General features: G+C 45.6%; 2 protein-coding genes across 2 annotated transcripts; one reads left to right on the forward strand and one right to left on the reverse strand.

Annotated features, from left to right (window-relative positions):
- Positions 1-5,378: 5,378 nt before the first annotated feature.
- On the forward strand, positions 5,379-43,443 carry SCGN (secretagogin, EF-hand calcium binding protein). The gene is made up of 11 exons (XM_004778782.3): positions 5,379-5,620; positions 6,476-6,546; positions 10,778-10,870; positions 14,111-14,200; positions 18,877-18,933; positions 19,367-19,444; positions 28,229-28,284; positions 33,580-33,625; positions 33,879-33,938; positions 35,659-35,727; positions 42,902-43,443. The coding sequence occupies exons 1-11, from the start codon at positions 5,539-5,541 to the stop codon at positions 43,028-43,030; spliced, it is 831 nt and encodes a 276-aa protein (XP_004778839.1). The 5' UTR covers positions 5,379-5,538; the 3' UTR covers positions 43,031-43,443.
- LOC101680172 (protein FAM204A-like) lies at positions 17,274-18,149 on the reverse strand. The gene is given in 2 exon segments (XM_045082221.1): positions 17,274-17,475; positions 17,478-18,149. Coding segments are annotated over 2 exon segments (711 nt in total). The 5' UTR covers positions 18,136-18,149; the 3' UTR covers positions 17,274-17,422.
- Positions 43,444-57,026: the final 13,583 nt, after the last annotated feature.

Raw genomic sequence — 57,026 nt, forward strand, 5'->3', positions numbered from 1 at the left:
TTTACATTAAGGGTAACTACTGAAAGATATGAATTTAGTGCCATTGTATTGCCTATAAGGTGACTGCTACTGTATATTGTCTCTGTTTTTTTCTGGTCTGTTACTTTTAGGCTGTCTCTTTGCTTAGAGGGCCCCTTCCAATATTTCCTGTAGGGCTGGTTTGGTGTTTGCAAATTTTTTTAGTTTTTGTTTTTCCTGGAAGATTTTTATCTCTCCTTCTACTTTCAATGACAGCTTAGCTGGATATAGTACTCTTGGCTGCATATTTGTCTTGTTTAGTGCTCTGAATACATCATGCCAGTCCTTTCTGGCCTGCCAGGTCTCTGTGGATAGGTCTGCTGCCAATCTAATATTTCTCTGTTGTATGTCACAGACCTCTTGTCCTGAGCTGGTTTCAAGATTTCCTCTTTGTCTCTAAGACTTGTAAGTTTTACTGTTAGACAACAAGGTGTGGCCATATTTTTATTGATTTTTGAGGGGTGTTCTCTGTGCCTCCTGGATTTTGATGCTTATTTCCTTTGTCAAATTAGGGAAATTCTCTGCTATAATTTTCTCCAATATACCTTCTGGCCCCCTATCTCTTTCTTCTTCTGGGATCCCAATTTTTCTAATATTTCATCTTATGATATCACTTTTCTCTCAAATTCTCCCCTTGTGATCCAGCTTCTTTATTCTCCAACATTTGATCTTCTATATCCCTAATTCTCTCTCCTGCTTCATTTATCCTAGCAGTAAGAGCCTCCATTTTTTATTGCACCTCATTAATAGCTTTTTTGATTTAAAATTGTTTAGATTTTAGTTCTTTTATTTCTCCAGAAAGGGATTCTCTAGTATCTTCTATGCTTTTTTCGAGACCAGCTAGCACCTTGATAATCATCATTCTGAACTCTAGTTCTAACATATTACTAATGTCTGTATTGATTAGGTCCCTGGCCATCACTACTGCCTCTTGTTCTTTTTTTTGAGATGAGTTTTTCTGCCTTGTCATTTTATCCAGATAAGAACAGATGAATGAGAGAACAAAATACTAAAAGGGTAACATTGACCCCAGAAAAATATATACTAACCAAATCAGAAGAGACCGAAACCAGGGGGAGAAGAAAAGAGGAAAAAAATATATAAAAATACATGTATATTTATTTATTTATATAAATATAAAAAATATATAAAATACATGTATATTTATTTATTTATATAAATTTATTTATATAAATATACATGTATATTTATATATTTTTTCCTCTTTTCTTCTAAAATATATATTTATATATATAAAAAATATATAATCTTCTTCTTAAATATAAATGAATATATTTATATTTATATTAGACTGGTGAATAGTACAGAGCCATACAGTTGATTTTGGGTGTATTCTGGCCTGTTAGAAGAAACTGCCTCCCAAAATCTCAATGAATGAAAAAGTTATATATATACAAAAATAAGGGTAAGCATGATGAGGGGATAGAACATGACTGTAAAGCTGAAAATTATGAAATATTCTAAAAAAAAAGGATTGATACAGTAAGAAGTTGTTTGATAAAAGAAAGAAAAAAAGAGGAAAGAATGTGCTCAGGCATTTATTGAAATTCTGTGGTTGTAAAGTTATGCCAGCTTTTTAACATTTGTATCTTGCAAAATGGTCCTCATGGCTATTTATTTCCTTTGTCCTTTGGAGCTGGTGCACCATTAAGCCAAAACAATCTCTTTAAATTCTCAGGTCTACTATATAGTCTATGAGGGGTCCACCACATTTGCATGTTCAATAAATATGGGGAGACAATGTCAATGTTAGCATTGTTTATATTTCCAGCTAGAAATTTCATCTGAGTTTGTGTAAAGATGCAGATATTCTAACTCAAGAGTTGAATGCGTGCATCGTGGTAATTAGCAATGCTTCGAATTATAGACCACTGATGTTTTTTGTACAACTAACCATCAATTTGCTATGCTAATGAGAAAAGCAGGAAACGACTGCAAGAAACAATGAAATCATCAGGGGTGAAAAAGAAAAACAACGCATTGCAGATCGAGTCTCAGCCACCAGTCCAAACTTACCAGAGTGATTTAGAAATATAAATTCCAAGTTTTTTCCTTTTCTGTAGTGTCCTTTAGGGAAGCTATGTCCAAATGAGCAGCTTTGATCCAAAATGACCAAAATATACAATAGACAAAGGGCTAGTCAGTGGTTCTAATATAATTCCTAGGGAGCTTTAAAAATATATCAGTGTAGAGTCCTCATTCCAGACAATTTTAAATTAAATTCCCTATGGAAGGGGCTGCATTAATTCATCAGTTGCATAATTTATTTCAGGTTGATTCTAGCTACTTTGTACTTGCTTTCCTCTGAGTTTTCTCATTGGACAATGAGGGTCTCGGGTAAATCATTTCTGGTTCTACCACCACCAACCCCCTCACTCAACTTCCAGGTAGGAGAACCTAGACAGTGAGACAGTCTTGTAGGTGATTCCCATGATCTGGTATTTTAAAATACTTTCTCAATTGGTATCTTCTTTGTTAAGGGTTAGGATAGTTTTCTCCCAAGGAAATCTCTATTTGAGAGAATGTGAGGGGCCTGAACATTATCTATCTAGTATCACGATAGAAGAAAATGGGAAGTTATCACCTAGAAATTACAATTCCCCACTGAGCTCCACGTGCCAGGCTCCTGGAAATTGTTTCCAGTGAATTCATGCGTTCCCCAGTTCCAAGAAGAACAGCAGTCTTTGGGCTGTGCTTCTTTCCTCCTTCCCTTAGATTTAAAAAAAGTCTTTAAAGATTTAAAAAAAAATCCTAAAGAAGTTTTAATAGTTTGCATTATATGCTTACTGTGGACAGTTCTAAAGAAGAATTAGAAACAGCAAAATTAAAACCACCTATGAGTCTCCCTCTTCCCCATTCCAGAGATAAACATCTTTTATATCATTAGTGTATATCCTTCCATTTTTTTCTAAGTACAGAAACATGTGTTTTATTTTACAGAATTGGGTGATACTATATGCACACTTTTGTAGCTTGCCATTTTTGCAGCCTGCTCTTATAGTCCAAGCAGTGTGTATGTGTGCACACATGTGTGAGATCAGTCTTCAAAATCAAGATTTCTGTGTAGGCAACGAAGCCCATCATAGAGACTTACCCTCAATTATTTAACCACCCCTTACATTAAACCTTGATTATTACTTCTGACATTGGCCTTCTTTTTCCTTTTTCCATTTTATCAGAAAACAAGATCAGTCACCATCTTGGTGAGTTCGTGCAGATTCCTCTTCCTGACCAATGCCATATAACTGTGGACACTGAGCCGCTCACCCTCTCGTTCTGCTATGTTCCTCAGTATTTGTACACAACACCTTCCCCAGAAGTGATGATTACTCAAAAATCCTGAAGCTTATTTTGCCATTGTCTAAATAAATGTCTATGTACGGAGATTTATCGTTTTAGCAGCTAGCCTACATTCAGTGTTTACTGTGCTAAGTTTCTATGTATTTTTTCATTTTATCTTTATGACAACAATGTAAGAGCAAATGCTCATAACTAACCCCATTTTTACGGTGAAGAAAATGAGGTTTCCTCCAACTTGTCCAATATCACAGCTAGTAAGAGGCAAAGCTGGACCCAAAACCCAGAGCTATTTTCTTCTAAACCATTTTTTTCTTTATTATAAACCAAAATCTTATCTTTCATATTTTCTTAGTTTTTGCCTAATGTTCCAGGATCCTAACCAAGGTATTATATTGCATTAATTATGATGTCTTCTCAGATTCCTCTTAGCTGTGACAGTTTCTCACTTGCCTTTTTTCTCCACATTATTTAAAACACTCATACAGTCAACACTCATCCTCTGTAAGACCACAGCAGTTATAGTATTCTGTGCACTCCTATGATGGACTTGGGTCCTCATAGCAACCCCCCAGACCAGATATTATTATCCTCACTTTCTAGATGAGAAAGCACTCTCAGATGAAAACTAAAGGCCCAGGTCACAAAGCTAGCAAGTGGTAGAGCTGGGATCCTAACTCAGGACTGTCTGGCTGGCAGTGTCATGTTCTTTTCACTACTGTAGTTTAGTATATGTGTGGGTGGCAGTGGGGGGCAGGAATCTCAAGCAGCCTCCACCCAGCATGGTGCCAGAGGTCGGGCTTGATCTCAGGACCCTGAGATGATGACCTGAGCCAAAATCAAAAGTTAGACCCTTAACTGAACCATCCAGGTGCCCCTATATGTGCTTTTAAAAAATAAATTTGAGGGACACCTGGGTGGCTCAGTTGGTTAAGCAGCTGCCTTCGGCTCAGGTCATGATCCCAGCGTCCTGGGATCGAGTCCCACATCAGGCTCCTTGCTCAGCAGGGAGCCTGCTTCTCCCTCTGCCTCTGCCTGCCATTCTGTCTGCCTGTGCGCTCTCTCTCTCTCTCTCTCTCTCTCCCTCTGACAAATCAATAAAATCTTTAAAAAAAATAAATAAATTTGAATGCTAATATCCGAGTCACTGTCATAAAGAAAATCTTTATCTTGTTAAATTCTTTTAATACCCAAGCTCCTTCTATGGATTCCTCAGCAGAAGGTTCTAAGCCCACGGTCAGAAGACATCCACACTCGTCAGTTACCTATTTCTCAAAGCAACCAATCAAGTTTTGGACAGTTAAGATCATTAGACAGAATTCTTTGTTCCTCCAAATGATTTTTGTCCTTTGGGCTTGGTGAGGCTCTTATAAGCCAAACACAATAATTTAAGTCTTCTACCTAAGGATTCTGCAGTTGGCCACTGTGTCTCCCCCAGACCCTCCTCTCCTGGCAGAGCATGGCATGGTTTAGACTTTCCTCAACATTCTGGTACCCTGCATTAAACCATAGTTCCTTGCAAAATGCCCATTTAGTTACAAGTCCTTAGAGTGCATTATAGCTTAACAATAAGCATGCCCTAATACTCAGGGATAGATAATTGCTGTTGACCGTCTCCTTGGTTACTGTAATCTCCTACCACTACCAGTATCACCCCTCTCCATCCCACCCCCACCCACCCCACACACTATTTCTAAGTCATCAGGTCCAAAGGGTCCTAACACGGAGTCCTCTCCCAACGTTTTCATTGCGGGAGCTCTCTCAAGAGGGGCGTAAGTTGGGTGTTCAGTAAAAGGTAAGGGAGGTCATTTTCTCTGAGTTTGGCAAACAAGTTAAAGGGCAAATGCAGTTAGCCATGGAGGCCCCAGCCTTTGTCCCCACTCCCCCACAGCGCAGAGGCAGAGGACCACCCCCGACCCCGCCCGGCCGAGAGGGTGGGGTGTGGGGCGCGGGGGGCGGAGCGGGACCCGCGAGTCTGCAGGAGGGCGGGCTCCGCCGTCTCTGGTCTCCGCTTAGGGACTGTAGCGACGCCAGGGCTCTGCCACCCGCCGCCTCGCCAGCCGCCCTCTCCCCCGCCCCCGCAGAAAGGTGCTCAGAGCAAACCAGAGAGCAAAGAAGCAGGCAAGGGAGTCAGGCAGAAGCCGCTACCAAAGTTCCCAGGTGTTCCTTGCCGGCAGGTGCCTAAGCTCCGCGCTCAACACCATGGACAGCGCCCGCGAAGCGACTCAGGGGCTCTTGGACGCCGCCGGCTTCTGGCAGGTCTGGCAGCGCTTTGACGCGGACGGTAAGTGGAACACGGCACCTGCACATTCAGATGTATACATGGCCCCAGCCCGGACCCTCCGAGAGGACCTAGAGTTTCCCCTTCCCGTCTTTCCTCGCAGGAAACGTTGTCTTCAGGCGCTGTTAATGCTTATATCAAACCAAACAGATGTTAGGTGTCCTGGAGCTACAGATCTAGAGTTTGGTATTTAAGTTCAGGGTCGAGGGAAGGACTTGGTCCCCCTCCCAATCTCTCTGTGTGTGTCTAAGATGATATGTCATATATGACGCAGATCACTACCTATATTCGAGGCTTGTGGCTGGTAGGCAGCTGTCTGAAGTAAGCCCTCCCTAAAGGTGCTTTTTAAAGGAAGGGAGAACGAATTTTACCAACTTTCAAAAAGATGCTACCCCCCAAAACACTTGAAAAGAAAATGGAACCACTTAAAATGTGCTGTGTCTTTAGTAATAATTCAACAACCATAAAGAAAATAGCTAAACTGTGTTTTGACTCTGAAAAGTAAGATTTAGGAATTATACCTGTTAAATCTTTCGAAGCTTCCAAATCCTGGGGCTTGGATTTTCTCCTAAAACTCATGTTTGTTTGTGGATTCAAATGTATGTATTTAGTTGCTTTCCTTTTCCAAATATTCATTTAAACCCAACACAGAGCATTTACTCTTGAGCATATGTTTACGATTCATGTCTCTGAGAGGTTAGACCCTAGCACGCGAGCACTGAGTTATCGGAAGAGTAAGGAACAGTATCCATGGGGATTTTACAGACTGTGAGATCCAAAACAATTTAGATAAATAGTAAATGTCACATGTCATTCTATGTAAGTGACGATCACTTATGCATCTCCTGTTGCATTTAGAAAAAGGTTACATAGACGATGAGGAACTCGATGCTTTCTTTCATCACGTGCTGACAACACTGGGTACTGAGGTAAGTACTTGTGCCACGAGGCATTAATTTATGTGCCTTTAGCAAAACAGGAGAAGCATCCAAGTCTCATGTTGATCTGCACCTATTAATCCCATCTGACCTCTTTTCTTCCTTGCTTGCATTAATTTTTCTCCATCTCTTAGCAACATGGAGGGACCGAGGCAGGTTTCATGAAAGGGATGACTGTAGCGTTAGACATGCTGGCCATTGACTTCTAGTGTAACATCTGTCTTCCCCTCGACAGACCTTAACTATAGATTCAAACAACTCTGTTTTGAACGTCTCCTTGGTTATGTTTCTGCTAATGGGTTTTGACATGGAGATAAGGCAGCTCACTTTGTTCAAAAAGGTGGAAGAGATGTTAAGAGCTCCGAGGTTCTGAGTGTTTAGTGCATTTGATACTCCTTTGATAGCAGCTTACAAACAAACAGAACATTTAAAATCATTTTCTGTTATTCATTTCATTAGAAGAGGTTATAGATTTCTTTGGGAATAACAAACCAGAAAATAAGCAATATACCCAGAGCCCAGGTATAATAAATGGAAACCTATTCTATCATGTCCATATCCTTCCCTGACGGTAAATCTGGCCTCAAGAGATGGAGATTAACTCTGGAGGATCCCCGTAGCAAAGCAAAGACTCCTACAAAGACACCCCAGCCTAGGGATGGGAGAACCTAGTCAAGACTCCATCTGAGGATGCATGGTAAGAGGAGTAGCTCTGGAGACAGGAGCATTTAAAGTGAATTGTGGAAATCACTTATCCTCAGCCAGAGAACTGTTTACACAGAAGAATTAAGTGCCTTGTACTGTCCTGTAGGAGCCCAATGGAGGGAACGAGACTCTCCGTGCCACCAAGGAGCGCTTCGAGAGGGTGTTTCCGGGTGTGGGCGGGCAGCCAGCTGAGAACAGAAGAGGCTGCCATCTGCCTCCAGCAGCCACGCAGACCTTGTCTCTCCCTGTCTCTGTTTCTATGTACACAGAGCTCTCTCTCTCTGTGCCTCGACTGTTCATTTGGTGTCTGCGTGTCTCATTTTTCTGCCCATTTCTGTTTCTCATTTTGATTCCTGGCCCCTATCTTCCATCATCTCTTGACTTTCTCCCTGACCTTTCTGTCTCTCATCTGTCTGTCTTACAGGTCTCTCCAAGTTTCCTTGTCTCTCCTTCTATCTGCAGTCCGTCTCTCAAGGCTTGTCCCTCTTTTCCCTGTCTTTTCTTTTCCTTTCTCTTTCTTACCTATCTCATCTCTTTTTTGCCCCTCATTTCTTGTCTTTTATCAGTTTCTTTTCTTTTCTCCTTCTTTCCCTTAACACTCTCTGTCTCTGTCTTCTGGTCTCTCCGTCTCTGCCTCGCCCTTCCTTATTGCTCTAAATGCTAGGGCTCATGGCACTCCAGAGCCCATGAGTCAGATGCCCTTTAGTCAAGCATGACAGGTGTGTTTCAGGAAAACACATAGATGAAGGCAGAACCATTTGAAGTCTTGGGATAAACTGGATGGTCCAAAACCCCAAACTCCCAGAGACTTAGAACTTTGCACCTTTCCAGAAGTTCTTTGCCTTAGTGATTTATAGGAAAGAGGGAGAAAAGCTATTGTCAGTGTGGAAGCTGGGAGTGTCTTATTTACAGTCGTAAGGTGGGGGTGGGGCTGGTAAGACACAAGGGTCTGCTCTGAGCCAAGGGCATCTTCTTCTGGGGCTTTGGCTAACATTAGCAGCATTGTTGCCATTAGTGATGGAGCAGAGAAGTGCCTCGCTTGCAGCTGGGCAGTCCATCTCTTCCCTCCCTCAGAGCCAGCCTGGCGATTTGCCTTCTCACACAGGGGCGGGCATGGTCCTTGCGGGAGAGGAGACAACAAGTGACTCACCAGTGTCCTGTGCCCCCGTGTGTCCCATCCCCAAGGAATTTCAGTACCTTTGAGGTTTGCCTAGGATCTTGCATTTTTAAATCACCATATGTCCGTTGGTATCTCTCTCACCCTCTGACCGTCCAGGAACATTGACTGCCCATCATGGGAGATGGTGGGAGGGTTCTAATAGAATCAGGCCAGTCTCGCTGGGCTTGGACAGCAGACCCAACCACCCCTTCTCGGCATGTGGCTGGGGAGAGAGTTTTGGAGCCAGATCATTTGTATAAGCCATTGTCCCAAAAAGTCATCACCTGCCATTATTCCATTTCAAAATGCTGATACCTAACCCTGGGGAGTGGGGCCCTCGATGCTCCCAGAACAACCATGATTAAGGAAACTATTCCTGATTCCTGATTCTGGGTTTCCTCCCTGCAGAGAAAGGAGTGGGCTCTAAGCATGTCCTTAATCAGAGAGCAGGACTTCCAAGTGGACGTCCATCAAGCTGAGTGACAGTCCCCATCCCTGCTTCTAACCAGGGATGCCCCAGCAAGTAGAGAAGACGCCACAGGGAGGCCTCCAGGATTGGGCCTGGGGTTTAGGAGGAGCAAGCGGTTCTTCAGAGGCCTGAAGAACTCTCCTTTCCTCCCTGATTCGCTAGCAGGTCACAGAAGTCTCGGAGGAAGGAATTTCAGGGTCGCCAACAGCGACCTGCTGGTCAACCTTGGAAAGCAACCAATCTGTGTGTGACTCCCTGCTTCTCGGGGCCTCTGCGGGGACAGACTTAATGGAACCATGAGCCATTCATGCTGCGGCTCCCGTTCCTCACCCCTCCCTTAGCTCCTACCTTTTCTTTTCAAATGCTCAGAACTGGCCTCTGAACTAGGTCTGGAGAGAGCGAGTACAGAGCAGAGTGTCCATATCCTTCCTGTCAGAGTCTAGCGTAGCCCGGGTCTCCTTCCATGCTTCAGAGACGACGGGGTCTAGAGTCTTACGGAGGGGGGGGCAGGGTGGTGCAGATGGGAAACACAACAGAGGCAGTCCCTCGGCTCTGTTGCTTTAGGTCCAAGGGATGGCCATGGGCTTTGGGGTTACGGGATGAAAGTCAAGGTTCTGTGGCTTAAAGCTAAGGTAGCACTAGACTCTGGCCTCAACTTCTTTGGCTTAACATTTATTAATTGTGAAACTTAATTTTCCTCCCCCATGGCTTATGTCCACTAAGGTCCTTTGGGAAGGTCCAGCCCACCATAAAGAACCATGTATTCATACTGTATCTCAGAGACACAGAAGTGACGGCTGTCCTGCAGATATCCTAATCTAGAAAGCCAACCTGAAATGCAAAGTGAAGACCCACCTTGTGGAGGAACCTCCGTCACGCTTTCTTTCTGTATGGTGCACGAACACAGCCCACACACCCACACCCACACACAGGATCCGAGGAGCCAAGACTAGAAATGCCGATCTCTCCATATGTAGTGCAGTGTCTTAGGAGGAAGCCTGGCTAGCAGGGGTCATGGGGGATCGGATTAGGGACAGTATATCAGGGAGGCTGAACTTAGCGGCCGCTGCAGTCTGGAGTCCTGGGATCTGGCACTGGGGGTGATGTTTCTACCTCTCCGTTCCTTCATCAGAATTCATTCTCCATTTCTCTCTATTCCTTGGTAATTCAATAACTACTTTCTTACTTTTTTTCCCCTTCTAATTATTTTTCCCTCGGCGGGCTCAAGGAGAAGATGAAGGGATGAGTGACGGCAAACTTGCGATCTAAGAGTTGGGCTTTTCCCTTTGAAACAGAACAAAATCTCTGATCTCTTGGAGGGAGAATTTAGGAGTCCTGCGAATGAGCTTAATGGAGGTGTTGTCTGTAGACCAGCTAATGGGATCAGGTTATGTCAGTCCGAAGCCCCTCAAAACCTAGTCTCTCGGCTTCTCTTCCTTCATTCAGGTTTTAGGAGCTCACTAGCCTGTAGGTCTCACCTGCTTGGGATTCTGATCAGTGGTGCTTTGCTCAAGAACTCTCCACCACTGTTCTCTCTTGTTTGTCAGGGTAGGCTCATTTTAAATGGCTAAATAACCTGCTTTTCAGGTTAGACTAATGTAATGACCAGGCTCTATGCTCTGAATATTTGATATCCCGACTACATTTCTGGAATCCCTATTTTTTTTTTTAAGATTTTATTTATTTATTTGGCAGACAGAAACCACAAGTAGGCAGAGAGGCAGAGAGAGAGGGGGAAGCTGGCGCCCCGCTGAGTAGAGAGCCCGATGTGGGGCTCGATCCCAGGACCCTGAGATCATGACCTGAGCCGAAGGCAGAGGCTTAACCCACTGAGCCACCCAGGCGCCCTTCCCCATGGGTTTAATGCGGCTCTGTCTGGCCTATTGTAGGAGGCGGGCATGGAAGAACATGTGCAGAGAATGAAGCAACAGTTCACGGGTCTGCAGGGTGTCTCCAGAGATGGGCGCGTGCTGATGAAAGAGGTACCTTTCCCAACTGTCCTTTCTCCGCTGAGGCTTTTTGGGCTGTCATTTTCCTCCCAAAAAGAATACAAATCTTACATCTGAATGGGAAGCTAGAACTGTCTGCCAGGTTGCTGGCCTACCCAGCATTTTGAAGTAATCTCCTCTCCTTTTCCATTTTCTTAACAACCCATATCATTTTCTTTAGGTCAAGCAATATCTGTAGTTATTGTAACTGGGGAATTCATATGCTGGAGGTCTTGCAGTTACTCGATCCAATGGGTCCCTTTGCTATGTGCTGTTCAGATTCAGCCTGGGCATAAGGAAAAACTGACTAACAAGAAATGAGTTGAAACTCCTGCATCAGCTCTCAGCGGAGGTTGGGGAGATCTAACCCCGGAGATCATTCGAAACAAAATGGACAGCAGCCATCCTACAGCCCAGCCCACACAGCACCTTTCTTTTCAGAAAATTATGATTCTAGGGCAAGATAATTGTATCCTTATGAAAAGTAGACATGTTTGCCCGGAAGGAAGCAGCCTTCTCAGAACCCTAGCATTTCCAAAATTTTCACTCCAAGGCAAAAATTTTTCATGTCACCAGCGATGGTGGATAACTGATGCAGGTAAACTCAAGCCTCAAGCTAGAAACACAGGAGGACTCATGACTGTGTGTTCACTGCTGCTGTGTTCACAGCCCCCAGAGCACAGCGGAACATTAACGGTGCCCAGTATATGTGTGTGCGCTTAAGGGAGAAGAAATGAAACACGGGAAATGGCTGAAAATGACGGTGTTATCTCACTAACAACAGGCAGAGCTTCACGAAGCACTTAGAAACCCGGCAACAGCTTGGACACCCGTGCCAACCATCCCATCGCGGAGTCCCGAGTCCCGCAGATGCACAGCGGAGGTGTTGTCCGTAGACAAGCTGATGGGATCTGGTTACACCCGTCCCAGGCCCCTTAAAACCTCTGGAGTCTGTGCGCTTAAGGAGTAGCAAGTCCCCCCCCCCCCTCCCCGTACCTTGGCCTATCTCACTCTAGTCACAGGTCGTTGAGACCTGAAAATCAGCCCACCCAGATACATATTAGGTATTCTAGCACAACTAAGGTGGGGCAGACTTCGCCACGGAAAGCCCAAGCCACGCGGTGGGATTATCTGTGCATCTGATTTGCCCCAGGCTCCTCCAATTAAAGCTGAAGACAGACTGGGTTCTAAAGCCTGGGGACCTGTGAATCACATTTTCATTTGGTTTTTGGCTTTTCCTACTCCATGGGAAAAAGCACGTAGTTCTGAAGAGCAGATGCTGATTCCAGTGGACCTTGGAGCCCAGACAGGTGTGGCGGGGGCAGGCAGGATGTGGGGGATGGGGCTGGGGCAGTGCCAAGTCCACACGGTGAATGTGAGATCTTGGCTAAGTTTACTTCTCCCCGAGCCTCTGGTTCATGGTCTTCATCAACACGGCATTAGCATTTATTGAAGGAATTTTGCCTGTAAGTAGTGCCTCACTTTACTTTTAGCCTTCATGTAAGCATCAGGATATGAACATTACTATTCCCCATTTTACAAGTGAGGAAATTGAGGCACAAGGGATCAATTAACTCGTGCCAGGCCAAATAAAAGGCGAACAATGGAGAAGGAATTAGGATCCACTCTAAAGCCTGTCATGGACACACACTGCGCTGTCCTGCTCCCATGAGTAAAAGAGGGTATCACACCAGTGGGACTGGTATGAGACTTTAATGGAGCATAAATGAAACGTACGTCGCCAGTGCCTGCCACATCATAGCTACTCGATACATGATATTTAAGTATGATTGCTGTCGTTCACACAGTAGGTCCCTGAGCAGACCCACACCCAGCTAGAGGAGTGAATAGGCTTGTGGGCTCAACATGCCTCCCCACCCCCAACAGCCTCTGTGTGGACTCACTGTGGCGTTGAGCACGGAGATAGAAGGAGTGGCTACTGTTTCTGGGGGACAACGCAAGCCAGGAACACGGCAGTACCGTATCATGGGATGAGCCCAGCCAAACACAGCCATGTGCTGAAGTAAGAATTATAGTCATGTATCATGGGAAGAAAATGTCACCGTTACTCATGAGAGAAGTGACCTAAATCAGTAGAACTGGTGCTCAGATAGGAGGAGGGACGATGTAACGGATCCCACCCAGACCAGCTCTGGGAAGATCATAGAGACACTGATAATGTAGAAGAAGAAAAACAGCCGACACTCAGGACACAGACGGCAGGCACTCCTGTCTGTGTCCGTGGTGTGGAAAGACCGCGCGTACGCCATCTCCCCAGCACGGCGTGAAGCTGGAAAGGATGACCCTAGTCCGGGTGCCACCACTTGCCACATAACTAACGCGAGTTCCAGTTTCCTTTTTTTTTTTTTTTTTTGGTTTAAGATTTTATTAATTTATTTGACAGGGAGAGAGATCACAAGTAGGCAGAGAGGCAGGCAGAGAGGGAGAGGAAAGAAGGCTCCCTGCCGAGCAGAAAGCTCGATGCAGGACTCGATCCCAGGACCCTGAGATCACGCATGACCTGAGCCAAAGGCAGAGGCCCAATCCACTGAACCACCCAGGTGCCCAAGTTCCAGTTTCTTTGACGAAAAAATGAGAATGGGAGTGTGTTGCGTACTTTCTGGGTTGGGGCTAGGATGGAGTGTGTAAGCATTCGTAAGAATTTAGAACAATTCGTGGCACATATAAGAATTATTCGCTCTTTTAATTTCCCATTATATAATGGAGTTAAATTATCTTAATCTGGGAGTGTCTTAAAATAGTGTCTGGAACGTATTAAGCACTGACAGATTTATTATTACTATTAGGATTATGGGGCGCCTGGCTGGCTCAGTTGGTAAAGCATCTGCCTTCGGCTCAGGTCATGACACAAGGTCCCTAGGATTGAGTCCTGCATCGGGCTCCCTGCTCAGTGGGGAACCTGCTTCTCTCTCTCACTCTCCTTCTGTGCTCTCTCAAATAAATAAAACTCTTAAAAAAAATAAAATTAGAATTATGATTTTGGATCGTAAGCTTTTGGGAGGCAGACGCCCGCCATGTTTCCTACCTAGTAACAGAGCAGTGTTTGAAAGCATCAGGGAATCCAAAACTGCAGTCAGGGACCCAGAACTGTAATTGGAGCTCTCGGTCCTGGGAAATCCAAGCCCTCTTCCCCTTGTAGTATGTCCCACCGTGTCTTTTACCCAGAGAGCAGTGGCCGGTGTGGCTGATGGCTGTTTCTCTCTGCTTCCTCAGCTTGCCAACATGTTCTTGTCTGAAGATGAAAACTTCCTGCTGCTCTTTCGTCAGGAAAACCCCTTGGACAGCAGTGTGGAGTTTATGCAGGTAAGTGTTTGGTTGTGTCTCTGCAGAGGATGAGGACTGAGAAAAGCTCAGGATCCCAGCCACCCACGAGGGAGGCCAGCAATCCTGTCCAGTCCCCAAACCCTCAGAGGGTAAGACCAAGCAAAGAAGCCCTTGGTGATGAACCGGAACTTGGGTCCCAAAGCCCCGTGCGCTCTGGGCGCTGCCTTAGGCTGCTCCCAAGCCAACAGAGTCCTTCAGCCTGAGCTGGAGGAGGCCCAGAAAACAGGCAGGCAGGCCGACATGGAGGAATATGACAGGGGTCAGCTGGGAACTCCGGAGCCCAGAGAGCAGGTGTCCCATTCAAAGCAGAGAACCCCGGGGAGCTCCAGAGGATTGCTGGCTTCTAGGCATGCTATCTGGACATCTAGCCTACTTGTTTTTATATGTTGGCCACTAATTCTGGTTTCAAAGGTATAATACCACGAAAACGTAACTCCCTAGCATGTCCATCCAGCCAGCAGACCTTCTGTTTGCAGTCGCTGTGGTTGAGAGAACACTGAAGGCCATCAGTGCCTACTCTTAGCTCCTCTTTCAGCCTCTGGATGGTACTATCCTTTGGACAAAGACCAGGAAATTCAGAGCAGACTCAAGACAGCTACTGCATCCCAGGCGGTTCCTGAAATAGTTACCAAGACCCCATTTAGGAGATAATAGCTTAGCACCCTTTTACACAACTGTAGTTACTTCCGGCCGAGTGGAAGTCATAAAATTGAGCAAGCACACGCATAGACTATTCACGGGAGAGATCTGAATGATCTGAATGGACAAGAAAAGTAGGCTGGTAGATAAGAAGTGCCAATTTATAACAACTGATTTTTGCCAATCCAAGTGGTAAAGATTTTAAGAGGATCAACAAAATACATGGTGCCAGCCAGAAAGCCCTGAGATTGACGCTCATGATCTGTTGGTAGGCATGCACACTGCAACAATTTTATGGAGAGCGATTTTGCAAAAATATAATCAGAATCCTTTAAAATGTCATTATTCAAAGTTAAAAATATCTTTACCCTTGGACTTAATAAGTCTACTGCTCCAGGCATCTATCTTAAGTTATAATCAGAAATGTTTGTAATTGGAGGAAATGTGTTATATTGTTAAGAAGCAAAACTGTGCATGCATTATGATCTTAACATTATTTAAAAAATGATTCACCCTAACACCTACGTAAATTAAACTGTAGGTAGATACACATAAGATAAACGCTAATTACTTTTAAGTTGTAAGATTTCAGATGGTTTTCATATTTTTTGTACTTGAATATTTTCCAACTGTGCACAGATCATAATTATTTACAAATCACTTTAAGTGACACTTTCACATGATTTGAATGGTGCTCAAAAATGCTCTCAGAAAGTTTTAAATGAAAATAATAAACAGATTGCCCATGTGTATAGACAATATGACCTCCAAGTTAGTCTTGTCGTGTAACAGAAATATGAGTTAAGGAAACAAAGATATACCTGAAGAGTGTAGTTTTCTCCTCTTCGTAGCTCATTAATTTTGTACAGTGAATATGATTTACTCTTATAATCAGAAACACAGTATTAAAATGTTAGGCCTTGCTTAATACTGAATAACTCTGAAGAATGGGAAAAAGCAAAGAGCACTATGGAGCTTTCCTATCTTTTTTTTTTTTTTTTTTTTTTAACTTATTCTATTTACCCCCTCCCTTTAAGTTGGCCAGTGGCTTCCGTAACAAAGAGCCTTCCCTTTCTTTCTCTACCCAATTAAAAAATAATACATATCTCTTCAGATTCCTGATTTCTTTTAAGTTAAATTTGTTATAACCTACTATTATCCTATATATTTTTAAAAATTCTAAGTTAATGTCTTTACGTTCCCCCTAGGCCACTCGGACCTTAAAACACTTTAATCCTAACACAGGGTACCCAGCTCATGTGCGGTGACTGCCCAGGATATGAGTTCTGTCTTGTTTTCTTTAACCTTACAGATTTTATGCAGTCAAGATTTGTTACCCATCATCTTTGTGAACCATTGCTTTTTGTGACTAAGAGTCTCTTTATTTTCCTCCTTTCTAGTGTTTATCCTTCACTTAATTCTATTGGTAAAACTTTATTTGCCTGGAAATATCTTATTTTTCTTTCATTCTTTAAAAGTAGGAAGGGGGACCTGGGTGGCTCAGTCATTAAGCATCAGCTTTCAGCTCAGGTCATGATCCCAGGGTCCTGGGTTCAAGCCCTGCTTCGGGCTCCCTGCTCAGCTTCTCCCTCTTCCACTCCCCCTGCTTGAGTTCCCTTTCTCTCTTGTGTCTCTCTCTAATAGATAAAATCTTAAAAAAAATTAAAAATAAATAATAAATAATAAATAAATAAAATAAATAATAAATAATAAATAAATAAATGAGCACATTATTCACATAGAAACCTTTGGGCCTCCAATGGCTGGCTCAGTTGTAGTAAAATTATAAGATAATGTAGACAGAAAATTTTTGGAGAATAGCATAAGAAAAGCATGAAAAATGGTTTGATTATTTAAAATTCTCATTCTTAGCTTTGGTATATTCACACCATAAAAGTTTGAATGTAATTTATATTACATTTGTTGACTTTGTAAGTCTGGCTGAGTTCAGGGGCCATAGGGCATGAAGTTTCTCAGTCTTCTCATGGCCTATCAGTACCCCCACTAGCCCTGCAGGGTGCTCAGGCTGACTGGGGTCTAGAATTAAGGTCCCTGCAGTGAGTGACTCAGCTAACCCATTCTATAGCTATAGACGATCTGTCAGTTAAAAAAAGAAAAGAACTTAGGGGCGCTTGGGAGGCTCAGTCAGTTAAGCATCTGCCTTTGGCTCAGGTCATGATCCCGGGGTCCTGGGATCAAACCCTATATCGGGATACTGCTCAGCATGGACCCTGCTTCTCCCTCTCCCCCTGCTTGTGCTTTCTCTCTCTCTTTTTCTCTGGGTCTTGCTCTCTGTCAAATAAAAAGTTAATTAATTAAAAACAAAAACAAATAACAGTGTTACTTCTTCTGCCTTTTCTTCTTCTTCTTCTTTTTTTTTTTTTAGAAAGACTTGAAAAGATTTAATAATCAACTCCCAAACTTTATGCTTATTTTTCCAATTTCTACCAGTTTCCTGACATAGTTAACATAAGCAGGAAAATCTTTTCAGTAAATTGAGCAGTTGGAGACTCAAGCAAAAACCCAAGTCAAGACTCCAACATCTTGAGGAATTGTGGCAAGCTACATATATCCCATGTTGCTCTTGGTTTCCCATCTCTTCTTTGCTTCAAACCCCATGCAAGTTTCTTCTTTTTTCGGGCAACCTGTGAATTTTCAGCATCCTTTTTGGCTTGTACAAAGTTGTGGCAGGCAACTGCCTTAGCAATTTTTACACCAAGCTCCCGAGTAGCTAGCTGGTTGCTGAGTTCCTCAGCCTTCTCGATGTTCCACTCTTCCACAGCCTGGTCTATGCTCTTTTCAAGGCCCGACTTGTCAACTTTTTTCTTTTTAACAGGGGGGTCAAACCTATCATTGATTCCAAAATACTGAGTAAGCTCCTTCCACTGGTTTTCACTTGAGGTCTGTTCACTATGAGTCTCTTCCTCATTCTTCAATTTACCTTTCCTGGAGCGTTTCCTTTTCTTCCTTCTGAATCCTGAAGTTGAGGTTTTCTGTTCAGCATGTTTTTTATGCAATTCTTGAAATTTATGCCACATATTCAAGGGAATTCCAGAGGGGCACTCTTTGTATGCATTTACATTTGCCTCTGCCCCAGGTTTTGGTCCATCAGTTTGGCCATCTGAGATCTCTGTTTTTGTAATGGCCCCATCTTCTTTATCTTCCTGCAAGTTAAGTCCAGAGTTCTCTAATGGGGCTTCATCTTCAGAATTCAACTCAACATCACTTTCATTTAGGCCAGGAGGTAGCAGCCCACTCCACATCTTTTCTTCCATCAGGAGCCGGCTGCTCGGCCGCCATCTTAAGACCCCCTTTTTCTTCTTTTTCATGTAGACTCTACACCCAGCCTGGAACCCCAAGCAGGGCTTGAGCTCACAACCCTGAGATCAAAACCTGAGCTGAGACCAAAAGTCGGGGGCTTACCCGGCTGAGCCTCCCAGACACCCCTACTTTCTGATTCTGTACAAGAGTTCGAGAAATAGCCAACCCGTGAGGCTTAAGCATGGGATAATCCGAGGTGATTCAAATCACACCGCCTATGAGAGAAAGCAGTTCAGCGTGTCTATAGAAGTGTTCAGTTGTCCAGTTTTGTGAGCGTATCTTCAGCCAGATGAAGGCTGCCCTTTACACCCTAAAGCCAAGGAGAGGCTTGTCTCATCACTGGGAACTACCTGAGATATTTTCTTCCCTTTATCCAGAGCCAAGGCCACACAGGGAGGATCCCTGTGCGGCCTGCGGGCAGCACAGTTTATTTTGAAGGGGTTCACCCTTTCACTAAGGGTTATAGTTTGATGCAGTGCCTCCACTTGATGCCCCCCAACTTTGCATGGGCCACGGGCTTTGCCTCCTGCCGGCTTTGTGTGCAATTTCCTGATACAGCTGCAGGCTACGTTCTCTGCGACAGCACATGGACCCGGGACAAATGTCGGCATCAGTCCTCCATGATCTCTCTGGCTGTGTGCTTGTTTACATGGCCGCTGGTTCCTAAACAGATGCCTGGCTTTTGTGTATTTCAGATTTGGCGCAAATATGATGCTGACAGCAGTGGGTTTATATCAGCGGCTGAGCTGCGTGTAAGTGTCACCGGGCGGGTCTCTCACTGGGGGGCGGGGTGCCCGTTCGCCACTGGGAATTGGATACACGTGGATCATGAATTCTATTTCTGTGAGCCCAAGAAACTTGGATTTGAATGAGGGACTTTAAAAAACAGTATTTGTGTTTAAAAGCTTTAGAAAGTACAAGTGATAACGGTTTCTCTAGGAAAGACACTTCATTGAGGAGTTTTGACACTTTTTCCATGCCTGGAGCTATTCTCTGGGTTCTAAGAACATCCTTTAAACAGGGACATCCCTCCCCATTCTTGGATTTATTGCTTGCTAAAAGCATTTTATTTTCTCCATTAAAAAAAAAAAAAAATGAACCACAATCCTTGATGTAAGTCCTCCCGAGATCTTGGCGGTTTATCTGTTCTCTGTTTGAGATGTGGTTCTTCTCTTGATGTCACAGAACTTCCTCCGAGACCTCTTTCTCCACCACAAAAAGGCCATTTCGGAGGCTAAGCTGGAAGAATATACTGGCACCATGGTAAGTAACTGAGTGATGGGATCTCCACAAGGGGGTTAACCACCCCTCCGCCCCCCGCCTCTCCAGGGCCCAGAAACAGAAGCGCAGAGTAAGTGCCCCAGTGAGCATGTGTGGACTAAGTGAATGCAAGAGGAAAAGTCAACTCTCCAAAATGGGCTAACATTGAGCCTCGTTAGCCCCTCTCTGAGGTTGGGGCGGCATGTGCTGGAGATGGAAAGCAGTTCACCTGTCCTTGGGGAGACCAGGGAAGAAGAGTCAACATTGTGTTACTAGGCACCGGCCAATGAGCTCAATTCTACGGGAGGTCACATGGAAATGGGCACATGGACAATCAGAAACCTAGACAACTAGGACCAAACACATGGAAGCCACTTAGAGAGCTGAGAGTCAGCTGGGCGGGAGAGGTGTGCCCCTGTTCTGCCACGTCTTAGCTATGACCTTGGGAGATTGTCAAGCCTCTCCTTTTACTTACTTCATCCATAAAATGGGGGATTAATAGGACCAAATTACTGTGAGGGCAACGGAAGTACTGGGCAGGCGTCTGGGTCATGAGGCGTGTTAACTCTCATTTTCAGGCTTGCTATGGTCCTTGTTGTCGTTACTTTACTTGTCCCTTGTGGCATTCACGTGCTGAATGACCGAGATTATTTCGGTGTCAAAACTCCTTGGAAAACGGTGGTTTGGGAGCAGCTGCTTCTGGCAACCCCCCCCTCACCTTCCGTTCCGACTCGTTCCCCGCGCATCTCCCCCGCCATGCAGCAGCAGCCTGGCTCCCCTGCCTTCCCTCTCCTCTGAGCCCCCTCCCGGCCCCAGATGCGTGCTCCTTTCCAATCGAACTCCGTAGGTGGTTTCTCAGTCAATAAGCAAGGAGATGGCTGGTGAAGGCTTGACTGCTTGTAGGATTGTTACATCTATCATATGAGGCGTTCTTGACCAGATTGATGTGACTCAAATTCCTGGAGCACAGTCGGGAACATGCACCCCTGGGAAGAGGTCGTGAATTCCCATAAAATGGGTGCCGCTTAAGTGACGTTTCCAAACAGGGTGTTATTGCTGTGACTTCTCGGCAGGGGTGGCATTGTTTATGCTATGTATCTTATCCTGAAGCCTTAGAAAGGGTAAGTGACAGTCACCACCTTGTTGAATTCGTTTTTTTTTTTTTTTTTTTTTTTTAAGATTTTATTTATTTACTGGAGAGACAGAGAGAGAGAGAGAACAAGTCGGGGGGAGGAACAGAGGCAGGAGAGGGAGAAGCAGACTTCTTGCCAAGCAGGGAGCTCCACCTGGCGGCTCGATCCCAGGTCTCTGGGATCATGACCTAAACCAAAGGTAGACGTGCTTACCCCACCATGTCGAATTCTCAAATGCACTTCCCAGATCCGGTAACTCGGAGAAGTTAAGTTACTGGACCAGAGGCCCCAGTTAAACTGGAAGCCAAGCCCCCTTGGTTTTCAGCCCGGCCCCTCCTGCCACTCACTCTGCACTCTAAGTCCCCAAATGCTGCCCCAGTCACAGGTGCCTGCCCTGGGTGGGAGGAAGGTGCTCTTAACCATGAAGACTTGTAAATGGCCCAGAAAGAAGCTAAGCCCATTCCAAGGACAGAATCCAACCCCAGGCCAGGATCTCAATGAAGGAAATAATCTGGTGTCTTGCTCTGTTGATCTGTTTTGAGAACAGGCAGCAGGGTGCTTGAGATCCCGAGTAAATATATAGTCAGCCCTGCAGGGTGACGTGGGACATCCCCTCGAAGCAGGAAGCAGTTTCCCAGTACAGGGAGATCTCTGGGTTTCTTCCCACCTGATTTCCAGTGAAACCTGCCCGCAGAATAAGGACTATGAAATGAGCGATGTCCTCTGCCTGGGACAGAGAAAGACAAGCAGATCCTGTTTCGAGCTGAGCACTTTTCCAGGCTTAGGTTCACACCTCATCAGCACTGACTGTTGTTACCTCGATTTGATTCACTTAAAAAGCATGCGCCGCACAATGCAATACTCTCACTCAGGATCTCCAGCGTTTCTAGTGTTTGTTTGGTTACCTTTGATTCTGAGGGGCTTCCCTCAGGCTCCAAGTGTAATGCTAAACTGCCTCTTTTTTTTCCCTTTCTTTCTTTCTTTCTTTTTTTTTTTTTTTAAAAGATGTATATATTTATTTGTTTGACCGGTGGGGGAGAGAGAGAGAGAGCACAAGCAGGGGGAGGTGGAGAGGGAAAGAGAAGCAGACTTCTTGCTGAGCAAGGAGCCCCATGCGGGACTCGATCCCAGGACCTTGGGATCATAACCGAGCTGAAGGCAGATGCTTAACCAACTGAGCCATCCAGGTGCCCCTTTTTCTCACTTCTTAGCATGGCTCAACAATTTTTTCCCTCTCTTTCTTCTCCTGGTTCTTGCCTGTCCTTCAAGATTCGGTTAGATGTCACCTTGCCTTAGAAAACCTTCCAGAACCTTCTTCTGTAGTCAACAAAGTGCCTCTCTTCTGTGCACCCAGACTTCCTTGTACCTATTACTGAGTCCTCACAGTCATCTGTTCGGCCCATCCCACAGCTACCCACGATCTGCTATGCCCCAGGCACCCCTCTGGTCGCCAGGGACCCAGCAGTGAGCAAAACAGACAAAGGGGAGATGTCTGACAATAACCAGAAACATAATAAATAATAAATCAGATTGCATGACAGAGGGTAACAAGTATTACGGAAAAATGAAAACGCAGAGCAGAGCGAAGGCTAGCCACGCCAACAAAGCAGCGAGGACAAGGGCCTGGGGAGGAGAGGAGGCTGCGGCAGGACCGCGAGTGCAGCAGGCACAGAGCCCCTGGGACAGCAGTGCGCCTGGGATCTTCAAGGACTGGAAGACAGCAGCGGGGCTGGGGCAGAGGGAGCGTGGGTGAGGAAACAGAGGCCAGACCCTGTAGGGCTTCTGAGGATTCAGCAGGATTCCTGACAAGTCAGCTGGGGTCAAGGACAATGCTGACATTACTTGTTTACGGATCTTGTTCTTTCCCAGCCGGTGACTCTTCCCGCGCAAGGACAGTGTCGCATCTCCTCAAATCTCTGCGTTCCCTGCCCTCCCTCGGGGCCAGGCACACATAGGCTACTTAATGCCAACTGTCAGAACTGAATTTGCAGGCTAACTAGTAGCCAGCTAAAATAAGAAGCCGTGATGACAAAAGCAAAGCTTACCCTTGGGACCTCCCACCTCCCTTGCCTGTGTTCCTTGAGCCTTTCCACCCCCATGACGGCTCCCGCTCCCCCTTGGGGTGCCCCATAGGTCATGGATTGCGCAGGTCCAAGCTCCCTCAAGCTGTTCTTGGTGCTCTGAAATTCCTTTTTCCCTCTTTTTAAACCAAACCCTCCAGGCAGAGCCAGAAGGAGTGCTTGGAAGTGCCGAGCTTGATCCTTTATGGCTCCCACTGGGATCCTTCACCCCGTGTAGACAGTCATCGGACTGGGTCCCCACCAGGCAGGGTCTGAGCGGTGCTGAGCCCAGGGGCAGACCCAGACAGGGTGGCTGGAGCCCCACGCTGATGACCAGAGGGACGAGGGGCAGGAAACCAGGTACCAAGAGTGGGGACGAGAGCCAGAGGATATGGAAGAGGCAGAACAGAGCAAATATGATGAGACAATCCCAGCAGGACAGGCCTGTGATATGTCCCTGTGGATTCAGAATCCACATCACTATGTTCCTGAAGTTGAGTCAGACGTGCTTTAGTAGGCTAAGGAGTAGGTTCTCAGAGTGACCCAGCATGTCTTCCCACACCAAAACCCTCACTCCCTTCATGCTTTTTTTCTTCCAGGTCCGACTATGATCTAGTAAACTAGTTCACTCAAAGATGTGAGTTCATTCATTCAACAAATATTTAGGGAGAGCTCACCAAGGCAGATATGGCCCCTGACCGTATGGAGTCTTCCAATTAGGGACAATTTGAGAAAGGAGGGAAAAAGCAAAAATTCACTCTGGTCGCTCCAGTTCATCCCCATTGTGCCGGTCATTGTCATAGACCATCCACTGACAAGTTGAGTTCAGTTTGGCCTTCCGTCCCTAAATACAGTGATCTCATCTTGAGATCCAGTTTGCCTGACTTTTCAAAAATCAGGCAGATCACAAGGAAGCCACAATTCTAGAGCTTCTGCAAAGGCAGAAGGTAGGTAGATGGACAGAGTCCAAGTTGCGTTGTTTCAAGATGTCTTCTCCCCTGAGGAAACATGATGTTTTCATAGCAACACAACTAGCCTTTATTCCAGTCCTGGGTACTTGACTCGTAATCATTGTGCAAAGCACTTTTCAAACATTTGATTCTCTCAACAACCTCATAAAAATAAGGGTTTTTTTTTTTTTAGCCCTCATTCTATAAATGAAAGAAACTGAGAATTGCAGACTTTCACGGGTCAAATATAGTAAGGATGGAGTGGAAATGCATACCCAAATCTATCTCCAAAGCTTGCCTTTTCCACCACAATACTCATGTCTGAGAGCTGAAATACTGAGTCATTAGAAAGAAAACTTCCAAAAGGGAAAAGTAAAGCTCTGCTGAGAGATCAAGAAGCGATGATGATCCCCTGAAGAGAGTGAAGAGCCAGGCGAGGACAGGCCGTGTTGGGGACTTCGGATTCTTGTGATGTTTTTCAAGAGGAGATGATACCGGAGCTCAAGCTCTCAAGCCACGCCAGAATTTATTACCTAAGAAAGTGGATTGTTCATGAATCATCCTAAGAACCGACATCTTATTCAACACAAAATAGGAAACAAATGGAAGACAAAAGGGAAGGAGAAAGGATTCTACAACATCACCTGGGGAGGAGAAGGGCCTGGGAAGAAAAGATAACTTTTTGCCCATAGAGAGCCCCCCCAGGGGCATCTCATTCAAACAGCCCATCATAAGGGACAGGAAGGGGTGTCAAGGAGACATTGTGCTGCTTACAAAGACAACACTCAGCAGGAAAGAATCCGCACATCACGCCTCAGTCTGGCAACCCTAGTCGCCCAGAGCACTTCTCTTCGAAGCCTTTAGGTTTCAATCTTGAAAAATACCGGGCTGGCAGCTCTTTCCATGGGGATGGCCTGGGCTGAAGAAGATCTGGCAATGTACAATTTTTGATGGCTCTCAGCTCAGATCTGGAAGCCTAGAATCCTGTGAAGTAGGTGAGGGGGATCCCAGTGGTCTCACCCAGCTTTAGAGTATCTGCGTTGAGAACCGTTCATGGATCAAGACTGTCCTGTTATTCTTTGTCTGTTTTGTTGTCAAAACCTGCGGCTCTTCTGCTTCTGTGGCTGCCCGTAGCACTCATTTTGTTCCAAACTGTCGTGTGGGGATAGGCTAGCAATCAGTCAAATCCAAGTGGCCCCTCACAGGTTCTTTATGCCTTGAGGTGATCAGCGAGTGTTGAGGAATCCAGCCAGTAGGGGAGTTACCACCCTGAGACCTAGTCTAACCAGAAGATGAGATGACTTTAATGAGATTATGGCTGATCTATTTTAGTTGACTTCCTTAAATTCAGAGGCGGCTTATATATACTTTTCCAGAGAACATATTTGAGACCTGGACTATAGTTTGTTTGTTTGTTTGTTTGTTTTTTAAAGACTTTTTACATTTCCCTAGCGACCTGTGGGTGAATGAACTTTCAGAAACTCAATATTCTCTGAAGAGATTTTAGAACCTTAGTCTAACTAAGTGATACACCAAGTGTGAAATCTGCTGCTGCTTTAATGGCTTTTTTTGAGCAATGGGCACAGTGAGGTGAACACTGCATTACAGATCTGGTTCAAAGGTTTGGCATCAAATGCTTTATTTATGAAATGTAGCCTGCTAAATAAATTCAAATAGACCCAGAGGACTGGCACGTTTGAAAGTGGTCTGCAGCCTGAACAATGAATGAATCACAGCAGAGCACCCAGGCCTAAGCACAAAGTCGAGGTCTGCAGACCTGACCTTCTCCTAACTCCTGATTAATGTTGTGGACAAGGAAGGAAACAGCCTATGAACAAAATCCAATTATGACATCTCATTGAGAGTGGGGTAGGGGGAGGATTAGCTGTCCGAATAGAATATTATCAGGTAGTATTGAACTTTTAAAAATGTAAGCTAATGCATGTGGGGAGATGTTACGTTCACACACCATGCTAATTAGAGCATGGAGCTTTAACTCTTGTAAATGTGCAAATTAAAATCTGAGACCATGGCAGACAGAGAGACATGTGATGTTAAGCTTGTCCTATCATCTCCATTGGTCACAATCCTTGCGTTCAGGCCTGGATGGAAGTTGCTGGCTTGCAGCTTTCTTCCATAGACGGAGGCACTCAATTCTCGGATCCAGGTTGATGGGAAACATGCCTGGGTTCTGTGTCGAGAGCTCTTCCCTCCAGTGCTGGTGACCTCCCTGGCCTCATGACTTGAAATACCAGCTAATGGTGATGACCCTCTATTCACAGCTCTGACTCTTCACTGAACTTCTTAAGTGAACTGTGTAGCCCATTTTCTGATGGGCAGAAGCATGATTTACCACATTGGTGCTCAGTTCTTCCTCAAGCCAATTTTGAGCAAAGGGCATTTTCCCCTTTTGAGTAATCTGCACAGCAGTGGAGACGGGCCTACATCTTTCGAGATGAGTTACTACTTGCTTAAAGCTCAAGATCATCTAGCTCTCTATTAAAGTAGGACCTTTTATAATGATGGTGTCATGGGAAATAACTCATGGCTCAGTCTCCTGCAAAGCGTGCTGCTCTCAGATTTTTACTGGATACAGAATTTATGTCTAAGGGGCATGACTGGATGTGTAATATATCCAAGTGTATAAAAATATAACCTGCATTTTAATGGATTCTGTAATACATATTTTTGATGCTAAAGTTTTGGGGGAATGGTCTTTCAAATTCATTTCAAATATTAAAAAGAAATGATTTAGGGAGTGAGGAAGGATGGACAGATCTGTTTTTTTAATGCAAAAAACTGTTAGATATGATCTCAGTTTTTCTCATTCCCTCTTTTCCCCATATAACCTCTTTCTACAAATATGTTTAGAGATACTCAGCTGCACTGAAATGTTGTGAAGTCATAAAATTCATTCACAATATGACTCAAATACGCCATGAAATGTCTCTCTTCCATCTTGCCTAAACTAACCTGGTTTTCTTGATTCTAACCTTTAATCTTCTCTTGTTCAAAGCCTTCTCTGATCTAATAATTTAAATAGTCTCTTTAGATAGTGCTAAGTCTTTCTGAAAGGAGGAGCTTGGCCTCGTAGATTTCTCAGTCATCTTCATCCAACCCAGACTGGCATCAAGGAGGGGCACCTGGGTGGCTCAGTCAGTTAAGTGTCTGCCTTCAACTCAGGTCATGATCCTAGGGTCCTGGGATTGAGCCCCGAATAGGGCTCCTCATTCAGTGGGGAGTCTGCTTCTTCCTGGCCCTCTGCCCCTCTACCCCTTGCCCCACCTCTTGTGCACTCTCTCTCAAATAAATAAAATCTTTAAACAAAAAATGGCATCAATGAGAGAAAAGTGACTTTGGGCCTTAATGGTGGAGGTGGGAAGCTGAGGTCTCTGGGCACAAAGGTCTGACTCATCTAGTCTACAGGCTGGTGTCTCGTGGCCACTCAGTGGCTGCCTTGCTGGTATTCACAGCTGAAGTCTGCGGTGAGCTCATAACCCATGCTCCTAGCTTTGGCTAGCGCACTGGGAAGTATAGGCTAATCCAGCAGCCATCCTTTACTTCTTGCTAGATGCAGGCCATGAATTCTCTGCCACATCTCTAGCAGAGTCCACATGTTCTTGCCACACAACAGACTAGTAAATTGGGAGGCAAGTTGCTAGGGGGAAGGAAAGCAATTTTATTTAGAAAGCCAGCAGACCAAGGAGATAGCAGACTGTGGTCCCCAAGAGAATCTTTCTTCAGCATGAAATGTGAGTTTCTTTTATTTTATGAGGAGGCTGGAATCAAGAGGTGACTGATGTCTGTAGACATTCAGGAGCCCACAGGGTCCAGGGAAGGTTATGAAAAAAGTTTTCTGTCCTTGGTTCCTTCATCTTTGGGTGCAGGAATCCAGTCATGGCATCCTTGTAAACCTTAAACATAGCATTGTTCTTTCTACACATATTTCCTTTTCTTTTTGGGTGAAGTGGGTGTTGGGGAAAGAGTGGTTTTTGCATGTCTCAGCTGCAGCACACCTATGTGCAGGGCTCCACAGATGTCTGTCAGCCCTAGGTCGCAGCAGCAAGGGAAAGAGGCGACACAGAATCAGACATGCTAAGTGTCTCCCTATGATGCATCCTCTTTGCAGCCTATGGTTCAGGGGTCCACCCCAGCCCTCTGTTCTGGCATCACCTCATCCCATCACAGCCAGACACATGGAAATTCCACAGGCTCTCAACCCAGCTCCCAAACCCTTGGGTGTTCAAAGTGTCTTGTGGGGGTGCATGGGGCTGAGCCACAGCAAGTCCTTCCTCAGCTGCTGCCCCCCTCCCTCAGGAATCTCCTTTCCAGCAGACTGAGCTCAGACACCCACCCACTGGAGCCTCCTGTTTCTTCCTGTCCCACTCTTCCTTCCTACAATCCTTGTAGCCTAGAGATGTAGGTTTTCCCCTCTGCCCCATCCTCCTCAACGACTTTGGCCTTCAATGGAAAAGCGATATTTCTCCTGTGCTCGGTAGGGAGCATTCTGTGACACGAGCCAGCCTCAGGCAGTTTAGACAACTGTGGAATCAGAAGGGCAAAACGGCAAAGTGCTCTAGTAACTTTCAGAGTGAATTCCTGCTACAAGTACTTCTTACAATCATGTCCTCTTCTGCATTCCAGATGAAGATCTTTGACAAAAATAAGGATGGCCGGTTGGATCTGAATGACTTGGCAAGGTGAGTAGCCTGGGAATAGTGTTGCAAACCTAGACACACCATCGTGGGGGGAATCCATGATGCACACACTTCTCTTTGAAAGGCAGAGGTCAGATCTTGCCTGGAACCCTGAAGAACGGGCTCATCTGGCCAAATGAACAGCAGTTGTTTTCAGTCTTCTGGGGGTGACAGATCCCTTTGTAAAGATAATAAAAGTCCCCCCCCCCACCAAAGACACAATACACAAAGTTTTCATAAAATTTTATAGGTGGGTCATGGGCCAGCCCTGCCTTCAAAGGCCAGACGTTCCTGGTCTCACATAAGGACCCCATGAAAACATAAGTCTGGAATACCATTCACTGCTCTGGGAAAGCGGAGTGGTAAGTTCAGGACAGAGGACGACTGAACCAGACTCCAGCCGTGCTGTCTGGAGTTTTTTGGTATTGGCGTAGCCTCCTTGGGCACCCAGCCAGAGTGTAGGAGAAGGGTGACAGCAGAAGTAGCCCAGTACCTGCAAAAGTGCTGTCTGTTAGGCCAGTGTTGTGACACAATGGGCATGTCAGCATGTTATCTCAAGGCTAGCTGACCCTGAGATGACCTGTGGTGGTCCATAGAAAGGGAAAAAAAAAATCACTGGATCCAGAATACATGGGTATAACCAGATGGAGCAGTTATGATCCCAAGTGCCGGAGGATGGGGCAGATGGAGTCACAGCACAGACAGTGACAGAGGGTGGCAGTTACAGGCTGCAGGGCACAAGGAACTTTAGCTGGGAGATGGGGAGTCCATGGACTGGGGTGATATTCAGTGATGGAATATCTTGGCAGATATTAACTTGGCAGTGGTTAACTTGGCAATATCATAAGCAGATATGAACTCGAGTTCAAAATCACAAAGCCCATACCAGCTACCCTCTCTCTTGATAGCAACATGTGTGAGTTCTTGCAGGGGATCTATGAAAGGGGACACACTAGGAAGAACCTCTCCTTAGTGGTGACCAGGACATTGACCCCAACACTCTACTGGGTCTTCTATTCTAAGCCTCATCCTCCGTGGCTCCTTCTCCAGGACGCTCATCCCAAATTTGGCCACTTTGCTGGGGAAGAGGCATGGAGAGACCAGCCAGACCAGAGGGGGATAAGAGTGTTTCTCCCAAAGGTTGAGGACGGAGGGATCTCCACTTTGTAGCCTTGGGGATTTGTCCCCTGGGTCCCACTCACTTCTCATTCTTTTGGCCAACTGAAGCAACGTTTCCTCTCAAATAGAGGCCAAGCTAGCTAATCTGAGAGCTGTGTAAGCACCAGTCCTAATAGGAATACCCAAAAGCCTAAGATTCACTCAAAACATGGCATCTGGATGAAAACAAGAACATTTGATTTCATTGCTCCCCTCACCAAAAGCACACACCATCTGACTGACTCAAGGCACTTCTCAGAGGTAGTAAGTGGAGGAGCCTCGAGCGCCCTCTGGAGGCCAGAGTGTGCCACTACCGGAAGCGGCTCTCTACCCTGTCATCAGTGATGCTTTTACTTCCGAAATGAAATCCACAGATAATATACTCTACCTGTGCACATAATGCTAAGACAGTTAGCATAGTGCACAAACTAGAACACATAAAGGGGAAATAAAGGAAAACAATTAGTAATAAAATAAAGTGTATTTCAGTGTCTAGGTGGCTGGACAGAGCCACAAGGAAGATATACCCGAGGGGAGGCTGCTTACATCTTGGTGAAGAATTACCACGAATATGTCAGTTCACATGCTGATTGATACAAAAATGGCCTTTTGGCAACTCACATGTCAGGAACTCACTTGCTGTTGATACAATTTTATAAAAAATAAATAACTCCTGATTGAGTTCCGAATGAAACAAAGCGTAGTCATCCCTCAATTTACGTGACTCAGATTATAGGGATCATGGACACAATTAGTAAATTATGTATACCTTGAGAAAAAATACCCGGGATCTTTATGTAAATAGGAATTCAGTTCTTGGTTCAAGTAGAATTATAAGCTGGATTTGTGTCATGTGAGTGCTCCCCTGCACATTCCAGCTTCAGGTGAGATATGGGATGATTGCCCCAGACCTTTCCATGCAATGCACAACATCTAGCATCCCAGGTCCTCATCTATAGAGGTCATGTCCCTTCTGTCAGTCATCCCCCCTGTCACTGTGGCTACCAAAAGGCCCCCCTGCAGCTAGCCAAACATCCCCCACTGGGGTCCTACTATTCATGCCCTAATCTCTTGAATAGCTTCTCTGCCAGTGGAGTGTTGTGTATAGAGAAGGATTCAAAGAGCAGTTGTGAACTGCAGGAAGAATTGACTTCATATGGAACAGAGATGCAAAGTGACAAGAGTTACTACATTCTTTTGAAACCAACATGATACGGAATTGGACAGTGACAATGGGGTAGGCAGAATGAAGGTGTCCATGTCCAAATTCCTAGAACCACTGAACATTTTATGTTACATGGCAAGGATCCATGCAGGTTGCAGAGAACAATGAAGTCCCTCACTGACAGACCTTCCAGAGATTAGACTGGATTATCCAGGTCAGCCCAAAGGTAGTAACAAGGGTCCTCTAAATGGGGAAGAAGGAAGAAGAGGGTCGGGTTTTGAAGGCTTTGAGGTGGAAAAAGGAGCCATGAGCCCAAGAATGCAGGAAGCTTCTAGAAGCTGGAAAAGACAAGGAAAGGGATTCTCCCCCAGAGCCTCCAGAAGGAGGCAGTCCTGTGACACCTTGATTTTAGCCTGAAGAAATCTGCCTCCGACTCTGATTTCCAGTATTGTAAGATGCTGATTTGCGCTGCTGAAGCCAACGAGTCGGGATCATTTGTCATAGCGACAGGGAAATAAATGAATGACTTACAGGCCTTAAAACATGTTAACATAGACTCTCCTCTCTCTCTTCCCACCTCTAGAACAGAGCCTTCTTACTCCACATGCGAGCTCCCCTCAGGCACATGTCCTCTCACTGGCGACATACTTTAGGCTGCTTGGTGCCAACCAAGAGATAAGGACAGGATTCCTCATAGAGTTCCAGGATAGTCTACCCTTTGACTGGATCAGATTCTCTTTACCCTGGGCATCCAGAAGAGCAAAATGTTCCAAAATCATTGTGTGATATTTTTCTGCCTTTCTCTATATTGTGAATGCATGATTATGAATGCAACATAAATTCAACGTTTTAGTCTTGGAAACTGACTGTAGTCTAGTAAATACAACTGTAATTAAGCAGAAAGTATGGAAATACTTTTGTTTTCCGAAAGTAAAACAAAACAAAAGTATTTTTGTTTCCAAAACAAAAGTATTTTTGTTTTATTATTTTTCCCATATTTTTAAAATTGAGTATCATTTATATCCTATAACATTTACTCTTACAAAGTGTACAATTCGGTGTACTTTAGTCTATTCATGAGGCTCTCCTCCACTGCCCATTTCTAGAACACTTTTATTGTGCCAGAAAAATACTCCATCCCCAGCAGGGATTACTCTCTCCTCCCCTTGCCTACCAATCCCTGATAACCACTAATCTATTTTCTGTTTCCATGGATCTGTTTTTCACATATATGAAATCATATAATGCATGACCTTTCATGTCTGGCTGAGGTTCTTTATTTCTTCATGTGGACTAAAGCAACTGTCTCATGTTCTTTTCATTTTAGCTCGAAGAATCCCTGTAGTATTTCTCACAGATCACATGTATTGTTGTTGATAACTGTTGTCTTTTTGCTTACTGACCTTTTGGAACTCATCCTATAAAATCTTGATCTTTGTCATATGTGGACACTGAAGTCTCTGCTTGGTTGCTGAATGGTTAGTTAATGACTGGGCAGAGATTTCTTTTCTGTCTCCCAATGTTTGTGCGGGGCCCTGTGTATGGGTTGGGCCCATCTTTCATATGCAACCAGGAAGTTTACAATTCTGCTTAGCCTTAACTTCCTGCTTGTACAGAGCCTGAGGATAAGCTGCTGGTGAGACCTTAGGGCCTCCTGAAGTCTTTTCTGTGCACACACGCAGTCCTGGGCATGGACGTAGTCTTATGTATGTCTACAGCTTTCTAGATTTTCAGAAATATGTTGGAGCTTAGATAAGCCCCAGTGGACATCTCATTCCCCCAGATTTTTCTTTTAAGCTTGTTACTTAGCCTGCTGTTTACCCAAACTCTTTTCTTTTCTTTAAATATTTTATTTATTTGAAAGAGAGACAGAGTGTGCAGGGGGTGCGAGGGGCAGAGCGAGAGGGAGAAGCAGACTCCCCGCTGAGCAGGGAACCAGGGGTGGGACTTGATCCCAGGACCCTGAGATCATGACCTAAGCTGAAGGAAGACACTTCACCAACAGAGCCACCCAGGTACCCATTTGCCCAAAATCTTATTTTCCATTGTCACCTGTGATCTTAAATAACTGCTTTTCATTGTTTTTGACAAATGCTCCCAGGTAAAATGCTTTCCCACTAGCTGACATCAAAATCAGGTCAAAGAAGTGCACCTTGCAAATGGGGTCGCTCAGAGAACATCAGGAAAGTCAAATAATGGCAGTTCTCTGGCAGTTAGGTTTTGAAAGGGCTCCAGCTCTGCTCTGCTCACCACAGAGCCGCTGCTAGAATGCTCCTTTCCCCTGGGGCTATGGGCTCTTCATTTTCAAAGACACAATAGAGCTGAGGAGGGATAGAAGGATGAAGCAAGTTAAAATGCCTCCACATCCACCGTTCTTACCAAGATTTAGTCATGTTTTTGGAAATAAACACTCCCCAGATTTCTGTAAGACTTGAATTTCTAGAATTCTGAAGAAGTTATTTTGACTTTTTTTTTTTTTGACAGCTTTCTCATTGCTGTTACGGAGGAGAGAGTTTTCATAAGCCTTTCCTCTGCCATTTTCCACCAAAACAACTTTTTAAAAAAAGATTTTATTTATTTATTTGACAGAAAGCATAAGTAGGCAGAGGGAGAAAGGGAAGCAGGCTCCTTGCTGAGCAGAGAACCCAATGTGCGGCTCAATCCCAGGACCCCGGGATCATGACCTGAGCTGAAGGCAGATATTGAACTGATTGAACCGCCCAAGCTCCCCCACCAAGATGACTTTTTAAAAGTCTCTCTGTGGTGATCTAATCCCTATGAAAGGTCTCTCCCAATTAATTTTTTAATTTGTTCTTATAATATAGAAATTTCCTGTTTTTCAAGCGCTCACCCTATTCTGTAGAATGATCTGGAAATTGCCTGCCCTTTCCTCATGCCAGAGTTACAGATCTGCTTGTCTCTGAGAGCTGACAGATCATCACATAAATTACTTTCTTTTCTTCTTTTCCATTTAGGATTTTGGCTCTTCAGGAAAACTTCCTTCTCCAATTTAAAATGGATGTAAGTAGTGACATTCCTCTAAGTGGGCTTGTGTCATTCCTGTCTCTCCATAAATTCGAGAGGGAGGGAAGAAAGGAAGGCATCTGTTTGTCTTGTGTAATTTATCTGGAGACCGACAAGGCTTAACTGTTAGAATCAAGGGATTAAGGGTCATTGGCTCAAAGTTTATAAAAGTTGTTTATGACCCTGGAAGAATGGTACAGCTGAAGGGTCCCGATGGCTGGACTCACATTCCTGTTTTCTCCGCACACAGGCTTGTTCCACTGAAGAAAGAAAGAGGGACTTTGAGAAAATCTTTGCCCACTATGATGTTGTAAGTGTGTCCTTTTGGGTTGTGCTGACTACTTGCAGGGAGCAAGCTAGTTTAGTCCCTATGTGGGGTCATCCTACCCACAGACCCTAAACTGATATGATGAACCCCCATCCCACATGTCTGCTGCTATGTCTTACCCTCCGCTTCTCCACGTAAACCAAAAACTACATTAAAATGGACAGAGGAGTATTTACGGTTGAGAAGAGAATAAAATCTCCTTTTGTATTTGTTTTTTTCTCTTTGGCTCCACACTGGGAGAACTTTTCTTCTTGATCTCCATCCAGAAAAGTATGTTTGAAAACAAAAACAAACGACAGCAAGTTACAGACCACATTCAACCCAAAGAAACAGAGGCAAAGTGAGCTCTGGTCAGCATAAAAACCACTTCTCTTAGAGGATTGATTATGTGGTTCTTCTTCAGACAGGAGAAAAGAATAATTCTAAAGCACTAAGTATGGTAAGGAGGTTGCATTTCTCGAGGACAAGGTAGGGTAATGCAAGAAGGAAGAAAAATGAGAAAGTTAGGAAGAGTCAGAAGAGATGCCATCCTGAAACTCACCAGACTGGGCACGTGAGTGTGTCATACCCTGAGCAGACACAGGCATCAGCCTGGGAGACGCGGCTCGGCAAAGGGATTACATGTCTAGCCTCTATGCCCCGTCCCCTGTGCATGAATCATGCCTCGTTAGCCATGGGACTTTGGGCAGGTTCCTTAACCTCCCTGGGCCTCATTTCTCTTACCTGCGAAGTTAGGGTGAGGAGGCTAATAATAATAATACCTACCCCAGGGGACTGGGGTGAGAATTCAGTGATTTCATGTTTGTAAAGCTCTTAGAAGGTGTTGGCAGGTAGCGTTTGGTAAATACACTACTTTTAAAAAAATAGATTTTTAAAAATGATATGTTAGGGACGCCTGGGTGGCTCAGTTGGTTGGACGACTGCCTTCGGCTCAGGTCATGATCCCGGAGTCCCGGGATCGAGTCCCGCATCGGGCTCCCAGCTCCATGGGGAGTCTGCTTCTCCCTCTGACCTTCTCCTCGCTCATGCTCTCTCTCACTGTCTCTCTCTCAAATAAATAAATAAAATCTTAAAAAAAAATTTAAAAAAATGATATGTTAAAGGTTCAAGGTGAAGAAAACTCAAAAACATGGATGGATGCGTTGTCATGACTGGAACTTTAGAGATGAAACTGAAATATTTTAATATGTATTGTATTTTATAGACATTCTTATAAAATGAGTAGGAAAAAAGTAAGGGTTTTGTGTAAGGACCAAATAATAATTCTAATACACTCAGTCAATATAGTCACTCCTGATTTAAAATTTTAATAATCATGAGATCCTTGCTAAATCATAAAGCACAATTTAAAAAAGTGTCAGCCTCTATCCTTCTAAGGACCGACATGATGTACAAAAATAGTACTTGTCTGCATGAAGCACGATCCTTGGGAAGCAAATGAAGTCGGTATGTATCACGTTAACGCGATTTGCAGGAGCCAAGGAACTCCCATTTGCTTACATGGGGGTTGCTGCGTACAATTAATTATTTTCATGTCTGTGGAACGTTCACATCCCACACACAAAACCTAACTGGAATGTACCGTTTTCGAACCTGTTTGCAAGCACAAAAGTATACTGATTTGCACAATTCACCCAATTTGCTCGTTAGCTTTCTGACCTAAGCAAACGGTGTCTGACGGAGTGGTTCTCGTCTCTTTCAGAGTAGAACAGGAGCTCTGGAAGGCCCGGAAGTGGATGGCTTTGTCAAGGACATGATGGAGCTGGTCCAGGTGATTTGAGGGGGCGTAGAGGTTTTGCTCCTCATCGGTCAGGGAGGCCGTTGTGACTGATTCCACTGTTTACTTCTGAGCACCTGTGGGGCTGACAATGCCAGGGACCAAATCTAGGGACACGGTCTGTTTAACAACCTTTGAGCTTCTGTGAGAACCGACATGTCTCCCTTTCTCTCTTAAGACCATTTGTAGTTTCGTGAAGCCCCCATAGCACCTTCTTGTTCGTACCATATAAAACCCCTCTCTTTTACCAGAGGGGCACAGTTCTGTTTATTTTTTGGTTAAAGAAAGGCCTTTCTACTCCTGGACTTGGTTACTAGAATACCTAAAACTTTTAATTTAATTCATGAAATCAATCCCATATTTGGTATCCACCTCTCCTCCATCACCGCCATCAGGGGCTGCTTTAAGGCCTCGCCTAAAATCTAGGCTACGTATGTGTCAGGACACGTTGCTGCAATTCGAAGTGACAGGATTGAGTTATAATCACATCACAAAGCAGTTTTAGGTAATGTGGACTTTAAAACAAGCAATCTCCTTGGAGATCCTGGTGCACTCTAGTAACTGGCGGTGGGATCTGGCTAAGCAGACACTTTGCAACTCTTCCTTTCCTCTGGGGCTGTCTAGCCGCTGAATTTAGCACATTCACATCCTTAGAGAGTTTTTGAGGTTTACACAGGACATGATGATTCCATTCTGGTTGGCCCAGATGGCAACAAATTGGAGTAGCAATTGTTAACTGGCTCTGGAATCCCAGACCTGTTTGAAAACCTGATTAAAACTGTGGAGTCTGGGGGCCACCTGGGTGGCTTTGTCGGTGAAGCATCCACTCCTGATTTTGGCTCCGGTCAAGATCTTGACATCGTGAGATCAAGCCCCTTGTTGGGCTCTGCACTGGGCATGACGCCTGCTTGTGATTCTCTCTCCCTCTCACCCTGCCCTGCTTGCTTGCGTGCTCGCGCTCTCTTTCCCTAACAACAACCACAAAACTATGGGGTTTTGCAGCAGGAACGCCCCCTCCCTCAGTTTACCAATGTTTGCATAAATCTGCAGCAAGTTCACATCATGTGATTGAGCAGGCATGACTGAGGTTTCTCTTCTCATCCATCGGAGGTCAGGACCTCTGATCAGGATGACATGGTGTTTTCTTTGCCTCCTCGCTCGCCTTCTTCCCCTCCCAGCTGGTCCCCCACCTCTTCTTTGTTCCCTTCGCCGGTGCTCCTGTCTGCGACTCCCCGGGCATTTGCGCAACCACGGAACAGTGGATGATCTGAGTGTGATAGTGCCTTTCGCGCTGATTGCCAAAGTTAAGTCCCACTGTATTTACTATCTATTTAATGCCAGAATGATTTCTGTAATGGAAACTGAGCAATTATCTATGGGACATTAAAATCGCACGGCAGTAGGCTTGGCCAAATTGCAGTTTTAATTTGCCTTTGATAGAGAGCATGGAATGGGTGGGGGGGGAACCTGCCTCTCAGAGCAGCTTTGTGGAGCTCGGGCCGCTGACTGCTCAAGTCCGCAGCCGGGGGGCTGCCCAGCCCTCCAGACCCTTTCAGCTGTCACTGAGGTTGGCAATGGCTTCCACAAGTTCCTGGAAGATATTGAAGGTCTGAAAACCTAAACCAGCCATAGAGCAGAGAAGATGGTTTCCCAGAGAAAATGAAAGAGCAGAGGAAATTTCTAGGCCACCCAAAAACATGCGGTTTGCCTCTTTGATAGATTCTTTGATAGATTCCTATCACCTCCATGGGAAGCCAGAGGACCCCCATGACGCTTGTCCTTGCCCCCCTTATCTGGGTGGGCCTTCTGGCATGACAAAAAGGCATCTCTCAATATAAGTACCAGCCAGGGGAAGAGAGCTGGTTTCCAAGGACTGAGTGAGGCCGCGTCAGTAGTAGAAAAGCAGGTAACAAGGGCTGGTTGGTTGAGCTAAAAAGTATTCCGAAGCAGTAAATTATTAATGTTCTCCTCTGAAGCCAGATCATTGAGGTGCAAACCTCTATTGGAGCTTTCCCAGTCTTTGGGGTTGCTTAAAAAACTCTTCACCATACAATTTGAAGGATGTTGTCAAGGGAAAATCTTTTGAGTAAATCTGACATTTCTCAGGTTCATACACTAGAGTCCTGTCCTGCGACTTTTAAATTTTCATTACATTAGAAAGGATCATGGGACAAGTTGACAAACCAATATCTGGATTTTTTTTTTTTAAGATTTTACTTATTTATTTATTTGAGAGAGAGAGCACATGAGCATGGAGAGGGGCAGAAGAATAGGGAGAAGCAACTTTCCACTGAGCAGGGAGCCTGACACGGGCCTCAATCCCAGGACCCTGAAGGCAGGCGCTTAACCGACTGAGCCACCCAGGCGCCCCTGATAATTACTTTTAAAGCAATTATCCCCACCACCACCACCCCATGCTTTTAAAGCAAATTCTATGGGCGCCTGGGTGGCTCAGTGGGTTAAACTTCTGCCTTCGGTTCAGGTCATGATCCCAGGGTCCTGGGATCAAGCCCCACGTTGGGCTCCCTGCTCGGTGGGAAGCTGCTTCTCCCTCTCTCACTCCCCCTGCTTGTGTTCCCTTTCTCGCTACGTCTCTCTCTGTCAAAAAAACAAATCTTAAAAAAATAAAAAATAAGAAAAAATAAAAGCAATTATCAGAGCATGTCATGAGGTCAGCAGGGAGGTGGCTCAGTTTCTCAGGGGAGAGTCGTTTGCAATAATGACCCTGAAATACATGGACTTTATGGCCTTTCTTTCCTGTACAACTATGTGTGATACATATGTTGAATCTGTATTAACAAAATTATCTGGTTATCAGAACATCCCTTTCCCTGATCTCTGGAATATGGCCCTCAAGGCTGTCCTCTGTCAGTATGAGGAGATCAGACAAAATAATTTCTGCACAATATTTATAAAGAGTCCATAGGCCCCTTGGCACAGCACAAAAATCAACATGAGAATCTACAGCTCAAAGAAGAAAGCAGAAAGGCAAGACAGTTGAGATACCTGGCATTCCCTCACCAAGGGTAGAAGTGTGTGGGTGGCAATGTGGGAAGCCAGACAGATGGGTGCCAGAGATGCCCAGGGTGTCTGCCTGGAGGGGATGAGAGTTCCAGTCTCCAGGCTCCCCCCAATTCATTCTTTTCCCTGCTAGACTTCCCTTCTGCTTTTCTCTGTTGGCAAGGAAATGATTAGGAACAGGGGACAATACTTAACCTAAAGGATCGAATCCAATGTATGTCCCTCCAAAGAGCTGCTACCCTTTAGCAGGTGTTTCTTTTCAGTTTTTAAATTATAAAAATGATACATATATTGTGGAGACACTTGAAAGTAGAGAAAAGAAAAGACAGAAGAGTACTCTCTAACTTCAAGTAGACCTCATAACGGACTTCGTTTCTGGCTATATTCTGCATAAAGTATATTCCGCTCCTCTGACAAGCATTTCCCAGTCACCGTCATGGTGTTGGTGTCTGTATAAGATTTGGTTAGATATCCCTTACATCTCTTACAGTCCTCTTTTACTAGTAATTTTTTAAAAAATTATTTATTTTTTTGGAAAAAAATTTTTTTAAGTAATTTCTGCATTCAGCATGGGACCCTCTTTTGCTGGTAATTGAAATTATTTACCAGGTTTCTGACTCCAAGTAAAACTTAGTGGGTGTTTTTGCATGTAAGTGTGTCTGGGTTTTAGGCCTGTTCCTAGGAGTGGAATCGAGGTATTTGCACACTTTCATGTTGCTGACACCCACTGTCCCGTTTTAGAAAGAGCAGTGCTGGCTTCTTCCTTTCCATCTTTGACATCTTTTCTTCTGGTCCCACCTGCCCTCCCGACACCACCTGGAAAAACAGTGACATCATGTTGACCCACGCTTGCCCATCAAGGAAGAACACAGGCAGAGGGATGTTAGTGACGTTGTATGCTATTGTCCTTTGGGGGACAGATAGCTTTTAAGAAAAGACAACAGGTGGTAAGGGGAAGGCAGTGTAACCCCAAAACAAGGAGTGCTACGGTGGGGGACACCGTGATGTGTCTCCAGGGTATGTCACTCTCTGCTGGACTTTCCACAGTCTGATCTGGTCTTTCCATCTGCCTAGCAAGATGATCCTAAAAGAACACCAAGAGAGTGCCCCCTCTTCCTTGGAAAACATGCAATGGTGGGTGATCGATCGTTAGAAGAATTGACCCAGGCTTGCTGGCCATGACCAGGCTGAAGTCCTAGACAATAATGGTTTGGCCTCTGCATGTCACCTTGGGGTTTTCGGATACCCGTATGGCCAATAAATAGCCAAGTGCAGCCAAGAACATATTATGAGTCTGCACAGCTACAGAGTGAGTTTTGGGCTAAATGTACTGATCAGGAGAGTTATCCCAGTGGTTTATGATAAAGAGCACTTGCCATGGTCAAAGCTGTAATTCCGTCCCTCTACGGGTCAGAAGGTAGCCCACACGGGGCCTTGGGGCATTGCTGCTGACTCTAGCATGGAGATTTGGGGAGTGCTGGTAAGGACGTATTTGGGGAGGGGGGGGTCTGCGTATTCACTTTTGCTGTTTTAGGAGAGATGAAATGTACAGGAAAGGGAGGGCACGTGACGAAAACGTGAAGACTGCATTTGGAGATGGTCACTCATTAATTCCACAGATGTAATTGAGCACTTACCACAGGCAAACATGAGAAGACAGATCTAGACCCAAAGGCTCCCCTAGTCCCAGGATTCAAGTGTTGGGGGAGGGGATAGTTAAGCATTTTTCAGCCACCTACCCCGGATCCACTCTCACACTCTCCCATGAGATGGATAAGAAACAAAAAATGCATTTTGCACGGCCGGTTATGATACAGTGCACTGTTAAAGAGATGTGCTCTGGGGCCTGCCTGCCTGAGTTTGTATCTGGTTCTGACATGGACCGGCTGTGTGACAGTGGGAAAGTTAATTAACCTCTCTGTGCTTTAGTTCTCATCTGTCAGTTAAAAGTTGATCGTAGATACAACCTCATCAGGTTGTTGTGAAATTAGAATTAGTTTGTGTAGAACCCTTAGGTCTTGAACCTATGTGCACTTATACTGGCAACTTGCTGTTAAAACTGAAGCCCCTCAGTAATCTTAGGTGATTTCTCTTCCATGATCCAAATATTGTTGAACAGCAGTATTTAAGTCTCTCTAGTCCTAGTGAGCTGTAAAACATTAAAAGCATAACTCGAAAGGTCCAAAGAAACTTCCCTTACATACCTCATTACATACATTCATACCCTCCCCTAACACACACTCACACACTCACAACATAATTTTTTTTACAGAAAACAAATTAAAAAACAAAAAAAAGAGGCTTAGACTAGCTTAAATGAGGTAAATTCACTGGCAAAGTAATTTGTGCTACTGTGTAAATAACTACCGTGAGTATGTCCTAAGCATGGGAATTTGCTAAGAGGATCCTGGGGCAGAGAGCCGCTAACTGGGCAAAGGCTATGTCAGGAGTGGTTGAAGAGTTGATAACCAAAGGGCCCCACTTTGCAACCGTACAAGAAATGGGCTCCCAGTATGGAGCCATGGAGTGTTCCTTGCTGCTTTCAGGACTCCTAAGCCATTTCCTGGACCGCAGCTATACCTGCCAGTCACTGATGCACAAGGAAGTATCCTGGGTGAGCCCCAGTGAGGAGGACATAGTGACTGTATGTGACATCTCAGCCTTTTGGTCCAATCCCTGACGGACCCTCCACTGGGGAGTGCTATCGGCCCCAGATTCACGTCCGGATGTCCCCTGGGATCCTGCCCCACGTCGGGGGTTACTGTGGTTCTGCCATCTGGCTCCTGCTCTCTGCCCTCCATTCTTCCCTCCGTGGAAACCCGGGATCAGGGACAGACTGGGTGTCACTCTTCTATCCTGGAGGACAGTGCTAATTAGCTTTTCTTAATTGGGTCATCTTGTTGAAGAATGAAAGTTTGTGTTTCTTTCTCAAGGTGTCTGGAGATTTCTTTGACAGCGAGGCAACCCTGGGGTGGGCTGGGTGACGGGAGAGGTTTCCTGCCTCCTCTGCTTGCCAGTGAGACCCGCCCAGTAATCAGGGGGCTTGGGATGTGATGGGCCGGCTCTCCCCTCTCCACTGACGTGGGCTTTTTCTCTCAGACCCCGAGCCTTCACACCACTGGTCAGGCCGCTGCCTCTCCAGCAGGACGGTGTGAACTGGGGGAACAAGTTCTTACTTCATTGGAGGCAGAAGACTCAGGATCAGAAATGCTGTTGCAATTTCCTAGCTTGGCAGGACCGTTCAGCTCTGAGCATCCGTGTCCTAATCTGTAAGCCTGGGTTACCCCAAGGTTATCGTGAGCATTAAACGAAATCGCCTGTGGAGAACCACTCAGTTCACACACTACTCACTTTTGTGGGCCTTTTGAGTTCGAAATTATTTTCCCAAATGATGGGTATCACGGTTCTTTCTCAGACCCTAAAATATCCCTTGGAATCGTTACTCAGGGACATACTCTTCTGGTTCAATTTTCATTCATTATAACCTTTTTTTTTTTTTTAAGATTTTATTTATTTATTTGACAGACAGAGATTACAAGTAGGCAGAGGGGCAGTCAGAGAGAGGAGGAAGCAGGCTCCCCGCTGAGCAGAGAGCCCAATGTGGGGCTCGATCCCAGGACCCTGGGATCATGACCTGAGCCGAAGGCAGAGCCACCCAGGCACCCCTCATTATAACCTTTTATAAAATTAGAGGCACATGGGACACTTGGGTGGCTCAGTCAGTTAAAGCATCTGCCTTCAGCTCACAGGTCATGATCCCAGAGTCCTGGGATCAAGTCCCGTGTTGGGCTCCCTGCTCAGTGGGGAGTCTGCTTCTCCCTCTCCCTCTGCTCATGCTCTCTCTCACATAAATAAAACATTTTTTAAAAAAAATAAAAAAAAATAAAATAAAATTAGAGGCACAAAAACCTCCCACGGGGAGAGACTAGAACAGGTCTTCTCTCATCCATGTCCCCATCCCCTGCTCCGAGGCACAGTATCTTCATCACGACGAGAAGCTGGACTCTGGGCAGGCCTGTCTCCATGGAGCCCCCTCAGCAGCCAGGGGCTCTGCTCAGTGTAGTGAGTGTGGGGCTGGGGAGGCATGAAAGCCTGGGGCCCCTCTGGCTGGCCCCCCTGACGTGTGTGTTCTCTTTGCTGTCCTCAGCCCAGCATCAGCGGAGTGGACCTTGATAAGTTCCGGGAGATTCTTTTGCGCCACTGCGACGTGAACAAGGATGGAAAAATTCAGAAGTCCGAGCTGGCTTTGTGTCTCGGGCTGAAAATCAACCCGTAACCCCCAGAACGCTTTGCCTTTTGCTCTTACGGTGTCTCTGTGCTCCTGCTGCTAAACCTCAGTCTATGCTTTGCTGTGGGGACGCGTGGGCAGACTTTCCGACGAACCGCGTGGTATTCGTGGACAGGGCCGAGGGCCTTCCTGCTGAGGGCGTGGTGTTCTCCCACCTGGCTGAAAGCCCCCCCAAGTAGTACCCCCCATGTTATGCACTCCCCACCCCCCGCCGCCCCCAGAATCAGCTAGCTCGCTGCGTCTGCTCTGCCTCTCCTCCCTCGGTCATCAGGCAGGCAGGGAGCCGTGTCCATCTGTCTGGGCTCCCTCATGGGCTTTCTGCCCAGTCCCGCGTCTGTGGCAGTCCTGTGACCTCTACAAATTGATTTTGTCATGGAAATAAACCTGTGGCTGGAAACAAAGACGCACTGGTCCCTGTTTTTGTGTTATGATCTTTGCAGTGCTCTACCAGATGGTTCTGTGACTTAGGGTGGGCGTGGTGAGAAGGACAGAGACCGGCAGGATCCGAAGGGAATCCACCCCCGCTTCCTTCCGTAGTTCACAGATGCCCTGGTCGGCGACTTTGCAGGAAAGCAGGAGTTGCCAATAATCACTTCTTACTCATTGCACGGAGACCAGAACATTCGACCTGGGCTGGGTTTTGCTCTTAAGTGCTTTGTAATCTCAATGACCATGAAGGTAGGAATAGAGGAGAAAGTCTGGAGAAAATGCTTCCCAGGTTATCCTCACGTCTGTTCCCCATGCTGTTCCTTCCCCCTCCTCCGGTGTCCTTTAGTGAACCTTTGACCTCCAACTCTCATTCGACCTCCCCGAGGGTCTGGGCCCCTCTGCAGGTTGCAGGCTCCCCTTGGACCTCCGCTTCCTTCACCCTGGGGCTCTGGTACAGTCCCCATGTTGGGTCTCACTGTGGGACCCACTGCAGTCCCATTTCTCCAAGTCCGGCTCACTCAGTCTAGGGCCACGCTTGATGGGAGGCTGAAGAGAGCCAGGTGGCAGCAAGGGGCCAGAGCAGCCCCCTTCTCACTGGGCAGCTGCTGAGCGAACCACGCACGTGCGCACCCTTCGAGGAACAAACTTTGTTTTTCAGAGTTTGTTTTCAGAGATCGTCCAAACCCATAAGAGGGGCTGAAGAATGCGAATCTCCAGGATTTCACATTATTCTGTAGAACCTCGGCTCCTCTTCTAAATAAATCTCCTGAGTTTTTACATTTTAACCACAACAGAAGTCCTTTATTTTAATGCACTTGGACCTACTTTACATTTATTTATTGCAATGCAGCTTCTGTTTGGTTTGAAAAACCAATTTGGGGGCGCCTGGGTGGCTCAGTGGTTAAGCCGCTGCCTTCGGCTCAGGTCATGATCTCAGAGTCCTGGGATCGAGTCCCGCATCGGGCTCTCTGCTCAGCAGGGAGCCTGCTTCCTCCTTTCTCTCTCTCTGCCTGCCTCTCTGCCTACTTGTGATTTCTCTCTGTCAAATAAATAAATAAAATCTTAAAAAAAAAAAAAAGAAAAACCAATTTGGGGGTCACAAATGCATGCTCTTCTGCTATCACTTTTTTAAAAGCTCTAAAAATATTTTACATATAACTATTTTGGTTATATATAGATACAAAGTATACATGTAAATTTTGGTTAGATACATAAAAAATTTTCCATTTTTACTATTTTATTTTATTTTATTTATTTATTTGACAGACAGAAATCACGAATAGGCAGAGAGAGGAGGAAGCAAGCTCCCTGCTGAGCAGAGAGCCCGATGTGGGGCTCGATCCCAGGACCCTAAGATCATGACCTGAGCCGAAGGCAGAGGCTTTAACCTACTGAGCCACCCAGGCGCCCCTCCATTTTTACTATTTTAAGTGTATCATTTCATGGTATTAATTACATCCACAATCTTAAGCAGCCATCAACACTATCTATGTACAAAACCCACTCATTGCTGCAAACGAAACCTCTGAACCCATAAGAACATAACTCGCCATCCCCTCTACCCCCAGCCTCTGGTAGCCTCTCATCTACTTTCTGTCTCTATGAATCTGCCTCTTCTAAGTATTCAGAACCTGAATCATACAATGTCTGTCTCTCTGTGTCTGGTTTTTTCCACCTAGCATGTTTTCAGGATTCACCTGTGTCATAGCATGTATCAGGACCTCAACTCTCCTTAGAGATGAAGAATATTCCTTCTGTGGATATGCCACATGGTGCTTACCTGCTGCTGATGGACACTTGCTTTGTTTCCGTCTTTTGCTTACTGTGAGTAACAGCGCAATAAGCCCTGCCGTGCCAGTATCTAAGTCCCTCTTTTCAGTTCTCTCATGTCTATACCCAGGACTGGAACAGCTGGGTCACATGCTAAGTCTTATGTTTATCTGCCTGAGAAACTGCCAAACTGGTTCCCACACAGCAGCACCATTTTACATTCCTACCAGCCATGCATAAGGGTTCCAATTTTAACCTTCTGCATCTAACTAGAGCCCTTTCTGGAACTGACCAAAGTAGAAACTGGATCCAAAGTTGTCCTGTATCCCCTTAATTCACGACTCTTCCTTCAGCTACATGAAGCGACAATTTGAGCTTGCTGTACCAGCGAGGGCCATAGAAATTCTTAGCCGAGGCTCCTCATCACCTCGGTGTCTATCTGAAGATGACTGAGGTGGAGATAGGTGTGGAGGAGAAGTTTAATTCTTTTAAGAGTAATTTTTTTCAGATCCACGGAGGGCAGCTATTTGATCTCAACACCAGCAAGTTTTTAGTTATAGCCTATGGCTAAGACTCTATCAGACTCCCCCAGGCTGGGGCATGTGGGTGGCTCACTCCATTAACTATCTGACTCTTCGTTCAGCTCAGATCATGTTTCAAGAGTCATGAGATCAATCCTCGCATCCGACTCCAAGCTCAGCTTGAGATTCTCTCTTGCTCTCTCCCTCCTTCTGCCCCTCCCCACCTCTCTCTCAAATAAATAAATCTTTAAAAAAAGCAACCTCCCAGGCTTCCTGCCCAATCATAACTTGAGGTTGATAGAGACCTTTCAAAGCATCCAAAGAAAAGGCTGGTGACTTTGAGTGGGAAGAAGGTGTTCACTCAACGGCTCCCAATCATGAGGCTAGAGGGTTGGCAGTGGGCACAAAAGGGTTGGAGGGCTGGAGGGCGTCTCACTGCTCATGCCAGCAGGGGGAGGGGTGGATTTTGCAGCCCAGGGAAAGAGGCTAAAAGCCTGTAAGATGCTTTGGGGCCCAGGGCTTATGAGTGGCTCCTATCTAGGGGGCTGGAAGCAGGAGACCCAACTTTATAGCCTGTATCTGTGCTGGGTCACCCACTGCCCCGTCATACGGCTTCTAACCCCAACATTTCCAGAGGACGGGAGTCACAGGCCACCCATGTAGGGAAGGTATCGGTTCTGAGCTATGGCGGGTCGGATGCAAACCCCAAGCCAGTGGTAGAGAGGGAGGTCTGAATTGAGACAGAGGCGGGATGGTCTTTTTCCCATAAGCCCACAAGCTCTAATTCCAAAATTCATGAGGAAGAGGCAAGCCAGAAGGCCTGATACAAGATTATAATGGACTGAACGTGTCCTCCATAAATTCATACATGAAAACCCTACTGCCCCCCGTGTGACCTTTGGTGGGTTGTTAGGATGAAATGAAGTATTTAGGATTAAAATAGGATTAGTGCCCAAAGAAAAGTCTTGAGAGAATTTGCCAGCTCCCCCAACCTCCCCCCTTTTCCGCCTCCTCTTTTCCTTCTTCCTCTCCGCCTGCTCCTCTCCTCCGCCTCCTCCTCTCTCGCTCTCGCTCTCCCTCCCGCTCTCGCTCTCCCACACAGACAAGCTGGCAGCGTGCAGCCTGGAAGAGGGCCTTCGCCAGAATATGATCATTCTGGAATCCTGATCTTGGACTTCCAAACTCCAGAACTGTGAGAAATAAAGGTCTGTTGTTCATAAGCTACCCAGTCTGTGGTATTTTGTTACAGCAGCCCAAATGGACCGAGACATATAAAATAAAAATAATAGGGCCATCTGAGAATAGCTCTAAAATAAGTATGTTTGGTTTTGCTTAAAGATGTGCCGCTTATTTCTGGAAGGAAATCTGTAATTCATTTGCGTCCAGGAAAAGAAACTAGGTGACTATAGATGGGGTGGGAAGGAGACTTCACGGCATACACTTTGTATCTTTTGAATTTTGAACCATATAAATATATTATCTATTCAAACAAACTTATATGGTACAGAAATAAGCCCATCCTTTTAAAACAAACTATCAATTATTTAAAAAACAGAAACGGAAGAGACACTGGTGGATGTGACTAACCCATTAGGAACCTGAAAATAAAATGTGTGATCACTGGAACCGTGTCAGGGCAAGAGATAACTTTTGTCTGGTCACAGTTGGAAGTAATTAGAAATAAGGCAGATAACTCACACAGCCGCATGGAGACATACTGAGACACAACAAATGTGAAAAAGAAGGTCAGACGGGTGCCTGGGTGACTCAGTCATTAAGTGTCTGACTTTGGCTCAGGTCATGATCCCAGGGTCCTAGGATCGAGTCCCGCATGGTGTTCTCTGCTCAATGGGGAGCTTGAGTCTTCCTCTCCCACTCCCCCTGCTTGTGCTCTCTGTCAAATAAATAAATAAAATCTTTAAAAAAAAATCAGAAACATAGTCCTGTAATAAAAGTCCATAGCATTTGTCTATAGCAATCCCCCCTCCCCCAAAAAAGGAATAGAAGGAAGAGTGGATAAACAAAACTTGGAAGAGATAATGGTTGAGAGCTTCCCGGAATAAAGATGGGAGTCCTCAGAATGTGAACACACACTGAAGGCTAAACATAGTAGAAATAGCCTCATAGCAGACAACTTACACTGAAACTGTCAAAAATAAAGGTTTAAAAGGAAAAATCTCAAAAGCCATCCAAGGAAAAGGAGAGAAATACCTACTAAATGATGATAATTAGATTGTTAGTAGATGTTTTATCAGCAATGCTACATGCCAAAAGACGATGGTGCACTTCCAAGGAATATAGGGCTATAACTAAAATACACTAGAATACATTACCTAGCTAAGCTATCATTCCAAACTGGGGTGAAATAACGTTTCTGATATACAAATATTAAGAGGGCTTTACCACTGTCCCCATAGGTTCTTACTGAAGGAACCAATAAAGGATGTATCTGAGCCAAAGAAAAGTAAATCCTCAAGAAAATTGTGGAACGCACAAATAACACAGACACTGATTTTTAAAAGTCTAAACCTGAGAAATGGCGAGAGATTTGGTCAAAATTAACTATTAAAGGATATTCACTGTAGTATTCATTATAATAGAGAACATCTAGAAAGGTCGGTGATTAGGATGTGATTAAGTTAATGTTGCATCTGTAGTGTGGCATATTTTCCCATTACACAGTAAGGAAAATGTTCTAAGAAAACAAGAGATGCTTTATTTGATGATCTCTAAGTCCATTCTAGTCCTAATGCTATCAGTCTATGACGGTGATTGATTGGAAACATGAGATTTGATTTAATAATATGTTTTCTAAACCTTTGACATCGGTTTGAAGCATTGTAGCACTTCATTTTTTTTTTTTTTAGCACTTCATTTTTATTAAAAACTTGGACCCTTCAAAGACATGGCTCAGTCTTTCATGCCTTACAGAATCATTTCAGAAGAAAATGCCTTTATGGTAAAAAGTTTGTTCGGTGTTTATATTCTATATTTTCCTCTCAGTAGAAGGAAGAAAGATAACAATCTTTTTCCCCAGAAACATGGAACAATTAGTATTATGCAACTTTAAAAAATGTGCAAAGACATTTTAAGATCAGTGAGAGCGTAAACAGGGAATTGCTAGAAGAAGACTGGAATAAATCAGGAAAAGTACCCAAAGCAGACGTCAGATTACTCAACCTTTTAGAGACCACATTTCAGTAATTTAGAGACATTTTTAGACAAAGGAGATGAATCTGTCATGACTCTGTTCCACTCTGTCGACTTTACATCGGAAACTCCCACCTCTCTGTGGAGACATGAGAGAATCAGGGGACAGCATGGCTTGGGGGCTGGCCTTCAAGAAAGCTAATGAATTGGGGCACCCGGGTGGCTCAGTCAGTTAAGCTTCTACTCTTGATTTCAGCTCAGGTCATGATCTCAGGGTCCTGAGATGGAGCCCTGTGGCAGGTTCTACCTTCAGCGAGGAGTCCGCTGAGGCTTCTTTTCTTCCTCTCCCTCTGCCCCTCCCTATCCATTCCTGTGTGAGCTCTATCTCAAATAAATAAATTAATTAAAAAAAAGTTAATACATTCATGGCATTTCCTCTGATGCGATGTTCCCCATACTCCACTTTATCTTGTCATAAAAACCTGCCCATTATCTTCCTCTAACAGTAGAATTAGTGCTTGTCTACCTGGCTTTCCTGGAATCTAATTCTTTTTAAACACTTTCTCAACTTTCTTCCTGTATGTGACAATGAAGATGATGCTGACAACAGAACTGAAATAATCATTTTCACAGGGAAGTCATTTCCAGAAATCTCTAGTCTGTCCCTGGCATGTTCCCATTAATAACTGCATTCATTAATTTGTTGGAGCATGTAATACCCAACTCCATTTTTCACACCCTAGATTATAGTCAAGGGAACACCTCATTCTTCTCACATCCACATAAAAAGAGGCCCAGTGCACAGTGGCTGGCCTGCCATCTTTGCTCATCTGTGTCCAGGAAAACCTCATGGTGGTGAAGATACGCTCCTTCACCCCTAATGTTATTTCATTACTCAGAATCAACGGGATTGATGTCTGCTCTTTGACACGACGTACTTCGCTAGAAGATGAGATTCCCTCCTTGATGTCTCCTTCATGTCAGGAACCACAAGATGATTGATGCCCCCATGTGACTGGAAGTACAAACCGAGCCTTTGTTCTTTTGTACCTCCTGCTGGCGTCATTAGGTGTGTGACACTTCTCCATTTGACAGACACCACCACGCACCAGCCCTCTCTGGTTGACGAGCAGGTTAATACCACCAAAGACAACATCCTGTCCACCTCTACAGCATCTCTTCCCCAACCCACCTACTTCTGCCACTGGATTCTCAGGACTCTGTCAGGCACAAGAAGGAGATGAGGTACAGACAGAACTGCAGAAGCCACCAGTATAACTTTGGTTTACCCTGGGAAGGACTGGAGCCCTTGGGAGAGAAACATTCCCGAAGCGGGCAAAAGGGAGAAGGAATGAAGCGAGGGCATGGACAGGGAGGAGGGGGAGAGTCAGACAAGATGGAGGAGAGCATGGGGCAGTCACATGTGAGGGTCCTCTGTGATGGGGCGGGGGGAAGACGGGGAAATAGGATTTTGAGCACATTCACGGGTTTTATTAATGGAATCCTCCTTTGCTGCTTATTGAAATAGTTCAATAATGATTTAAGTTTTCAAGTTTTGTGGGGTTTGCTTTGTCAGATGGTGGTTTCCTCGACTAGATCTCAGCACCAGTGGGCCCCATGCTCCATGTCACATGGTAACATCTGGTAGAACTGAGCGAGGCCCTCTGGAGGTTATGGGTTCTTTTCTTGAGGGGCTGGAAGTTGCGGCCTGAAAAACCCAGCGAGATGGTGGAAGAGGCGTTGAGCCTGGGTCGGAAATCTTCCCCGGGCGTTCCCATTTGGGCTGTTCTCCAGTAGACAAAGTCACCTGCCTTCCCTGGGGTTACGCTCCTAACCACAGACTAGCTGACAATCTGGGGAGCATGCTAGCTCTGTCGTCCTTTCTGTAGTTTTTTGAGAACAGAGCTTTCCCTTAAAGGAGATGACCGGCTTTGTGAAACACAAGCTGGTGGAAAAGATCCAGGGGACACGGGTGCATGTCGTTTTCCTCATATCCAACAACATAAATGCCGGCCTCTGGCCTTCTGCCTCTGTGTCTTTGTTTTAGCTCCTTAGAAAACCAATACAGGCCACCCTACGGGGGTGAGAGGGGAACAATGAAAGAAAGAATCTTTCTCAGTCACTGAAAGAAACTGAGACTAGTCTTAATTGGTCACATGGGAGAGAGTCCCTTTATAAACCATCCCGGCTAAATTATAAATCCCAGGACCACGAACCAGTGTTCTGGATAAGCTCCAAGTCAGTTGCCCCAACCATTAGGGCCACTAAGTTTGGGAACCAAGGAGAAAAGCTGGGGGGTAGGGGCTTGTGTCCACGCGTATTTCCTGTATAACAAACTGCCACAAAATTGGAAAAGTAAGTGTGTATTATTGGGGGGAGAGTCTGTGCTGTGTGAGAGGAGGTCCCCATCCCTGGACTTTCCATGAAAGATTTGCTTGAGGATCCACGCTCAGATAAAGCCAGCCAGCAGGACGGTCGCTGGCACAAAGCAGTTGTGAGGATCAGACATGGGCAGGCCTGGAGGTGGCAACTGTGGGGGGGGGGGCGGGGAGGGGGCGACTGGAGGGGGTAGAGGAAGAAGAAGGGTGTTTGCAGAGGCTGTGGATCAGAGTGTCAGGCGACCTTCCAACGGACATTGTTTCCAATCATCTGAGACTCTTTCCATCAGTTGGGAGGAGGAGCTTTTGGCCCCATGAGGTTCCTGTCAGAACTGTCAGGGCCACTGTCCCCCAGGGGCCCGTAGGCTCAAACTGCAGTGTAAATATATTATAATGAAGCTCTCAGTTACCCTGGGGCTGAGGTTGAAAAGAAGAGTCCCCGCTCTGCACCTGCGGCTCTAGGCCTGTCAGCCCCCGGGGAGCTGGAAGCCCTGAGGCCAGGATGTTAAAAGCCACGGAAGTCAGGGTGTTGTGCCCTCAGGCCCTCAGGCTTACTTATCACCACCTTTGTCTCCAGCTCCCGTCTAACTAACTGCCAACTCTATCATTTACTGCCCCCAAGTCTGAGATCAGCAGGGGGCGGAATGGTGCGGTTCTAGAGGTCACTGCTGAGCTTGGCCAGGCTAGCTGGGGATCTGGAGATCCCAGGTGACCTGCTGATGGGGTTGGTGGGGGGAAGTGGATGGAAGGGGGGGTGCGGGGTTGGGAGGGGTGGCTGAGCATGCCCCTTAGGGACAGCGAGCTCAGCTCTGGGACTCCTCTAGGAGGTTAGTCTGTTGCGTTCTCGGCATAGTATCTGCAGAAACCCGAGCGGGCAGGCCCTGTTCAGGCGTCTCCGTGAGCCCTACCTGCTAGCATCCCACTGACCAAAGCAAATCTCAGAGTCCAAGAGGAGGAGGCCACCGCGAACTTACATGGCAAGGGCAGGGATGGACAGAGAGAACCGGTGGCTTTTCTGTGATCTGCCTACCATAACCCCCAGGTCAGATCTGGTTCATACTCTTTACCTGGGATTTGGCCCAGGGGCTCCCTTTTCACCCGACCAGTCCCCATGAATCTGTAGGGTGTTCCTGTCACTCCCCTGTGGCCTGGCCCACTGTCAACCACAGCAGACACTGAGGGTTCTGATGAATTTTTACCGTAGCTTGAGAGAAACAGACGTAGAAAATTTAATCTACTATTTTGGAAAGGTAAAGGAAAAAAAGTCAAGTACACTGAAAAATGTAATATAATTAACACTGTTCATTCCCCCATTTGTCTTTTTTAGATTTTAGTTATTTATTTGACAGAGAGAGAGAGATCACAAGTAGGCAGAGAGGTAGGCAGAGAGAGAGGGGGAAGCAGGCTCCCTGCTGAGCAGAGAGCCCGATGCGGGGCTCGATCCCAGGACCCTGAGATCATGACCTGAGCCGAAGGCAGAGGCTTAACCCACTGAGCCACCCAGGCGCCCCTCCCCCATTTGTCTTTATCAAGAACACATATTAAGCTTCCTCACTGGACGAAAAGGAGGAATTGGTTTCTCAATTTTCTTCCAGATACCCCGGTGAATACGTAAGTCGTGTTGTTTTCTCCTTGTTATACTAACACAGTCCTGAAGTCAAGAGAGATAGTGCCTTGGTCAGGAGCCCATAGCCAGTTACTGGTTGGGAAGGGGGCTGGTGGATGTGTAGAGATTCTAGATCGGACCCCAAGCGGCCCTGTTCTCTCCTCCTTCCCCACTCCCCTCTGGTCTAGCTTCCCCTTTTGCTGTATTACTTGGCTTGGCTTGACTTGACTTGACTCAACTCACATCTGGGCAAGGGGATATAGGAGTTGAACTATCACTCAAAACTAATCAGATGGGCCTATTTTTAAGGGAGACAATTTTGTGACATGCTTCTCATGTTCCAGTATTCTAAAGAAAAAGAGCTTGGTAATTATTCTGATTTAATCTAGTCATTTAGTCCTAAAGAACATGGAGAAATGAGAGTATGTCTGGAGAAATCCTCACCAGTTTTAACTCCTGCTAAGACAGAATTAGAAAACAATTTTCGAGTTTCCCTCACTTGCCAAAAAAAATTTTTTAAGGGAGAAAAAAACGTACTTGAGAATATGAAAACAGATTGTTTAGATCTCTCTCTCTCTCGTGTTTGCTTGTAGAATGATAAAATTCCATTAGTAATAAAAACAATAGCTTGCAAGTCAGAAGAGCTGCCAGCATCAACATTGTAGAAATGTCTCTCGTGATGGAAAAATAAGCAAATATTTTCATTTTTTACTTTAATTCCAGATATTATTATTTATGATGATTTGTTAGCAACTGTTGCCTCAAAGAAGACTCAAAGCTAAAAGATGGTATTTTTGAACTGCATCGCTTTGTGGGCCGGTCATATGTCATCTACAGGGAGAAGGCATGCGCGGGACATCTGGACAAGACAGAGGCCTCCCATGTTCGAAATGTGCTGGTGAGTTCCAGGGCAGAAAAAAGATGTAATGGGAAAAAACAAAAAACTTAAACAAATGAAAACAAATGTATCTGAACTTGGAATCAAGAAACATGATTAAACCTTGAGGCTACTGTTCATGAGCTCTGTTGTACTCGGGCACATCCTGTTTGAGCCCCTGCTGTCACTGACTGAATGGAAATGGAAACAGCAGCAATAGGTCGGTGAAGAGACCGTGTGATGGGCAAGTGCACCCTCCTGAAGACAGGTCGTGAACCGTAGCCCCCGCAAACATTTCAGGTAGCAAGACGGCAGTGTGGGCAGCGTGGGGTGGTGCGGGTTCTTCCCCCTCCTAAGAAAGCTTAAAACAGTTTGCCATTCCGTTGTCCCATCCCTGCTCCTGAAACACCTTGGATGTGCTCCCACATGGTCATCCAGCGGCCCCTCTGGATCCATGTGTCCCACATTCATGTTGACCATGAGTCTTGAATTTGTAACCTTGCAGGACCCTTAAGACTCACTCTGCCTCCATTTAATTTACTTCTCTTTCAAGCCCTATTCTCATTTTTTTTTTTTAAAGATTTTATTTATTTATTTGACAGAGAGAGACACAGCGAGAGAGGGAAGGCAAGCAGGGAGAGTGGGGGAGGGAGAAGCAGGCTTCCCACCGAGCAGGGAGCTGGATGTGGGGCTCGATCCCAGGACTCTGGGATCATGACCATCATGAGCGGAAGGCGGAGGCTTAACCCACTGAGCCACCGAGGCACCACCCCCTGCCGCCACTGCCATTCTCGTCTCGAAACCTGAAAGAGTAGTACATCTTTCCAGCTTCCCCAAGAGGTGTGCATTTGGTCAAAGGCATCTAGGGGTGGCTTGGTCTAACCCTTGGCTAGAAGTGATCAAAAACAGCTAACCACAGTGCCAAAGTAGAAACTGATTTCCAAATGGAGATGGATGAGATGAAAGTACAATTATTATTTCTATTTTGCAGAAAGTTGGGGCTTGGAGAAGGAATTAAATTGCTCAAGGTCCCCCAGCTGGTAGGCGACAGAGCAGGAGACAAATTCATTTGTGTAACAGGGATAACCTTGACCTCTTAAAGTATATTAGCCAGAATACTTTTGGGTTGTAAGACCAAAACCAGACTCAAACTAGCTTCCACAAAACCAATCTTGCACACAGAACTGTAAGTCATAAAGGTAGATCCTGGGCGGTGGGTAGGAGCTCAAGAAATGCCAGCATCTCTCCCCCTCTCTCTCTCTTCCATTTCTCCATCAGAAACTTTCTACCATGCAAAGAAGATGACTCTTGGCCGTTTCAGATTCACATCTTCACAACTAATCAACTGTGGTGCCAACATTTTCTGGAGCTCCCACAGAAAAGTGTCAGGGAATATTTCTGATTGGCCCAGCTTGGATTCCATACCTCTCTCTGAACAAAGCACAGGGCCTTTCAACTGGCAAGGTCCAGATCAAGGGTGGATTTGAGAGCCTCCAATCCTTGCATGGTCCTACTCTGTTGCGCTGTCTTGGGATCCTCTCTTTCTACTTCCATAAGGAGGCAGCTCTCCTTCATCTCTCAAAACTTAGCAACTATTTTCTCCCAGACACAGAGACAAAATTGTACTCCCCTAGGTGTCCAACTGCCAACAGTAGAAGAACCAAGTAAGAATGTTGCACGTATGCTGGGGGAGCAGGAAGGTGGTCTGTGTGGAAATCCTGGCTGGGCACACACTCTTTGTGTTTTCTTTATAAATCTGTGCCATTCTGAGTCAGCACTGATTACCATGTGCACAGTGAGCACTCGGCAGTCAGGCGTTAATGCTACTAATGATACCGCTTTGCGCGTGATTATCTGGGAACCATCCTCAGCGTCTGCACCAGGAAGGCAGCCTTGCGTGACCCTGCGTGAAGCCAGTGGTGGAAAAGGCAGCATGTGTTCCGTCAAGACGGGCTGTCAGAGAGGGCAGCCTGCAATTAGATCAGACGTGCTGTCACCAGGGGGGCTGGTGCGCTCCTGCTCACGTGCTCTAGGGCTGGCAATGACCTTTAACAGCTGTAGATTCTCAATATAACAACCCTTGAGTGCAGAGCAGATAAATGCACGCAGGCCCCTTCATCTTTACATCTCTGCTTGGATCAACATCTCCCGGGCTTACAAAGGTCACTGTGGCGATCCCAGGCTGTCCCCCCTGTGATCTCTCCTATTTGGGAATCCCTGGGGTCAACTCAACTCAGACCATTCCCTTTCGCCAATCTCTTGACCATTGTCTTGATAGTTTCCTTTTCACTGTTTTTTTGGGAGAGAAGAAAACAAAAGTCCCGACACCTCCCTCCCCTAACCAAAATGAGATTATATCCATCAACTGTTCCTGACAAAGAAATGGTGTCCCCAACAAATGTTTTGTCTTAATAGGACCCACAGAATGGTCTTCCAGACAGAGGATCGCTCCTAATCTCTGAAGAGCAGGTAATGTACCGGGGACTGTGACTGGGCTGTTTAATATATTCCAATGACCCTCTCCCTCCCCATTCCCCGACCTGCCCGCCAGCAAGCCAAAGAGCTTGCTTCCAGGGAAGCCTGACCTTTGATTAATGGCATGCTCGGGTTCACAGAAATGTTAAGTGGCTCCCTATCGGCCATGACTTTTATCTCCAGGAAATTTACAACCCCTTATAAGATCATATTTGTAGTACTTGGGATATGCAAAGTTATAATCAAGTGCTTCCTAATATGAGTGCTCTGTTCCAGGCCACACTGGCCGGGAGCCTTCCTGGCTTTTGTCTGTGCTACCCTCATTCCCCACCCACCCTTCTACACATCAGGACTCTTTTGATCTTCAAGCACAGCCCCTCTTGCAGGGGGAAGTCCTAGACTATCCTGGTGGAAGTGGTTGCTTCCCCTCAGGAAGTGAGACAAAGGGTCTATCAGAGAAAGAGCATTAGGCTGACAGAAAGGTTGGACCCAAATCCTAGCTTTGCTAGGAATTCACTCAGTTTTCCAGAAGTGTTGTAAGAAAGTACCATAAATTAGGGGTGTGTAAATAGCAGAGATGTGTTGTCTGACAGTCCTGGAGGCTAGAAGTGTGAAATCAAGATGTCTGCCGGGTTGGTTCCTTCTGAGGGCTATAAGGGAAAATCTGTTCCATGCCTCTCCCTGAGCTTCTGGGGTTTGCTAGCTGGTGTCTCTTGGCTGGGAGCAGCATCACCCCCATCCTTGCCTTCATTGTCTGTCTTCGTGTCCAAATTTTTCT

The sequence above is a fragment of the Mustela putorius genome, unplaced genomic scaffold (genome assembly GCF_011764305.1).
Source record: "Mustela putorius furo isolate JIRA1106 unplaced genomic scaffold, ASM1176430v1.1 tig00000594_pilon_pilon_pilon, whole genome shotgun sequence".
Taxonomy (NCBI): domain Eukaryota; kingdom Metazoa; phylum Chordata; class Mammalia; order Carnivora; family Mustelidae; genus Mustela; species Mustela putorius.

Excerpts from the sequence above, each read along its gene's own strand:
- SCGN (XM_004778782.3), top strand. The coding sequence starts at position 5,539 with ATGGACAGCGCCCGCGAAGCGACTCAGGGGCTCTTGGACGCCGCCGGC. Across the intron at positions 28,285-33,579 it reads GATCTGAATGACTTGGCAAG|GATTTTGGCTCTTCAGGAAA; the intron begins GTGAGTAGCCTG and ends TTTTCCATTTAG. Across the intron at positions 35,728-42,901 it reads ACATGATGGAGCTGGTCCAG|CCCAGCATCAGCGGAGTGGA; the intron begins GTGATTTGAGGG and ends TGCTGTCCTCAG.